The following is a 60,948-nucleotide window of genomic DNA, read 5'->3' as shown; positions in this document are numbered from 1 at the left end:
CTCCGCGGCATGTGGGATCTTCCCGGACCGGGGCACGAACCCGTGTCCCCTGCATCGGCAGGCGGACTCTCAACCACTGCGCCACCAGGGAAGCCCTATAATTTAATTTTTAATTGTGGCTGCATCTAACAACCAGCCCACAAAATTCCTGAAACTGTAACAATCCGCTCTCATGGGCTGGTCCAAGCCGGCTCCACCACAACACTGGTCCTCTGGGGACCTCCAGGTGGGACTAAACAAACCAGCCACCTGCCTGGTCTTGCCTTCACGAAGATCTTTATTAGTTCTAGACTAAGAACCCCAGCTCTCCACTTACAGTAGAGCAGTGTTCCTTCTAAATAGAAGATTCTGGGGGTCCGACTCGGGACAGGCCCAGGACAGCAGAATTTCAGCTGTTTTATTGGCTAGTTCCATCTGCTCTCAGGGCTGTCATCCCTGCCAAGTCCAGATGGTGCTGTTGGGCTATCAGAGTTCCCTGCACAGCTCCGCGCCCCCGCCCCCCAGCCTTCTGCACTCCCCTCACCCTCTGTTTGACAGATTTAATTCAAATCCCTGGCACCTCCTCCTTCCATTTGATGCAAAGCCAGCAAACCTCATACAGGAAGAGCCAGAGAAACCAGGTGCTAAATCATACAAGGTCACGCTGCTCCTCCACTCTCCAGCCTCCCAGGTGTCTGAGGCAGCCTTTCCTCCAGGACTTTTCTAAGCCAGATACACCCCCTATATCTTACACTAGAGCATCACAGAATCTCAGGGAAGGATGGGACCTTTCAGTCATTAAGCCTAAACCGCAGCATGCTTAAGCAGCCACTAGTCCTATCCCCTCCCTCCCCCGCATCTCTTTTTCCAGCTGTAAAGCTGCTGTCTGCCAGCTTTTATCCCTTGGCACTGAGCCATGATCACGGGCGGGAGCTGTTTGGGATTGCTGACAGTGGAGAAAGCAAGAGGAAAGGAACCTGCTGAAAGCCAGACTTGTGGTTAAGAGCTTCACATTCAAGATTGTGTTTATTTATCACATTTATAGGTGATGATGCAAAGGTTAAGCAAGATTAAGTGACTTTCCTGAGGTCACATAAGCCATAAGTTATCAAGTCAGGATTTGAACCGGGGCTAACCCAAACTAGCACCATTTACATCAATCCGTGTTGCCTTCCATAAAGCATGATGACCCCAACAGCTAGTGGTGATTATGGTGGTTGCCATGCCTGGCTAGGGTAGTGGGAATGAAAAATATATCACCCCAAGGGATGGCACTTGAGTTCTTCTTGAGGAGGGAGTGGTCTTTGCTTAGGAAAATGCCTTTAATAAGCCATCCGTGATAGAAGGTGAAATCTTGAAGGTAGAGGTGTTGGCAGGAATCATATTAGGAAAAGGAATGGCTATGCCGCCGTCCATGAGAACATATGTGGACTTAGTTTGTCCTGAGAAGGGAGTCAGGTACCACATGGAATGGAAGGTGAGTGGATTCCTCCAAAGAGTACAGAAGAACATTTTATGAATGGGGGTACCACGTCTGCATTGCTGCAATGCCTGCACTGCTGCCACGTCTGCGTTGCTGCCACGTCTCCCGTTTCCTCCCACATCACTGGAACACACACAGGCACACACTCCCACACTGACTCATTTGAATTTTGGTGTGTGTGGAAGCGGGGACAGGAACCGAGCCTGTCTCAGCTGATGCGGTGAAGGGATGAGACATGATTGTTGCTTAAAATGAGGTAGCAGAAGTCTGGAGTCAGCAGTGACTGCCGAGATATAAGCCCCTTAGAAATCCCAGAGATCCAAAGGCCCAGTTATCAGACTTCTCTGGATCTCAAGGGGCAGGGGGTCCTCAGCTGACCCATGGGCTACAACAGGGAAGAGTGCCCCTAGTGGCCGGCTGCAAGGGGGATACACTGTGGAACTGCGAGAGGGAGGAAGCCTTTGACATTGTGGCTGATTGTAGCTAACATGTGTATCAATCAGGATTCCCCCTCAGGTGTGCCTGACGGGAGACGTTTGGGACCTTCAAGCCCCTGGCCTCCATGGAGGCCCACGAAGGCCTCCGCAAATCCAAGACATTCTGCAGTGAGGGAACATGAACCAAACTGGGGCCAAGGAAGCCTTCAGTCAGCTTGGCAGGGGCCTTCTCTCACATCCCATCACTGATGGTGTAATGTGAGGCTATGTGGTCTTGGCTGGTCTACAGGAGGCACAGGCCATGAGCCAGCACACACCAGAAAATCTTATCTACGCCTTTGGGGCTCTTACCTAAAAGCCATCCAAGAGCTGAATCCTTCACAGCAGGCACCATGTTGATCCAGAGCAGAGGCTCAGCAGAAGGGGGATGGGCACAGGGTGGGTCCAGGATGGCAGCAGTGCTGGACGCCATGGAAGAACAGAGCCACCTCTGGCAGTATGCCACACCGGTTGCGAACCAGACTGCCTTGGTCCCAGCCTTGCTGCTGACTAGCTAAGTGACCTTGGCCTCTGGGATTCAGAGTCCCATCCATAAAACAGGGACTGAACTGATTCCAAAGTGTTGCTATTCCTGTGCTCTCAAATCTGGCTTGACGGGTGACCTTCTTAGGGTTGCCTCAGAGCCCTAGTGAATATGCAATGCCAGAGCAAGACTACCCAACAGTGTTGCGTTGCCAGCACGGGGCCCAGAGCAGTGCCACTGGTCAGCAGGGGAAACGCACCTGGAGAAGGAAATGGAAAGGCTAGAAGGGACGAGGTTTTCATACTCAGCTGTGTGAGTTTTAGAAGGGAAGGCTGCAGTCTAACCACAGATTTGGAATGGAAGCATAATACGGTTTTAAGAAAGGATTAAGACAACATACGCCTGAGATGGTGGTCTTCCAGGTGACAACAGTTGAAGCCATGATCTGATCTGAGGAGTCTCAGAAGCAGTCATAAACAGCAGCAGGTTTTCTATTAGGCTAGAGCGGCAGATCTAGGAACGCTAACTCCAGGGACAGTCACAAGCAGGCTGCTGTCAGGGCTCTTCCCAAAAAATCAGCATAGACTGACAGCAGATAGAAGCCTCACCTCCAGGTGCACAGGAAATTATTAGGCTGTTTCACCGACTTTGGACTCACCCTCCGACATGGCTCTGTGACCGCCTGCACATGGTATTCTGGTCATTAACTTCCGGGAGGGTCAGCTGTTACTCGAGTGATCGTGGAACCACCCCCCCTCCCCCACAGCTAGCTGCTTCAACCTTCCTCTAATTTACATTCAGAGCTGGTTCTCAGATCAGCCTTCATCAGGACTTAAAGAAGGGATGAGGTATGTCTTCTTTGGCGAAATGTCTGTTTAGATCTTCTGCCCATTTTTCAATTGGGTTGTTTGTTTTTCTGATATTGAGCTGCATGAGCTGTTTGTATGGTTTGTCATACAGATGGCCAACAAACACATGAAAAGATGCTCAACATCACTAATTATTAGAGAACTGCAAGTGAAAACTACAATGAGGTATCACCTCACACTGGTCAGAATGGCCATCATCAAAAAATCTACAACAACAAGTGCTGGAGAGGGTGCAGAGAAAAGGGAACCCTCTTAACACTGTTGGTGGGAATGTAAGTTGATACAGCTACCATGGAGAACAGTATGGAGGTTCCTTAAAAAACAAAAAATAGAACTACCATACGACCCAGCAATCCCACTATTGGGCATATATCGTGAGCGAACCATAATTCAAAAAGACACACGCACCCCATTGTTCACTGCAGCACTATTTACAATAGCTAGGACATGGAAGCAACCTAAATGTCCATCAACAGAGGAATGGAAAAACAAGATGTGGCACATATATACAATGGAATATTACTCAGCCATAAAAAGAAATGAAATTGCATCATTTGCAAAGACATGGATGGACCTAGAGACTGTCATACAGAGGGAAGTAAGTCAGAAAGAGAAAAACAAATATATGAACGCATATATGCGGAATCTAGAAAAATGGTACAGATAATCTTATTCGCAAAGCAGAAATAGAGACACAGAGGTAGAGAACAAAGTGGGAAGGGGAGGGTGAGATGAATTGGGAGATTGGGATTGACATATATACACTACTATGTATAAAACAGATAACTAATGAGAACCTATTGCATAGCACCGGGAGCTCTACTCAGTGCTCTGTGGTGACCTAAATGGGAAGGAAATCCAAAAAAGAGGGGATACATGTATACATATGGCTGATTCACTTTGCTGTACAGCAGAAACTGACATAGCAGTGTAAAGCAACTATACTCCAATTAAAAAAAAAAAAACTTCATGAAAAAAGATGAAAAAAAAGGGGGGGGGCTTCCCTGGTGGCGCAGTGGTTGAGAATCTGCCTGCTAATGCAGGGGACATGGGTTCGAGCCCTGGTCTGGGAAGATCCCACATGCCGCGGAGCAACTAGGCCCGTGAGCCACAACTGCTGAGCCTGCGCGTCTGAAGCCTGTGCTCCGCAACAAGAGAGGCCGCGATCGTGAGAGGCCCGCACACTGTGATGAAGAGTGGCCCCCGCTTGCCACAACTAGAGAAAGCCCTCGCACAGAAACGAAGACCCAACACAGCCAAAAATAAATAAGTTGTCTTTGAGGTTTAAAAAATAAATAAATAAATAAATAAATAATTTTAAAAAAGGGGGATGAGGTATGTCTCTCTTACTTCCACTGAGGTGGATGAGAATCCATGCAACTCATTTTCTTTATACAGAATAGTTTTAAAGACCCCTATCTCTATAAGCAATATATATTCACAATTCTTTCATTCAAACAACCCACGGAAGAGCCATTTCTTCCTCCTTCCCACTAGAATTTCAGATGATCCCAACTTATTTCTTCCCCTGAAATGTCACAAAACTATCCCAGACCTTCCTCTCCTCTCCTTCCTCCTCGCCCATCCCCAACGTTCATGGAATCCCCTCTGAGCTGGGAGAATTGAGTCTGCAATCGTGATACTAATGGCTTAAGATCCACTTATATTGTTGATCAGATCCTCAAGCCCCAAATCCACCTTCCGGGGGAACCCCATACCCCTCAGCAATCAGACAAACAGCATGAAGACATTTTTCCCAAGTGCAAAGTTATATATATTCTGAGTGACTGAGCTATTGGCATTCAAGTTCTGACCAGTTTCAAGATGCTACTACCAGACAATGGGAAGACTGTATACAGACGCTGCAATTTATGTTACATGAGGAAGACTGTCAGTTGATACACGAGAGTCAAGAGTTTCAGGTTAGATACAATCCATCCAGAAGGCTGAATACACTAAGAGCCTTACGTCTTTCAGGTCCTAACCCTCTGAGAAGCTGCATCCTTTTCCAGGCCCTCTACCACTGTTTAGTGTGCTAATGCCAAGAATTTCTGGCCTCTTTAACTCCCCCAGAGGAGGGGTGATAGGAAACTGCTAAAAACCAGATGTGGGAGGCATCCTTCTACCACCTCCCACGCAATGTACAGTTTCATTAATTAACTCCAACCTCAAAACACCCGCCCCAAGAGCTAAATAGAATAGGCATCTCCCCGAGCAGGAGAATGGAAAAATCGAGGCAGAGTCAACTTGATTGTATAAGGTTAATCAGCTATTTTAGGGGAGAACCAGAACCGGCATCTGGCTCTGTGCCCCATGTTCCTTCCAGCAGGCCCTGTGGGCAGCTGTGACGAGTGTGGCCCAGCCACCTGGCTGAGGCTCACAGGGCCCACAGCCAGTACGGGAAATCCTGGAGGGAGGCTATGATCCAGCTGTGCCCCAGCTCTCTAGACAGGGTTCCAAGCAGTGATGCCAATGACGACAGATGTCACTGGCGGCTGGAAAATGGGCCCCCTTTGACAAGTCTGGAAGCACCCTCTAGCTGCTGTGGTCAGGATGGGGTTCACTAGCATCTATTTAGGTAAAGTGGGGAGACTGGGCTTACACTAAACTGTGGGAAGGAGTGAACGCAGCTTCCGGAAAGTCATCACTTGGCTCAGAGGTTTACGTAGAAAGCATCTGGCCAAATCCAACGAGAACAGACCTAGGACCATCCTTCTAAACCCACCCTGAGTGGTAAAGGTAAGGTACATGTCTTAACCTATATAAAGGTGAAGGATTATCGTTTTTCAACTGTACAGACACACGACTGGAATTACAGTTCCGTGGCATGCACCCTATGTTGACTCTATTTAAACTACTACTGTGTAGTGCAACATCTCCATTGCATGGTGCCAAACGCTTTTCAGTTTCAGTTACTTGGTGAGATCTGATTTTAGCCACAGTATTTTCAAAGCCAATTTCTATTTAAATGTGTTGTGGGAAAAATGGAATAGTTTGTGACTTTATACACATTTTACATTTACAGCAGAATAAGTACAGGAATTCGTACACCCGAATGGGTGTTGTTGCCTTCAAACTGCTCACGTTGGGAAGATGTATTTTTAGTCCAGGGAAGCTGACCTTACGCATAACATTTCTAGAACCTTCTTTGGAAACTGTCCACTTGTAAGCATCCTTAACATTGATAAGTCTTTGTCTTTTAAGGGTAGATTTATTCTTTTGAGGAATGATATTTTTTAACAGCCAAAGAGCATTAGAAGATAATTCTGATCAATAAAATGGGTGATGGAGCTCGGGATGAACTCTGGGGAAGGGTGGTGTAAAAAAACGAGGTCTGACTATAAGGTTATGAGGCCTCTTTTCTTGCATGGCTTCAAAGGTAACTCCAAAGAGGAAGTTTAGTGCTCTTGGTACATGCAACATCACAGCTCAAGAGTAAGGTCTCCCAGGGAAATAAGTAAAATCATGGTGACTTTTTTTTTTTTTTTTTTGCGGTACGCGGGCCTCTCACTGCTGTAGCCTCTCCCGTTGCGGGGCACAGGCTCCAGACGCGCAGGCTCAGCAGCCATGGCTCACGGGCCCAGCCGCTCCGTGGCATGTGGGATCTTCCCAGACCGGGGCACGAACCCGTGTCCCCCGCATCGGCAGGCGGACTCTCAATCACTGCGCCACCAGGGAAGCCCCATGTTGACTCTTGAGTGCATATGTTCTAGCGTATTTGGTTAAAAAGGTAGCCTTGCTCATTTTTGTCATACTTCACAGAAGCAGAAATGAAACACTCCATGTCCGTGACTTCTCCCAAGGGCAGTGTCATCTTCTACTGCTGGAAGAGTTAAAATGAAAAGCACTTGGTGTCATGTCTACATTATCCACTCCCCCCACCCCCCATCCCCTCCACCAAATGTGCAATGAGTTATTCCTGATACCTGAGTCTCCCCAGTGTGGAAAAGTGGGTAAGGACAGGTCTCTGGAACCTGGGTAAGACTAGTATGTCAAGGGGATTGGAGTGTTTCCAATGGCTCTAGCTATCCAACAGGCTCACAACACCGACTCGTATAAGAAAATCTCCTATAGCTAATTATGTAAAGTTTCAGTAGAAGAGAGGGGGAAATGATTATCTTCCAGTAGCTTTCTAGGATTAAAAACCCACTCGCTTCTAATGTCAAGTGAACAGTCTATTGAAAAGAAGTCCATGGTGTTCTAGTGCATGCTTAAGGAAGAAAGTGTGTGGCCACTAGGTCACTGAAGTGCATTTCCAGCTGAGGCCAAAGGCAGCAAAGGTGCAAGAGGCTGCTGGGGCTGGCGCTAGTTGAAGCAGGATCTATATATTTGGAGTGGCCAAGCAATCTGTAGAAAGCCCCAGTTACAGAGCAGGATGTTTGCCAACGAGTGAAGTCAAAGGACGCTCAATTTCACTTTCTACAAAGTGCTTCATTGAAGATGCTAAGGAGGAAGCTCCCTTTAAAACACCACATCCTGAGTGTCAGAGAAATATGGTCAAGATGGTGATTGATGGGGAGCAGAGACTGATTCTCTAATAGCACTGGGACTGTGTATACTCCGAGCATATCTCTCTCTCTCTCTCACACACACACACACACACACACACACACACACACACACACACTTAATGAAGAGCACACAACTGCAGTCACATTCCACCTCTTCTGCACGTGCCTCTGTCCGGTGGTTGCTCTTTTGTACAGTATTTCCAGGAGCTGTTGAGTTAATGGGCTCCACTGCTAAAAGCCAGAAGCACAGCACAGAGTCAGCCGTAACATCCAATTGCTTGCAGCAGACATCGGTCTCAAATCCATCAGTCAGGATGTTGTTCTCGGTGAGGGTTTTTATATTAGTGTTTATAAAAACCACAAAGCTAGGCCATTTGCTTCAATCATCGTTAGAAAGAATGCTGAGTGCCCAGATGGGATTTCTAGTTTCTGTGCAAATGAAATCACAGTAGTCCAGATTTTATTCGCTCAAAACTACTAGGGAAGCAGTAGGATTTGGTTTCAATGCTGCCAAAAAGCAGGAATTCACTTAAGTTTTAACTCTGAAGCAATCCTGGTGTTAATGTTGTAGCCAGGGTCGGGCAGCATGGGGGCCGGGGCCCCCGCTGTGCTTGCTGAGGACCCCCGGATCTCTCCCAGTTCAGGCTCGCTCTCGCTAGAGGTAGACCCGCTGTTGATGGCGTAGACGCTCTCTGTGACTCCCTGAGTTGAAGCACTGCTGTCTGGCTCTTTCTTCTCCCTGGGACTAGATAGTCCTGGGAGGACAGCCATCTTCCCGGCCTGCCTGTTGGGCAGCAAAGACATGGTGTAGTCTGCAATGATCCCGCCCACATCTAAGTTGCAGGCCTGGTCGAAGGCTAGGAAACCCACGTTGGCGTTTGCTTCGCACACCATAAAGGAGCCATCGTCCATGATGAGGAGATCGATGCCACAGAAGTCCATGCCCAGGATGTTGGACACCTGGATAGCCAGCTGCTTGCCTTGTTCTGTCAGTGGGCACATGACGCCCACGCCACCTGTGGGGAAAGTGCAGTGATGTAATGGTGACACTGTAACCGAGCAGGACCGTATAAGGCCTTCCCAGAAGAGACCCCTACCCATATCCTCTGCCTGCCCTTTGTCGTAGAAAAACTTTAGTCAAAGAATAAATTTAATCAGAGAAGTGAGAAAATGCGGAAAGAAAGGAAAACAGTCAAGCAAGATAAGATAATAATACTTTAGCCATTAAACAAAGTCAAGGACCTTTAGTTCTTCCTCAAGGACTGCAGATAATATTCTGAGCCACGTCCTGTGAGCTGTTTTGCAGATACTGAAACCCCCAGCAGGTGGAAGAAGTTAAATGTATGCTACCCACAAGCACGGAGACCCCAGACCGGTTGGAACCAGAAGGTTGATGATGCTGAGAGCCCATTACCTCACCACCAGCCAATCAGAAGAATGTCCATGAGCTGATCACGCCCTGCTCCGTGAACACTATAAGACTCCTCACTACCCCCTCCAGGGCAGGACACACAGTCCTGTGGGCATTAGCCCACTGTGGCCCCCTTTGCCTGGCAAAGCAATAAAGCTATTCCTTTCCATGATACTTCACCAAAACTCTGTCTCTGAGATTTAATCTGGCCCCAGTGTACGGAGGCTGAATTTTGGCAACAACACCAGGCACCGACTGGACTCATGAGTCAAGTGACCCTTCAAGGAAGAGAGGTGAGGGATGTCGGGAAAGGGCAGCAAGATGGGCATTTTTATTACCAACAAAAGGTCTGGATGGAAATCAGGACACCCTTTGAGAAAGTAATATGATTGTTTTTTTTCCTAGAGTTTAAAAAATGTTTATATCCTCTGACCCAGTCATCCCACCATGAAGGAAATAATCTTATATATTGGGGAAAAAAGCTTATGCACAAAGATGCTGATGGCAGTCATTTAAAATACTGGAAAGTCAAAATACTGGTACCTAGTAGGCACTCGATATTTGTTGATGAGTAAATGAAAAATTATAATCTAATTAGCTCACAGTAGAGGAAAGCAGCATAGTTTATAATCATTACTAAAAATGATAGAGTTCGTGATCACATGGGAAAATACTTAAAAGGATTAAAGGCTGTACAGTATGACCATAATTATGCAAAAAAAATCATCAGAAACGACACCAAAATGTTAACATTGGTTGTCTCTAGATGGCGGGATTAATGATAAATATCGTTTTTCATTTGACTTTGCTGTATTTTCTACATTGAGGATGAATTCCTTTTAGAAATTAGAAGAAACAAAATTATTATTTTCTAAGAAGAGAGAGGCCTGTGAGACAAAAATCTCATACCGAGGTCAGAGAGAGTCTGATTGCCCTTACTTGTTAAAAAGCTAAGACCTCAGATTTAATTGTCTTCCTTTAGTCTCTTTGCAAAGACTTAACACTTGTATTCTCAGGAACTAATGGCTTTACCTTAACTCTGCCCCTCCACCATCTATTACATGGTGTGAGGAAAAGGCTACTGAACAGCTTTAAAACAGCTCATCAAAAAAAGGAATATGGATAAATTACAATAGTTTCTAGTTAAAGAATGGATTTTTTTGTTTGTTTTTTCTTTTGGCCGTATGGCTTGTGGGATCTTAGTTCCCCGGCCAGGGATCGAACCTAGGGCCCCGGTAGTGGAAGTGCAGAGTCCTGACCACTGGACCACCAGGGAAGTCCCCAAAGAATGGATTTTGTGAGCTGACTGAAAAAGACAAACTGATAATACATAAGGTTCGATACTGTGGTAAGACATGGGATTGCCATGAAAATTAAATGAGATAATATATTAGGTACTTAGCACTGTGTCAACCTGAGCCTAGCATTTGCTTCTATCACAGCGCTTTAGTCACAGTACCTTACGATGATCTGTTTATGCGTCTTCTCCTTTACTGGACCATAAGCTGCCCAAGGGCAAGGACTCTCATTAATCGCTACGCTATCAGCCTCTACCCTGGAGTCCACTTGGGGAGGCTGCTCAATCACTCTCAGGAAGAAGGACCAGACTGGTGTTTCAGCCTCTTCATTAGTCACCAGACTTGGTATATACTCATCTGGCGATCTAGGAAATAACAACTGGGTACCTTTTCACATTACCAACATACAAATTCCACTCATGAGGCTGACAATAGATTTCTGTGATGAAGATGAACATTCCCATTCCCCCGGGACCATCTCCATGCACCAAAACTGAAAACAAGCTTTATCAACAGGTTAATGGGATGAGGTTATGCATTTGACCCAGACATAAACTGCAGCTTTCTAATAACGTCAAACACACGTAAGAAATAACGTCAAACACACGTAAGAAAAACACAATTTTCAAAAGAAACAAGAAACACAATCTTCAATTACAATGGAAAAGCAGAATATGCTATGTCTCCAGCCATAGCCTTATTTTTCAGTTTCTTTTTTTTTTTTTTAAATTATTCTTTTTGGCTGCACCACATGGCTTGCTGGAGTTCCTGGACCAGGAATCGAACCCGAGCCCTCAGCAGTGAAAGCACGGAGTCTTAACCACTGGATTGCCAGGGAGTTTCCCATTGCCTTAGTTGAGACTCTCCTTACTTCTTGCCTGAGCTATTGCCACAGCTTCCAAACTCAACCCCCTGCCTCCCTCTCATGCCTTCAATCCATCCTCTTCCCAGATGTCAGTTTTTCTCAAACACCAATCCTCATGTCGCTCCCTTGTTTAAAGCTGGCTGCCAAGTCCTAACACCAACGGGACAGGGTTCAAATCTCAGTGTCCTGACATCCCTGGCCTGACCTCCGTCATGGCACTTACACCCACCTGTCACCCTCCTGGACTGCTTGCTGCTAAGGGAAAGGGCTTGTTTCTAATTCCTCTCTGTGATCCTGGCGCCTTGCAGACGGTCTGACCAGAGAGGAGGGATCGAGACACATTCACTGGCTGGGTGCAAACATCCTAATGAAAAACCCTGGTGGCCTCCCCTGACCAACAGTCCGACTGAGCTTTCGTGCCTCACCGAGAGAGCAGTTGCTCTGCATCCGTCCGTCTGTGGAGCAGCGAAGCATAGAGCCTATCACCTGGCCACCTACTACCACCACCCGGATATCCTTTCCGTGGGACTCCTTCACGTACTTCTGGAACAGGTAGGGCACATCGTGGCGGATCACATGGCAGATGTCTGAGAGGTGGTGTTTATCTCTTGCGAGAAAAACAGCTTTTCCTTTAAGAAGAAAGACAAAGAGCAAGAGAAGTAGTTAGAGAAGCCTCTGAGCGCAGTCCTTGCCATCCCACCTCCAGGTCCAGAGTCATCCATTCTTTCCCAACTCGCCTCACTGTGGCCCCTTCAATTTCTCTGAATCGACTCTTGCGTCTTATCAAATGGCCGTCGAACCTCATTTTTTCCTGGGTTTTACTCAGGTCCTTCTCCTTTCACAACTCTTTTTTCAAAATGAAATCAAAATGTATTCCAGAAACACCCAGAAGAGGCCAAAATTAATTCCTAGGGATCTAGTCAATTCGGTTCCAGAAACAGTCAGCACCGCCTATCACCCCAGGATGCTGATTTGGTAGAGTCCATGTCTCACTCACTTTTTTTTCTAAATCCTCACACCTCACACTAGGCTCGATGCACAAAGCAAGTGTCAATCAATGCTTACAGAACATAACTAATTGAACATACTTTAGAGGAATTCCCAGTCAAGATGGAGAGAGACCCACAAAAGATAATGACACAGCCTGATATAGCATCAGGAGAGGTCTGTGCAAAATACTATGGGAGTTCAAAGAGGGAGCCACTGCCAGACGTGCTTCCTCCTTTTAAACATAAGAAACTTATTATTTGGCTATACCCATTTAATTCTGAAAGGAATGATCCATACTTCTATTGATCTCTGGGAAAAGCATTCCTTCTTGACTCCAAATTCTGTATTTTCTGCTTGAATCACTTATGCTTTTGTAATTATTTGGCATCTGCTTTTTCATTTGCATATTAGCTAACAGATATGAGCAGGGGGCCCTGACAGGTTTGCTCTGTAAACCTGACATACCATACCCTGATCCTTCTTGTTAGCAAACATGGAAAAAAGAGATGGTTTTCCTAAGATATGTGTCACCACCTTAAAAAGAGTGGAACATTTCTGAAGTCTTAATAAAAAGAGGGATGGGTATCAGCCTCTAGTGGCATATAAGACCAAAAAGTAACCTCCAAAACATGTCTCAATCATTGGACATCTGGCACCAGGAGATCTGGCATCTGGCAGCAGATGGCTGGGATTCAATGATAGGCACTGGGGATTCTCTGGACATAGGTAGGATTTTCAGCAGAGATGGGGGCTAAAAATATGGACTTTGTTCCTTGGTTCCTGGCACAGAGGTTCTAATATGGGGCTTAGTCTGCAGTTAATAAAGGAGCTACAGTTTTAAAGCAAGGAGGAAAAAAACTGGGCAGGGGGAAGGGCACTAAGATTAGTTAATCATCTACTGTGGGCCAAACACTTTATTTTTTTAAAAAATTATTTCTCTTACACTTCATACTAGCTCTGTGTAGCCATTAGGACAAGGATAGTTATTTTTGTTTTACAGAAGAGGAAAATAAAGGTCCACAAGATTAGTAACTTTCTCAAAGGCATAGCCTGCATGAGTCCACTGCCTTCTTTAGATTTATTTCCATATACTAGAGCCTAACAAATGCTGTGACTTTGTTTACTCCCGATCCATTTTCCCTAAGATGTGTGTGCTACACTAGCAACGACCAATCTGAAAATAAAATTAAGATCACAATTCCATTTACAATAGTAACAAAAGGAATAAAAAAAACTTAGGAATACATTTAACCAAAGAAGCTCAAGACTTATACACTGAAAACTACAAAATATTGGAAAGAACTTAAAGATTGAAATAAATGGAAAGACATTCCATGTTCAGAAATTGGAAGATTAATATTGTTAAGATGGCAATACTCCTCAAATTGATCTACAAACTCAGTGCAATCCCCACCAAAATCCCAGCTTCCTGTTTTGCAGAAATTGATATGATGATCCTAAAATTCATATGTAAATGCAAGGGACCCCAAATAGCCAATGCAATCTTGAGAAAGAAGGACAAAGTTGGAGGACTTGTATTTCCCAATTTCAAAACTTTCTACCAAGTTACAGTAACAAGATAGTGTGGCCTGGCATAAAGACGGACATATAGATGAATGGAATAGAACTGAGAGCCCAGAATAAACTCTCATACAGATGGTCAATTTTTGATTTTTGGCAAGAGTTCCAAGAGCATTCAGTGGGGAACCAACAGTCTCTTCAACAAATAATACTGGGAAAACCGGATATCCACAGGCAAAAGAATGAAGTTGGACCTTCATCACACCATATACAAAAATTAATTCAAAATGGCTCAAAGACCCAAATGTAACGGCTAAAACTGTAAAACTCTTAGGAGGAGAGATAGGTGTAAATCTGTGTGACCCTGAATTAGGCAAGCACAAAATGACATCAAAAATACAAGTAACCAAAGGAAAAAATAGATAAATTGAACTTCATTAAAACTTTTGTGTATCAAAGAATACTATCAAAAAAGTGAAAACACGACCTACAGAGTGGGAAAACATCATGCTCAACTTACGTATCTGATAAGACAGTAGTAGCCACAATATATAAAGAGCTGTAAAAAAGTCAATAAAAGACCAATAAGCCAACTGGAAAATGGGCAAAGGATTTGAATAGTCATTCCTTCAAAGAAGATATACAATGGCCAATAATATGAAAAGATGTTCAACGTTAGTCATTAGGGAACTACAAATCAAAACCATAATAATATACCACCTTACACCCAGTAGGATGGCTATAATAAAAACAAATTACACATTTAAAAGTTGCTAAGAAAGTAAATCTTAAAAGTTTTCATAATAAGAGGAAAAAATTATGTAACTATGTATGGTGACAGATGTTAACTAGACCTATTATGATCATTTTGCAATATAGACAAATATCGAATCACTGTGCTGTACACCTAAAGCTAATATAATGTTTGCATGTCAATTATACTTCAAGTTTAAAAAAGACTTTAAAAACAAATATATAAAGTGGGCCCACACATTACTAATGCTTGGAAAACATGCATTGTGGCTTGGGGCTTGTTTTTATGGTGGAGGTATGGTGACTGTTTGCATAATTTGTCGAGGCAAATTAATACACCCAATATAAAAGTTTTGTTTAGTATGTGAAGAAATTGGAACTTCATACATTGCTGGTGGGAATGTAAAATGGCATAACTGTTGTGGAAAACAGTTTGGCAGCTCCCCTAAAGTTAAACACAGAGTTATCCTATGACCCTGCAATTCTACTCTTAGGTGTACACCCAACAGAAATGAAGACATATGTTCACACAAAAACTTGTACATGAATGTTCATAGCAGCATTATTTATAATAGCCACAAAGTAAAGCAACCCAAATGTCCATCAACAGATGAACGGATAAACAAAATGTGGCATATCCATACAATAGAATATTATTGAATCATAAAAAGGGATAAAAAACGGATCCATGCTACAACATGGTGATCCTTGCAAACATTATGCTAAGTCAGAGAAACCCACACAAAAGGCCACATATTGTATGGTTCTATCGATATGAAATGTCCAAAAGAGGCAAAGCCATAGAAACAGAAAACAGATTAGTGGTTGCCAGGGACTAGGGGAGAGGCCATTGGGACTGACCTTTAACAAGTACAGGGTTTCTTTTTGGGGTGATGGAAATGTTATGGAATGAGATAGTGTAATGGTTGTACAGAAGAGTGAAGATACTAAAATCCTCTGAATTATATAATTTAAAATGGTACATTTTTTGTTTTGTGAATTATATCTCAATTTTAAAAACACCTAAAAATTAAATATCTTCTATTTAATTTGTTTATTGTCTGTCTTTCACTTCTACAACGTGAGTTCCTGGAGGGCAGGAATTTTTGTTCTGTTCCTTTCTGTATCTCCTTGGCACTTTGTGGGCACTCAATAAAGATTAGCTGAATTTTATTTTATGTATATTTTACCACAATAAAAAACTAGTTGAGACATTGCATTTTTGCACTGTAGTACATGTGAATTGTACTCGGAGCCCCATCTTGCCACCCAAACTCATTTCTCTCACTTCTTAGCAGGACCCCTTTCCTTTCCCAGGTTGCTTTGCCCACACCTGTTTCTGTATGTTGCTCACCCAGTTCAAACTCCACATTCCAACTTAAGTCTCCTTTTCTTCCACCGAAGCCTTCCCTGACTCAGGGCAGAGTGGGCCCCTCCCTCCGTTTGGCTCAGACAGGCATTCACCTGCCACAGAAGCCATCGCCCTGAAGTGCTACTTCTCTACTCTCTACACAATGGAGATCGAGAGCAGTGAGTGTGTCAAGTTCATGCGAACTGCTCATCCCACGTCCATTAGGGTACCTCCTCTCATTCCAGAAGCCCTGAGCAGTTAAGGATGCCATCTGGCTATCATCAGGAGGTTCTCGCTCTCATACCACAAGGGAGGGGGATGGCTTTCTGCACACGTCCTCTTCAACTACTATGTCTTGAGCACTGTAGTAGGTCTTGGAGACAGAGATGGGCAGGACCTGGTTCCCACCCCCTGAGCAGCTCACAGTCAAAAAGGGGAAAAGGCACATAAATCTATAACTGTCATAAGCCATAGTACTATGCTAGCGGCATGGATGAAGTGCTTCGGAAACACAAAGGGAAGGGCAATTAATTTTGTCTGGAAGAGAGGGAAGGAGACCAGGGACGTGGACAGAGAAGAAACGACGTGGAGTTGGCCTTAAAGCCCGAGCAGAAGTTCACTAGAGGGCAGAGGAAGATGGCGTTCCCAGCAAAGGGAAGAGAGCAGAGGTTTAAAGACAGCAGAATACATGGTCTAGTCTGGAATGGATTACGGAGGGTTCGCGTGGCTAGAGAAAGCTGCAAAGGAAGATGGATGCCGTTCGTCCAGGGCCTTCAGTGCCACGGTGAGGAATATAAACAGTATCTAATAGGCAACACCAGTTCTTGGGAGGGTTTTTCAGCAAGGGAGCGACAAGAAGAGATCTTTGTTTCAGAGAAATTGCTCCCCTAATGAATAGAGGATGCACTGGCAGTGAAGTTAGGGAAACCAGTCAGAATCAAGTCAGGAGTCTGCCGCCAGAGTCCAGGGAAGGGCTGGGAAGGGTCTGGACAAAGCAAGGACAGTGCGGACAGCGAGGAGGGGACAGAAGTAAGGACTACACCACAAGTTCCACAAGGGGGAGCTCCGTCTCCTCCGAGCAGAGAGGAGGCCCAAACAGAAGCCCGGGAAGAGGGGCACTGACCCCGGTGTCCGCGCGTGCTCTTCACCACGACTGGGTAGCCCAGCGGCTCGGCTTCATCGATCATTTTTGAAAAGTCTTCATGCCCACCTGTCAAGAAAAGCAAAAGTCAGTGAAGGTGAGGCTGATGGTCCAGGGCTCTGGGGGAATTCTTTGGAGGCCTCACATCTCTCTGATTAAGGCAATGTGAACCCATTCCATCGGACAGACATGTGCTGTGCAAGTGCCATACAAAAGGTGCGAACAGAGAGATCAGGAAAGTAGCATCATCACGCGCTTCCACATGGCAGAGGCTTCACATGCTCTAGTTCACGCAATCGTCACGATAACCCCGCAGGCAGGGCAGGGATTCTTCCCTTACCTTGGCTGTGGTAGGCAGAATTCTAAGAAGGCCCTCAAGATTCCTACCCGCTGGTGTACATGCTCTGTATAACCCCCTCTCCTGAGTGTAGGGGGGACAAGTGACTATGCTGGGATAGCATTCCTGCAATTAGGCTAATAATCAGTTGACTTTGAGTTAATCAAAAGGGAGATGATTCTTGGTCGACCTGACCTAATCAGGAGAGCCCTGTAAAAGAAGGTGAGGCATCAGAGAAACTCTCCTGCTGGCCTTGAGGGAGCAAACTGCCATGTTGGAGAGAAGTCCATGTGACAGGGCCAACAGGCAGCCTCTAAGAGCTGAGAATGGCCCTCAGTTAACAGCCAGCAAGTAAGTGGGAACCTCAGTCCTACAACTACAAGGAACTGAATGCCAACAGTAAACCTGGAAGACCCCAGACCCCAGATGTGGTCCCAGCCCAGCTGCCCCTTGATTTCAGCCTGGCGAGACCTAAGCAAAGAGTCCAGCTATGCTGTGGCTGGACTTCAGACCTCCAGAAACTGTGAGATGACAAATGGGTGTTGTTTAAGCTGCTAAGTTTTCAGTAGATTGTTGTACTACAGTAGAAAACCAATACCCAAAGAAGCCAAGCCTGGGATATTTCTCACCCAAAGGTAAGGCATGACTTGAAAGCCCGAATTGGCTCCACTACACTCCTTTAAGGCTTCATTTAAAAAATATGAATATTAATCTTTGGGGGACCATTATTCTACCTACCACAGGTGATACTGTAGTTCATCAATTTTTTTTTTTTTTTTTTTTTGCAGTACGCGGGCCTCTCACTATTGTGGCCTCTCCTGTTGCGGAGCACAGGCTCCGGACGCGCAGGCTCAGCGGCCATGGCGCACGGGCCCAGCCGCTCTGCGGCATGTGGGATCTTCCCGGACCGGGGCACGAACCCGCATCCCCTGCATCGGCAGGTGGACTCTCAACCACTGCGTCACCAGGGAAGCCCAGTTCATCAATTTTTTGCAAAGCAAAATACTCTGGGATACTAATAAGACCTGTCACAGAAGTGCTAATGATTAAAAAAAAATAAAGCAGCATGAAAAGGCAGTGTAGATAACCAGGGGCATCTTTACAACGAGGGCATTTTATAAGAAGAGAACTCCCAGCTTCCTGACACCCACTGGTAAATATAACTCCTTTCTAGCCATCCTTTTGTCCTTCCCTTATAATACAGTGCAAGAGGGGTCCTGCTTATCTGAGGCCATCCCCGCACCTGTGCCTCGGACCCCTTTCCCTCTCACCTCCTCAGGGATCTTGCACCATTAAGTGTCCCCTCTCTGCTGTATCTTCAACCTCTCAGTTCAGAATTCCAGCAGCATTTTAAACATGCTCAGTAATCTCCCATCTTAAACAAATAAAACCCATTCCTTCACCCTGCATCATCACTTAACTACAACCTTGCATCCTTACAATCAAGCTACTCAAAGGGTTTCAATTTCCTCACTTCCCATTCACTTCCTCATCCTTGACAAGTTGGCTTTTCTCCCTATGGTTGAACTGAAGCTGTATTCATTGAACTCCCTGTTGCTAAATCCAACACACATCTCCATGAGTATGTTACGCATCCTCTCAGAATTAAACACCCCTTTTAATTACACCATCCTTCTTGGGATGTTCTTTCCATTGGCTTCTGTCATCTCTCTTCTTTCTGTTCTCACCTCTCCAGGTGCTCTTACTTGGCCTCTTGCATAGGTCCTTCTTCCTTTTCCTATTCCCTAAAGGATTCCCTCTCGAACCCTCTTTTATTAAATGTTGTTATTTTATTGTGGTAAAATATACATAACATAAAATTTACCATTTTAACCATTTTAGATGTACAGCTCAGGCCTCTCTTCATTCTACATTTTCTCCCTGAGTAATCTCATCCATTCTTGTGACTTCACTTAACATAATGGAAGTTTCCAAATCCACTTCCTTAGTCTACACCTCTCTCAGGAGCTCCAGATCCATTTATCTGCTGCCTACTGAATAGTTTTACTTTTATATACTACAGACACCTCAAACAGAATGTGTCCCAAACTATAATAACCTCTTCCGACAATGCCTTGCCCTACCCACCAATCTGTTTCTCCTCTCCCATGGTTCTAGGCTCAGTGAGTGTTCGCTTTCACATCTGGTTGCCCAAACCAGAAACCAGAGTCACTCTTGATTCCTCTCCATGCTCCTCATAGCCACTCAATCATCATGTCCTAATATTTCTGTCTCCTTCCTAAGTCCTGAATCTGTTCACTTATCTTCATTCTTACTACGGCCACCTTAGTTTAGACTATCATTGCTCATTTGCATTGCTTATAAAGCCTACCAGTACATATCCTGTCTCTACTTTGCCCCTGGTCCAATTCCTTCTCCACAGCGTAGCCAAAGTGACATTCTGAACTCTGATCAGGCCATTTCCCTGCTTAAAGCCCTCCAATAACTTCCTGTTAGTCTCAGGATTACCCCTGATCTCTTTCATGTACTGTATATGGTGACTTCTTATCTTTCTAGCCTTATATCTCAACCCTATCTCCTTGACGTTCCACAAACTACTCAAAATACCACCAATCGGTCATGCTCTCTCTTGCCTCTAGGTCTTTCTATATTCTGCTTTCTTCTTAGACTGCTCCCCGCCCCCCTTGCTTTAGCTGGATAACTTCAGCTAGTTTAGATGTTCTCTCTTTTGGGAAGTCTTCTTTCCTCATCACCTACTAAACTAAATTAGGAGCTCTCCTGTGTATTCCCATACCACCTTGCGCTAACTCTTATCCTGGCACTGCACTGAAACTGCCCTGAGGGTAGGACTCTCTTACTTGTTGCTAGAGCCTAGAGCCTATTTTGGTAGTTGGCACACAGTGTGTACCAGCTACATATTTAATGAATGAATTCCAGAGAGAAAGAAGCAAAGACATTTCAGACAGAGGACTGAAATGTTGAATCATCTAAGATGAACAGATTCGCCTTGAAAACCAACAAGAGATGCCAGAGGCCTTCTGGGGAGAGAGAACATAGGGGTGCAGGCTATTTGGAAAGACAAGTCTCAATCCTATTTTAAGGACACTCACCATAGGAGAAGGTGTCCGGCATGGGAACCCCATGTCCAGCCAGCTCCTGGAATGTCCAGAATTTGTTGATGCAGTTTAGAATGCTCTGTGGGCGGTTGACTAAGCGGCAGCCCAACTTCTCCAGGTGTCGCAGGACGGTGATGTCACTGTCCGACTGCACTGAGGGTGTGGGCACCCGGACGAGCACCACGTCTGGGAAAGTGGTGAGCGCCTTCTGGTTCAGCTGCAGGCCTGCAATCAAAGGAAGAAATGAGCTCTGGGCTGGCCATCATCTAGTCCCACCAGAAGCACTGGTCCCAACATACTCCTCAAGACTGAACCTAGCAGGAAGATAGCCTTGAAAATGGCACTTGGATATCCTGTTGTAATGAGAAGCTACCGTCCACCCTATACTCCAAACAAATGGGCAGAGCACGACATTGAGGAAACACAAAAGAATGAACAGGGTGGGGCCAGTGGGGGGAAGAGCAGCATATCAAGAATAATCCAAGTTAGAAGAATCCATAGGAGATAATGCAGTCCAGCACCCTCCTTCCATGTAGGACTAGTATTACTCAAAATGTAGTGGCTTAGGAGGCTGGAGACTTAATGACAAGGAATGCAGTAAAGGTCACTTATGGTATCTTTACCACTCTTATGACTTCATCTTTAAAAGTCATCTGGAATATTACGAATATAATGAATGTGAAAATGTCAATGTTAGGTAAAAAAAACAGGATACAAAATTATCAGTACAAGTTAGAAAACGCTAGAAGGAAATATACCAACATTTTAACAGTGGGTAATGGGACTAGAGATGATTTTCTATTTATACTTATCAGTATTTTCCAAAATATCTCCAACTGTGTATTACCTTGATAACAAAAAACTTAAAAAAAATCAATATACTAAAAATCAATTCAATATTAAGAAAAACTAGAATGCATCACAAAACAATTGGTCTATATAGCCAAAGGACTTAAACCTGTATGATACTGGATGAACTGGTAGTATTAGCTTGTAGTGAAGACTCAGAGGAACAGGAATGCAGTCTTCAATTATCTGCGCGGCTCCATGCAGAATTATTTGGCTTGTCTTCTATGACCTCAGGAGGTACAGCTGAGGAGCTATCCAAAAGAGCATTATTTTGTCTGACTCTTCATTTCTGTATCCCCAGCGCCTAGAACAGTATCTGCTGCATGATAGGCAGTCAGTGTTTGTTTAATTATACAGAAGCTACATGGAGATAGATTTGGGCTCAACAAAAGGGATACTTTTCCTCTGCCTTAGGATGGAATGGGCTGAGTGAGGCTCATTAGTCATCCGAGGATGGCACAGAAGGAATGCAAAAGTTAATAAGCTCACAGCAACCTGCTTGATCTCTTTCAACCCTGATATCCTATGGTTTGCATTACTCTAAGTAGTTACGTAGGCATCTCCGGTGCACCCAGCATCTGGGGATGGAATGATGGAGACAGGAAATAGACTGGATAGGGCAATGAGAAGTGAGTTCAGGGAACTACTTGGTCTGCCTTAGTGAACCTTAAAGGAGTCTCTAAAATGCTCTACAGAGGACATTTTAAACACAGTTTGAGAACCATCTTTTAGGCTTTAACCTAAAGCACCTTCGCTTTCATAAGTGATAAAAGTGTACAACCATATAACTCCAAGAAAACAGAAGGTACTAAGGAAGTTACTATTCCTCTATTGTGGGATGAATAATATCAATATAAAAACTCTAAGCAAGACAAAACAAAAGCAAGCAAACAGAAAAACCAAAACCACAAAACTACTACATGGATCTAACTTGCACAGCTTCCTCTCATTCTAGATGTTTCACCAATTTAAAAAAAAAGAGAGTAAGCGCAATCATTAAGTTAAATTGTTTTTAGTACTTCTGCTGATAGTGTGAACCCAAGGAAATGGAATATAATTCTCAGGGATGATTTGTAAAGAGCATTCAGGTTATCTTTACTTTGCCATCAGAAAACAGTATCATTTATACATGCTTTTTCCTTTGCCACTTAGCGCCCCTGGGGAAAATAATATGAAAGGGGGAAAAGAGTAAACCCTGAATAATATCCTCAAAACTGGTAGAAGAAAGAAAAGTATTCAAGTTGGTGAAAATGGCAAGTAAAATACAGAACACTGAGGGGAAAACAGCCCAGAACAACATTACATAATGAGATGACATATGCAAAAATGCTTTGAGAACCACAAAACGCTATAGATATGCAAGGCACTGGCATTATTATCGCACAGACACTCTACTGAGCAAGGTAGGACACTGTATGGGGATTTGTACCACCTGATGAGAAAAAATGGCTTTGCAACAGAAAAGTGACCTAGAGAGATGAGAAGCAGCAGAAACGTCTGGGTTTTAAATCTCAACATGAGACCACAGACAAACGGTAAAACTTCTAAATGGGAAGAAAAGAATTCAGTCATTTCTGGAAATACCAACCACAAGTGGAGAGAGACAGCTCAGCCTCGATAAGCAGATTCACGTACACCTAGGAAGTCTTACCAGGATTTCATCTCTCTTCTCCAAAGGTAAATCTTTGGGCCTGGCTCATTCCAACTGAAGCCTTTAATAAATGAAGAATGGAATGGGTTAACGTGGAGCTGAAAAGGCTCTCCCAAGCAGTTAGACAGGTCTGGTCTCTGACTGTGTTGGCCGTCCAGCTCTGTGCAGAGAGGGACGTGATGTGTTTAGGGAAAACATATGCACAACCAGTTACTTCTCTGCCCATTGACCCAGCTCCAGCATCCTTGCTAAGGGGCAACGTCACTTGTCCCATGTTCATGCCCATTTTCTTTGCTGTTTGCACCTTGTCTAAATCACCATTTCTAGAAGTAGGAGACAAGAGTCTGCTGCTCACCGTGGCATCCTTTAGCAGGAAGAGCAATTCCACAGAGCCACGGCCAAGCACAGCTTGGTTTAAGGCTGGCACTTGGCAAACCTGTCAGTGAATTCTGAAGCCTTTAACCACTTAGCGATCTCTCTCCCTCTCCCCATTGATATCTCCTCTTGGGAAAGGATGGAGCTTAATGCGTCACCTTTCCTGGGATCCTTAATGTTCCCACTGCAATCTATGGGCCTTAAACCAAGGGAATGAAGTGCTGATGCAGGACCTCAAGGAGGGCAGGGCTCTGCTTGGCTGCCAGCAATGGAAGGAAAGCCCTGAACAATCAGGGGCTCGTGCCCTCAATAACAAGGGATTTCATGCGATTAAGTGCCCTAGTGCCCTCTGGCATCACCTTGACCTGGGAAGCAAGGTGGGGGGAAAGGAGCTGAGTTACTTCTGGGATATTTGGGGATCTCCCAGACTGGGATTCAGATTTACTATTTAGCCTCAAACCACTTTTTTTTAAAAACTAAAATGATCGCTATGTCCCCAAACAGGTCAATAAGATCGTGAAAAAGATCAGTCCCCAAACTAGTTAGTATAATGACCAATAGCCAACCTAGTCTAAATCAGCTTTTTGAAACTACAATATTTTCTCCATATTACTTCTAAAAAGAATAATATACTTTTATGGGTAATTATGTTTTCGACTCTATTATTTATATTTGGAAATATTTTAATGTATTAAAAACAAGACAGAAAAATGAGTAACTTTTCCAAAGAACTGAGCCTGTTTTTTTTCCAACCTATATATTGGATTAAATTAATTCTACAAAACTATAGACTTTTGCATTTATATGTACAACAGCAAAGAAATGCGCTTAATAATACAGAGAAATAGCTTTAGAAAGAAACAAGTCATTATTGGAAAGCAGAGCTCTAAGAATTAAAACCCATTCTCAATCATTCACACCAATACAGGGAAGAAGCATGGAAAATAAAAGGTGCAGTCATCCAGATCTGAATTTGACTAACATTTTTACTGATCATCTACTGTGTTTGAGGAACTTTGCCAAGAACATTCATATGTATTACTGCATTTAAATTAAAGACATCTTGTTAAAAAAAACAAAACAACATAGAGAACAGACTTGTGGTTGCCAAGGGGGGGGGAGGGAGGGAGGGAGGGAGAGGGATGGACTGGGAGTTTGGGGTTAGCAGATGCAAACTATTACATTTAGAGTAAATAAACAAGGAGGTCCTACTATATAGCACAGGGAACTGTATTCAGTATCCTGGGATAAACCATAATGGAAAAGAATATAAAAAAAGAATGTATATATATGTATAACTGAGTCACTTTGCTGTATAGCAGAAATTAGCACAACATTGTAAATCAACTACGCTTCAATTAAAAAAAGAAGACATCTTGTATATGCATCCCTGCACTAGATCTGACTGTCAAAGTCTTTGCATTTACACAGAACTGATGCACAGTGGGTCCAGACCAGTGGGCACACAACACTCATTCATGTACACACATATGCATCCCTGGCTTCACAACTAAAAAGCAAGCTTCAAAACTAAACTGGCTTTTTGTATGCTAGGAAAAAAACCCCCACAAAAACCCTTCATGTACAAAGCAAGTGGCAGAAATAAGAAAATAGCAGGACACTGTAGCAGGAGAGCAAGCAAGGACCTCACTTACGGCAGCTTTTAGGACCATTACATTTGGGCAGGATCATGTAACCATGGCTGGTGGTGAAGCTCTGAGAGTTGTTAAAAATGAATCAACACTATAAATAACATAAGTGGATAATAATCCATTAAGTGCTGTACATTACTGTGTTGTGTTAGGAGGGAGATGTGTCATCCCAAACATGGTCTGGCTCATCTCAATCACTCTCCAGTTTTTCTCTGGTCTCTTTCTACCCTACCCCACAGCATTTTCTCATAAGGAAGTTACTTTTATTCTTACCGAGTAGATGCTATGCCACTTCTCTTTCCCTTTTAAAGGTCTTTGTTACAATGCCCAAAGAAATCTCACCTCTACCTCATTAAGACCCACAGTCATTATGTGGCCACCTTCTCTTTCCACCAACTGCTAATTTGAGGTCATTTAATTCAATTCAACCTTCACTGAACTGTTGAGATGAATCAGACATACTCTGAAGCAGGAATACAAAGACGAGCCAGGTGATCTCTGCATACCAGGAGCTTATCGTCTCCTTACAGAGAAATATATCAACATAATTTTAATTCATTCAGTCACTCAACACATATTTATTGTTTCATGCATTCATTCAGTGAAGATTTATTGAGCACCTACTTTGGGCCAAGCCCAGTGTTAGTTTGGGTTTCCCCAGAAGGACTGCTGGAGATAAGGACAAGAGGTCTATTATCACGGTGGCAATTTCAGGAAACACTGGAGGGGGAAGTAGAGAAGGCAATGCCGCAAATAAAAGGTGTGTTATGAAGTGAGTGATCACCTTGGAATCCAGGGCTTAATCTTGCCGGGCGACAATAAGAAACGGTTTAGTGCACACTCCTTGGTTACTCCACCCAAGGGGCGAGGAAGCTAGCAATTTATAATATTTATATACCAACCCTGTCTTTGGTTGAGAGCTGATCGAGGGGTGTGGTATTAACTCCCTGGTCCTTCCAGCTTGCCATGCATGTGTGGGCAAAGTGAGCTCCTGCGACCACAGAAAGCCCTCAGGCAGAGATTCAGGTGCTGATGCTTAGACCGGTGGCGGCGGCAGTGTAGGGCAAGAGGGGAGGACGGACACAATGCCATCAAATGGTAAGAGCAAAAGGGACACGGGAGGGCCTCTGACAGGCACTGTCTAAAAGGCTGGGCATAGGGGTTGAGGTGTGAGTGTAACAAACAATATCCCTGGAATTTAAGAAGAAAGAAAACAGACAACTGTAACTAATGTCACTGATGCTCTATGCAGAGCACCTGGGTATTAAGAAGAGTTATCAGTCTGGTTTGGGCAGGGGGTGGGGAGGTTCTAACACAACGTGAGAACTGCTCTAGCAGGCATATATATCAGGGTACAGTGACAGCGAAGGAGGAGGGAACAGTTAGGTGATTATTTCTGAGAATCAAGGAAAGTTTCAGAGAGGAGATGCTGACTCGTAGAGCTTCTGGGCACAGAAGAAATGTGTAAAACTAATAAATGCATAATGTCTACCCTTCAGAAACAAGTCGATGGTCAAGGCATGGCAACACATAAGCACTGAGTTCTGCGACAGCTCAGGGCAAACGTATTTGCAAAGGCCTTTCAAGAAGTTGAGGACACGTGAGATGAAAGGCAATTATGGCAAAGTAGATAAAGTCCTGGCCTCCACGTCAGAGACTTGATTTAATTCTGTGTCGTCATTTAACAGCTTGGCAAGACACAGAAAATGTCCCTGGGTCTCAGTTTCCTCTTCTGTAAAATGGAAGAACTTGAAAACCTTCCTCTCTCACACACCTCACCAACACAATGCTTCCTCGCAGCCACGAAGACAAATCTCATCAGGCCCTTTTCTCCTTTCCTATCAGGCTCTCAAGATTCCAGTCTCCAAGGCCATGTCACTTCCCTGGACTCTGAACCCCACCTGGCTCTGACATTGCCTTTTCTTTCTTTCTTTCTTTTTTTTTTTTTTTTTTAACATTTGGGCTGCTCTGGATCTTCACTTCATTGCAGTGCACGGGCTTAGTTGCCCCAAGGCATGTGGGATCTTAGTTCCCTGACCAAGGATTGAACCTACGTCCCCTGCATTGGAAGGCAGATTCTTAACTACTGGACCACCAGGGAAGTCCCTGACATTGCCTTTTCTACTCCCACCTTGCACTCCTGCCCATCTCCCCGGTGCCCTTGGGGACTCAATCAATGGGACTCAATGGGCAGCAAATCTCCTATCCTTGAACTTTTCAGCCACTGTTCCCTTCCCCTTCTTTTTCTGAGTCTAACTGAACCCTGACTCTGCTTCCCCACCAGCCCTCCCAAGCTGTGGCTTCTCTCCCTCTCACCTGGGGTTACTGGGCCTAGAGGTAGGAGAGACGTGCTCCTTCCTACTCTCAACGCAGCTTGACCAGCATCCTTCTCTCCTCCTAAAACACCCAACGTGACTCTCATCTGACAACACCACACATCTCCCTACTTGTGCAGGTCACCTAAAGACCCCAGTCACTCCCCTGTCCTTGAAGCTTTAGCTCCAGACTCACTGACTCTCCTGTGCTGTCACAGATATTGGTGATTTCAATATCCCCATGAAGAATTCTTCCAATTCCCAGGGCCTCTCTGTTTCTTGACCTCCTTTCCTCCAAGGATCTTGTCCACCATCCCACCCCAGCCACCAGTACCAGTTACATTCTAGACTTCATGCAGTGATCATAACTCCCATCTCCACACACCGTCTCCTATCTTTCCAGCTCACTCTATAGTACCCCAACTCCAGCCACACTTTGACACCACCTGGAACTACCATGCATGGATCCCCCATCTTTTCACTGCCCCTCACCCCCTTCATACCCTATTTCATTTCCATAGTCAAGCACCACAACATATATCCACAAATCCTTGCACCCATTTCTTGCTTGGCTAAACCACAACCCCAGCTGGACTGATCCAACTCTGCCTACTTCACGTGCCCTCCTGTGCAATGGTGCATGTCTGAAGAAAGAATACGCAAACGTGCTGACTGATCTCAAGGGCATCCTTATTGCTGCCTGCTAAGCACTGTTTCCCTAGTCCATTCACTCTCCCTCAACACCGGACATCATTGCACACTTTCTTTTCTTGCTTCAGATCTTCACTTCTTCCTCCCTCCTTCTCATTCTCACTCTTCCTATTTCAGGGAGAAAAACTGAAGCAATCAGAAAAGAACTTCTCTATAACTTCCCACTATCACATCTACCCACCTGCACCTGTGCCAGTAGGTGACCTTCTCTATTATAATGGCTGAAGTGTCCTTGTTCCTGGCTTAGGCCAACTCCTTGAAATAGGCACTAGATCCCAATCCCTCTCAGTCACGTAAGGCACAGCTCCAGCAAGTCACCTCTCTCTCCTACATCACCAATTTCTCTCTCTCTATTGGATCATTCACACCAGCATGCAATATTCTGTTATTTCTCCCTTCTTTAAGAAAATCCTCTCAAATCCATTTTTGAGCAATATCTTAGCTCAGGCTGCTATTACAAAATACTATAGGTTTGGTGACTTAAACAACAGACATTTATTTCTCACAGTTATGGGGACCAGAAGTCTGATATCGGGGTGCCAGCATTATTGGGTTCTGTTCCTGGCTTGCAGACAGCAGCCTTCTTGCTATATCCTCACATGGCAAGGAGAGGGAGGGAGGGAGAGGGAGAGGGAGAGGGAGGGAGAGGGAGAGAGAGGGAGAGAGAGGGAGAGAGAGGGAGAGAGAGGGAGAGAGAGGGAGAGAGAGGGAGAGAGAGAGAGAGAGAGGGAGAGAGAGGGAGAGAGAGGGAGAGAGAGGGAGAGAGAGGGAGAGATGGAGAGAGAGGGAGAGAGGGAGAGAGGGAGAGAGGGAGAGAGGGAGAGAGGGAGAGAGGGAGAGAGGGAGAGAGGGAGAGAGAGGTGTCAAGTTCTCTCATCTCTTCTTATAAAGGCACTAATACCATTCATGAGGGTACCACCCTCATGACCTCATCTAAACCTAATGACCTTCCAAAGGCCCCACCTCCAAATACCATCACATTGGGGGTTAGGGCTTCAACGTATGAATTTTGGGAGAATACAATTCAGTCCGTAGCAAGTTATCAACCCATTTTTCACTTTCTCTTTATAACAAAACTCTTAAGGCAGTGTGTATATTCCCTGTTTTCCATTACTTCATTGAAACTGCTCTTATCAGAGTCACTAATGCTAAGTCCACATTCTACATCCAATGTTCAGTTCTCAGTCCTCATCTTAACTTGATTTACCAGCAATAGCTGAAACAGTCTCATCATGTCTTCCTTCTTTAAACACATTCTCCACTCGGCTTTCAGGACACCACACTCTCCAGGGTTTATTTCTTTTACTTAGGATTCTTTGCTGGTTCCTCCCCCTCTCCCCAACCACTAAACAGTGGAGTGCCCCAGAGCTCAGTCCTTGGACCTCTTTTCTGTCGACAGTCACTCCCGTGATAGGTGTATGGAGATGCTCCTACTTTTGATATCTTCAGGCCAGGGCTTTCCCCCGAATCCCAAGTTGATATGATCAACTGCCTACTTGCCATTTCCATTTGGATGTTTAATGGGTACCTTAGACTGAGACCTGATCCTCATCACCTGACCAAACCTAATCCTCTCACACACTTTCCATATGAGTAAATGGCAAACTTTATTCTTGCAGTTGCTCAGGACAAACTTTGGAGTCCTCCTTGATCAGTCCAACGTCTACACATCCAATGTCTGATCCAGTAGGCACATTCTGACAACTCTGTCTTCAAAATATATCCAAAAATCCAGTCACTTTTCACCTCCTCCTCTGAAATCATTCTAGTCCAACAACCATCATCCATCATCTGTTACCTGAACTGCAGCAAGAAACTCCTAAGCCATCTCTCTGCTTCTGCCCTTGCTGTCACCAGTCTATTCTCAACACTGTGGCCAGTATGACCCTGTGAACATAGGGCAGGTCATGTCACCCCTCTGTTCAAAACTCTTCAGTAGATTCCCAGCTCATTCCAGAGTAAAATACAATGTCCTTCCATGACCCACAAGGCCCTATATATTGGCTCCCCCCATGACCCACAAGGCCCTATACATTGGCTCCCCCCACCCCACCTCTCTGACCACCTCTCCTAATGCTCATTAACTCTCTGCTTTGGCCACACTGGTTTCCTTGTTGTTCCCTCTTGCCTGAACCACTCTACTCCTGGATATCCAAACAGCTTGCATCCTCATCTCCTTCAGGTCTTTACTTAAACATCATGATCTGGGTGAGGACCACTCCAGCCACCCTATCTAAAATTACAATCCCTTTCTCTGCCCCCAGAAATGTGCTACTTTTTCCTCCTTTTCCCTTCCTTATTTTTTTCCTCCTTAGCTCTTTTCACCAAATACTAATGTGTTTTAACTTGTTTGTATTCTATCTCCCCATCTAGAAGGTAATCTCCTTCAGAGGCAGGGATTTCTGCCTGTTTTGTTCTGGTGCCTAGATCAACACCCCTCACATAGTAGGCAGTCAACAGATATTGTTGAGCAAATGAATGAATGAAATCATAATAATGAGGGAGGCTGTGTCTGTTCTCACTCTCTGTTATATCTCCAGCACCTAGCACAGTGCCTGGCCTGGCACAGGGTGGGCACCCAATTGATATTTGTGGAATGAACTAAAGGAATGAATAGGATTGTTGTGAAGATTAACTGACACATAAAAGATATTTAAGTATTAATAACAGAGTTACAGGAATGAGGAATGAAGAACCATTATTCCTGTTCATTCCTCAATGCAAAGTAACTTAAATGTATCACTTCCTCATAGCAGGAGTCTTGAATTACTTTTTTTTTTTTTTTAATATTTATTTATTTATTTTTGGCTGTGTTGGGTCTTTGTTTCTGTGCGAGGGCTTTCTCTAGTTGCGGCAAGCAGGGGCCACTCTTCATCGCGGTGCACGGGGCCTCTCACTATCTCGGCCTCTCTTGTTGTGGAGCACAAGCTCCAGACGCGCAGGCTCAGTAGTTGTGGCTCACGGGCCTAGTTGCTCCGCGGCATGTGGGATCTTCCCAGACCAGGGCTCGAACCCGTGTCCCCTGCATTGGCAGGCAGATTCTCGATAACTGCGCCACCAGGGAAGCCCCCTTGAATTACTTTTTAATAGTGAAGGAACAAGTAGAACTAGATTGGGAATTTCAGATCTTGTTGGAGTTTTGTATTAAAATAATATAAAGCCCTAATAAGGTGAAGTCTCTCCAGGAAGTGGGTAAGGTGACCCACCTACCTACTGGAGGAGTGGGTGGAGTGATGTGAGGCTAGCAGTGATGTACCTGGATGTCCATGGACTCTCTGCTAATAAGGGGGATGACAAGGAGGTATGGATGGATGGAGATGACGTGGACCTCTGATGATGGCTGTGTCCCTTCCACCAGGCAAGCCTAACAAATTTGGTGGAGGTGTATGGTAGCAACAACAGGTGGTTCAGAAACCTATAAAGCAGGGCTTTGAGATCCACTAAGGATCCCAATCTATTGGTTCTAGAACGTTTTCCAACACAGTTCATGAGCTGTCCCTAAAAACAGCTGTTAGAAACATCAACACTTCAACCCATCCTCAGCCCTTGAGGTCAGCCCACAGTTATAAATGTGGACCCATGGGGTAAAGCGTATCCATTCAGCACTCACATGTTTGGAAACATTACATGGTTGGTGCTTCCACCTACTGACCTTTCCACTAGTGCTGGATGGTGGTTTCTTTGGATTACAGGATGTCAGGCACAGGCCTTTAGCAGGGACTGAGGTTAAAGATCAACCTTTGTGCACAAAGGTGAGCACGGTACCCTTTTCTGCTAGTGTCTTCTTGCACAGTAATGGGAGTCCATCCTTTCTCTGTGAGGCCTCTGTTGTCTTTTGGAAGGCTGCGATAAGACCATTTCCTCATTCAAGTTTACTTAGGATTTCCCCCTACCCAAACTTTTAAAATATTACTCACCTGGTCACTACAAAGAACAAAGTGAAAGTAGTCCAGAACACCTTAACGTAAAGAACCTGACCTAGAAACTGCCCTATGGCCACCAAGGTTTTAGCTCTGAAAGTAAGGGAAGAATGCTGAATCACCCTGCTCCTAGAAGCCGAACTGTAGCACATCTTCATTTCCAGGGCAGGTTCATTTCTTCTGTCTTCGTATCTGTCCCTGAGTTTGGGACTATACTTTTTTCTTGAGACAGTTAATTGTAAAGGCCTTTGGGTGGTCAAAAACCTTGATTTGCACCAGTTACTCTGCCCTCAGAGAAGTAAATGTGCTCATCACAAAAACAGTTATGTGTTCAATCATGATCTCCCAGACACAGCAGCTAATTACAGTACATCTCACATACCTGAATTAGCCTTCAAGGCACTTCACTCAGTCATCCAACAAACATCAACTGAAGGCCTACTATGTACCTGTTCCAGAGCATATGTTTGAGGAATACCCAGTCATTTAGCGGGTGAGAGAAGATAAACTTTGTAAATAGATAAATTACAATAAAACACGATGAATGCTATCTTAGAAGGTCTGTACCATGTTATTCGGCAGCAGATGGCAGAGAGAGATTCCTGGGGGCTGGGTAAGGAGTCAAGACAGACCGTATAGAGAAGAGTGACTTGAGCTGGATATGCAGGGTGAATAAAAGTTCCCCATGGGGGAGGGAGCTGGATCAGACAGGCATCTCAGGCAGAGGCAATTTCAGTGCCAGGGGCAGGGAGGTCAGTATAGGCTGAAGCATAGGGTGGAGTGGAAGAGAAAACAGAAAGTGCTGAGCCCAGAATTACTGAGTGTTGGTCCCAACTGCCAGCCAGCGTTATGTGCCCAGACACCCTGACTGACGTTTATCAGATTAATGTGTGAAAAGAACCTAGACCTATGCCTGGCACATGATAAACACTCCACGGATTCTGCTTTGAATATTACTATGTGCATTTTGGTGCCACGTTCACCACCACCTTATCCTCAGGATTGAGAAAAATTAACAAATATGTGTTAAATGAATGAAGAACTTGTGGTTGCTAAGAAGGAAATGGCAATGGATAGGATTCTCATAATGCTACATCCAGCAGGAAGGTGAAGGGAAAGTGTTTTCTGCAGGATTGCTTCAGTCACCTGAAGGTCATTCACTCTTCCCAGTAGTCTCCCCCACCCAAATCTATGCTGGGTAGGGCAGACCACTGGGTTAAAAAGAATAACCATAAAACCTTACATTTGCACAGCTTCTTCAGCTTACTTGTATTATCTAGTTGAAAATAACTGCAGTCTTTAAAGCCCCAACTTTTAACCTCTTGTCTGAATCCTATTTCAGATATAACCTGAAATTCTCATCTCTGTATTTGAGTTCCCGCTAGCCTCCATGGAGGGAAGACTGGCAATGAATTTAAGAAACTGGTAGAGTCACTGCCCATACCTGTCCCAAACTGACCCCTTCATCTACTCCCACACGAATCTCAAGAAAGAACAGAAAGGAGCCTGAGCAAAGGTGGTACCTTAACTTCCTAAACTATCACATTACTTTGCAAGGTCACTGTCTAGCCTCAATTTAATATAATTCAGTTCAGTTCCACATCTGATGTCCTAAGGCATACTTATTCCATTATCACTGGCTGGGAATTAGGAGACCAGGTTCTTAAACTTCAGTTTGCTGCCAATTAGCTGGATGGCACTGAGCAAGTCACTTCGTTTTTTTGAGCACCAGGTTTTTCATTTGTAAAATGAAGGGGTCAGAAGGGGTGATCCTAAACTCCTTCCCAGCTCTCACAATAATTCTCAAATGGGAAATAGCATCGATGTCATTGTAACTCTTTCTCTATTTTGAAGCTAGTAAGTTCTAGAGTTTATTTCGGAGGAATACTTTGGCTCAGCAAATTACCAACAGTTTTCTACAGTTGACTCTACAAGAAACTGGGAAGTAGACTGCATATCTTTATTCACTCAAAAATATTTCTTCAGTGCCTATTAAGGTGTGAGGCACTATTTAGACACTGTTACAGCCCTGAACAAAGCAAACGAGCTCAGTCTTCTCACGGAATTCACTTCCTTGTGTTTAATTAATCCCCCCACGCACCAAATAAATCTTTTGACTGCTTTGGACAGCAGAAACAGTGATCTAATAGGTTTGTTTTATGTGTTGTGATTTGTGTGGGGCAATCTCTGAATTAGCAAAAAAATGAAAACTGCTTCAAAAAATCCCTGTCTTCAGTTTCTCCATCGACTAGGTAAATAACTATGTAGTTTAAAAAGAAGTAACTCCTTGTTTCTGAATAGATTGAGATACATTCACACATGAATTCCAGAAAAATTTTAAGACACTAAACGAAAGGGGTGAAATGTTTCCTGCAGCATTAGAATTTAATTTTCTCTTTTCCTATGACTGATTCTTTAACATGGGATTTTAGATACAAAACAAACAGCATTTCTCTTCTCCTTCACAGAATGCATGATGGGTCTACGAAAAGGAACATGATGTGGAATGATATGCCTGTATCTCAATAAAGGCGTCTTTATAGGCTGTAAAATAAATAAATAAAGAGCAAACTCTTGGTGTGGAAAGACGTATATACTAGATTTAGATCAGTAAAATATAACAGATTATTCCATTTAAGTATGGTACTGATGCAGAATTTTAGAGCTGGAGGAACCCTAACCCTTAGTTTTATAAATGAGAAACCTGAGATTCAAAGACATAAAGTGACTTGGCCAAGGCAAAGCCAAGATACTCATTAGCAGCAAAGTTGTAATAAGAATCCAATTCTACTGATTCTCTGTCCTAGAATTAGTTCTATATTAACTAACTGAGAGTTTTAGCAAATCAAGACTAGAGAGATGGTGCCCTTTATGGCTGACAGCCATTGTTTTAGACTAAATGTATGATACCTGATGTCTGTAGTATATTTCTCCAACAGACTATACAATCCGATATTACTTATGAAGGGTTTAGATAAATTTATAGATGAAACATCCAGAACAGATATGTTCTACTTAGAAACAGGTCATATTCAAAATCTCATTTCTAAAGAGCCTGTTTCAGAATTTGGAACCCCTTTCCCCTGCCAAAGAAAAGTAACAAATTGTGAGTTAATTTAACCAGGCATGATTGAAACAATACGAATGGTATTCCAAGAAGCACTCTCACTGGGCCCAAAGCCCCTTGAGTCCTGGACCCCCCTGAAGTGACTGGATACCTCCAGACTGGAGGCTGGAGAGACTCAAAACTGCAGGCCAGGGGGAGGTTCCTAAGCCAGGATTCCTAAGTCAGAGATTGTCTGTGTTGGGATAATTAAGAATATCTAAAAACATACGTAACCTCTTGAGGTCATGGTCACAGATGATAACCATGTCTTACCCCCAAAAATCTCTTGGACACAGCAGTGGAGAAATCGGTGAGGCCAGAATGGTCTGTACCTGAAACCTTGGCTTTCCTGGAATCGGAATTCAGTACTTTCAGGGAGGAGGATGAGTTTAAAGAAAACCCATCAAAGGTCTTCTCTCCCACTTTACCCTCAAGAGGTGACTCCAATCTTTCTCAGATTTCTCCCCATCTGCAGGTTCCTAGCTTGGGAATAATATTCTATGTAGCGCATTAATGATGCTTAGACACTCTTGGAAAACTTTTAAAAACATTCATCCTAATGGCAATTTTGTAAATTTAGTGTGGGCTTCTATAAATCTAAACTGACAGCGTATCAATGGGAGCACAATTGGCTAATTTGGGGTTAGCGTGATTTTCTTCGGACCTCCAGGAGGCTTCAGGTGAATTTGAGTTCCTTCCAAACTAAGTCTCCTAAGTGAATTAAATCCTGTTCTCAAATCTTGGCCTCAGGGCAGATGCTGGTAGTCAAAGAAGCTCTCAAGGTTAGGGGCTTTCTCTAACCCAAAGAGGTCTCTCAGGGGACAGCGGCAGGTTTGGAGGCCCGGAAGGAGATTTGGCCCGGGAGGGCCCGGTGCGCGCGCCCACCCGCTGGCTCTCGGAGGTCCCGGAGCGCCTCCCTGCCCTCCCGGGCCCGCCTAGCTCACCGAGGTTGCCGCCGACGATGGTGACGGCGATCTGGTCCATGAGCACCGCCCGGAAGCGCACGTCCTGCTCGGAGCAGCGCTGCCTCAGGGCGCGCAAGATCTGCACCTGAGGGTAGTCCTCGCGGATGCGCCGGTCCGTCAGGAACCAGAGCTGGGAGCACATGGCGGCCAGGGCGGCGGCGCCCGGCGGGGCGCGGGCCCCCTCGGCGCCCCGGGCCGCTCGCTCTGGCTGGCGGGCGGCCGGCGTCCCGGGCGAGCGCGCGCCGCGGCTCCACTCCCGCCGGTGCGCCAGGCGCCTCTGCAGCCCTGACCCAGCGAATCTGCCCGGCCACTCAGCGCCGCCGCCGATCCCGGCCAGCCAATCAGCGCGCGGCGGCGGGCGCGGGCCGGCCGCGGGGCCAGCTGCAGAGGCGGCCGCGGCGGGGCCCAAGCTTGCTGCGGCCGGGAGAAGAGACCCGGGTGGGGTTAGCGGCCCCGGGAAGCCCCGAGCGAGGAGTGCGGCGGGGAGGCTGAGGGAGGGCATCCCTGTTCCGCGCTGGACCTCGGCGGGCGTGGCGCTGCCGGCCGGGGTGGGGCGGCCGGAGCGGGAGGGGCTAGGGCGGCGACCCAGTGAAGCCGAGAGGGTGTCCGGGCTGATGGCATAGTGGTCCGCAGCGGGCAGCGGGATGCTTCCCAAAGGCCGTCCCGAGTACCCGGGGGCTGGGAGCATCGGCGTCCCCCTACAGAGCCTGGGGCAGGGCCTCGGGGACGTCCCAAAGGAGACTCCGGGGCCTGGCGAAGGTCACACAGCTAGGCCTCCAGGTGGACCCTGGCCTTGGAATGCTCTGCCCAAATCCTGGCCTGGAGCTGGGGTGGGGATTGAGGGTTCAGATAATTTGAAGGTGCGTTTCTCAGGGTCTCAGGTTTTCTTTCACTGGACACCCCCTCCCAGAATTCAGCGGTTCTGGGCCTGCACAACCTCAATGTGAAGAAAATGGACTCCTTTTAGTTAGAAGGACCACCAGCTGGTCTTCCCCCATCCCCCCAGCCCGTACAACTGAGTCATCTTTAAACACTGTCCTTGGTCCTAGCCAATCGCAAATTCTGCCAGCAAACAACTATGTTTGAATCCAGACTTTCCTCTCTAAATAACTGAAAGACTGAAGTTAGCCATCTTTGGAGATTGCATTTGCTCTTCTGGCTCATTAAAATATTTGTCTTTTTTTTTTTTTTTTTTGGCTTAGGGGGGCAAGAGGAATTTCAAAGCAGGCCAAACAATAATTTAGAAAAGGGGTAAGATATCTCAGGTAAGGTATAGGCTTCACTATATATATTTTGCAGGTGTGTGCATTTACCCACTTGATGTGCCATTGGAAAAATTCTGTCTAAATGGAATTTCAAAAATTAATTATTTTTCCAGCAATGTTAAGTAAATCTTTTTGTGTTGCAAAATACCCGCCCCCCATGAATGTATTTTCTTAAAGTAACAGTAACCTAGTGCCCTATGACTTAGTAACTTTCAAAATTATCTTCTAACCACAGATCAACTTGGGCACTAGAGGCTCTCTCTTGTACCTTGACCATTTCCTTCATGTCCTATGGTATGTATTTTGTACATCCTGATGCTTTCTACTTGCTTTTGCAGGATCATAATATATAGGACGTCTATAAGATGATCAGAACCATAGCTGTCTGGAACGATAATTTGTATATAAGAGTCACTCAATTTAGAAGTTGCTTACAATCCATTTTCATAGTCATCTTCATAAGTCGAGAATGTTTAATTCATACGCAGATGGATGCCAAGATTCCCAAAACCCAAGCTTGAGGAGAACAGGATCTGGGGATCCAGATGTTGTGATCACTTCTTCACTGTCTTTGCTCACCCTCCCTAGAAAGTTGCTAACACCGCTGTGATCTCCCTTTTTCAGGATGGGTGATAAGTGAGAACCTGGGACAGTGGCATATCCAGTTAGGACATAGCTAAATTTATGTTGGTATGTTTTGTTCTATTATCAAGCACAGAGGTAACTGCCCCAGATTTGGGTTATTTTCTAAGATGTATTACCTTATATAATATTTCTCCATAGATGACTCCCAAATTCAGTCCCCTGACCAGGGATCGAACCCACGCCCCCTGCAGTGGAAGCACAGAGTCTTACCACTGGACTGCCAGGGAAGTCCCCAAATTCAATTTTAACCCTGATGCCTCCTGAGCTTCAACAATATAGAAACATGCTGTCCTGCCATCACCTCAATGTCCCTAGAGCTAAACTCATTCTTTTCCCCTTCATTCCAGATTCAGCTGTCTTAAACAATAAGGAAAATGTATTATGTAACAAGAAATCCAGGTAGGTCAGTTCTAAGGTTTATTCATTTAACAGCTCAGTAAATTTATCAGGGACCCAAATTCTTTCCATCTTTTCACTCTGACTAACCTTAGGCCAGTGCCCCTCATAGTTACAAAATGGCTGCCATAATTTCAGCTGACACGTGCATACACACAATGTCCAACGGAAGTAGAGAAACTGTTTCTTTCCCTGTGTCTCTCTTCATTAGCAAGGAAAACCTGTCTCAGAAGACCGCAAGCAGGCTTCTCACACTCTCCCACATCTAAACCAGTCACCAGCAGAGAGTAAGAAGCCATCATGAGTGGCTTAATGTAATCATGATTTACCCACTGTGGCTGGGAATTGGAATCCCACCAAGCACATGTACAGTTAAGTGAACACCTGGGCAAGATTGGGGTTCTCTTAGGAATAAAGGGAAAATAGATGTTGGGAGAACAAACACTGGTGTTTGATACAGATGGCAATAAGGTAAGGCAATAAGGCTGTGGTAACAAGTGATTCCAAAGTGGCTTACAACAACAAAGTTTTATTTCTTGAAATACTGTACATGCCCATAACAGGTCAGTTTGGCATATTCGAGGTTGTCTTCATGCCAGGACCCAGGCTGATAGCGTAACCTTTTTCTGGAATAATGTTGGTCTCGTGGAAGGGGGAAAATGATCACGGTGAATGACACGCTGGTTCTTAATGCTTCTGCCTGGAACTTTTACATGCTAGAGCTTGCATTTTCTTGGTCAGAACAAGTTCACCTGGCCAAGTCTGACATTAGTAGGGTAGCAAAGTATTATATTTTCCTGGCAAGGGCAACAAAAATTTGTGAAAAACTATAACTGACAATACAGTCTGCCACACTCAAGGATGAGAAATAGCCAAATCCTACTCTGCTAATCGTGTCTCCTTCCTTTAGGGTTCCCAGGGGAACTATATAAAAGAAAGAAATTGGAATAGAAACCAAAGGATCATTTTATTCATAACTGAGCTAGCACCCAATAACCTCTAGAACAGAACTGTGCCAAAAGACTGAATCGTATGGCTTATGTGTAAGGCTGAAGTGAAGCTTCGTAATTCCCTGCTCCGCCTCCACGCTCTAGATTTTGGGACTGTCATGCATAGGCATGCCTGTGGAAAGAGGGGAGAAGATGATCAGATCTGTGAGCAGACCAGCTTTACTCAACCAAGTGAGAGTCAAATGGAAACTGGGCTGGTCCTACCTGGAGCAAGTGCTCCTGACCGTGTGCCCTTTCAACACAAAGTGACCCAACCACCAGTAAAATGTGAACTCGTTAGTGTCCTGGGCTCTGACCAATCAGATTAAAAACTTCTTCCTTCTGAAGGTGGCCAGTCAGAGGCCAGGGCAGAGGAAAAGGGAATTCCTTCCTATGTCCTCACATGCTCAATTTTGTTCTCTCTTAATCCATTAGGAAGAGGGGTAGAAAAGTCTTCTGCCAAACAAATGAACATGCCTTGTCTATTTGCCTCCTCATCTAGACTGTAAGCCTCTCAAGAACAAGGGCCAATGCATCGTGCATCACTGTTTCCACATATGGTAGGTACTCAAGTATCTGTTGATAAAGTTAGGACTGTCGTGTAAAAGACATCACTGCGGACTTCCCTAGTGGCGCAGTGGTTGGGAGTCCACTTGCCAATGCAGGGGACATGGGTTTGTGCCCCGGTCCGGGAGGATCCCACATGCCACGGAGCGGCTGGGCCCGTGGACCATGGCCGCTGGGCCTGCGCGTCCGGAACCTGTGCTCCGCAGCGGGAGAGGCCACAGCAGTGGGAGGCCTGCGTACTGCAAAAAAAAAAAAAGAAAAAAAAAAGACATCACGCAATTTCAGTTGAGAAAACTGTGGTCAGTTACAGATATACTAGGTTTTTGTAACCTGGGATTCTGGGGCCCTATTTCTTATCTTACTTCAAACCTTCTATATATTGGCACAAAAGGGTACTGACATGTGGGTCTGGACAGTGGAAAGAAAGTGAAAGTCTTTGTAAATATTACATGTGACCCCAAGCAGATTGATATGTCAAGTTAGAAGATCAAAATTCAATTGACCTCAATAAATTAGAAAAATGGTCATCAATAACAGGTTAAAGTGCACTAGGATAAATGGAAAGTGGTACATTGAAGGAGCAAAAGAAGCATCACACATGCGTAGGTTAAAGAGAGAAAAACTGGCCATGCAGGAATGTGGCCAAGAAAGACCTGATAGTTGTGGCAAACCAATAACAGAATGAATAGAAAAATGGTGGGCTATATTAACAGAAGTCTACAAGGCCAAATTCATCTTCATATCCCTGGGACCTAGCACGGTGCCCGGCACACTGCATATTGATAAATAGTTATTGAAAAAAATTGTGTGGCTTTGGTCAGATTGTTCATGCTATTCTGTCCCTCCAAAAGCCTTTGCATGATCAATGCCTATCCACTCTTCAAGACCCAGCTCAGATACAATTCTTCCATGTTATCTTTCTTAAAATTTACCTTACCCTCACCTAGAGGAAAGCTCTCCGTTTCTGAATCCTCATAAGCAGTTAATAACTGCTAGCTTACATTAATTATAATTAATATGTATTTAATTATGAAATATAATTAATTTTATTCTAGTCATAGGCTCTCAGTAGTTATTGGGTGAATGGTAACTCTCAGATTATGAAAATCCAATATACATAATTTCAAAATTATAGAATTAATGACTAAAGGAAGCGGTCTCAAATTCTAGAATTTTGCGTTACTGGCACTGACTCTCTCACTTTCCTTGGTCTAGTAATCCAGATGTCTGCTTTTCCCTCATCCTCTTATTCGAGCTCCCACCCCTTATTCCCTCTCACACCAGGGTCTTAAGGAACAAGGCAGAATTTACTGAAGGGGAGACACGATGTACATCTTGTACACTGCAGTAATTCACTTGAAAATACCCTACAACACACCTCTTTTTTTTGTTTTTATAGCAGTACGCGGGCCTCTCACTGTTGTGGCCTCTCCCGTTGCGGAGCACAGGCTCCGGACACGCAGGCTCAGCGGCCATAGCTCATGGGCCCAGCTGCTCCGCGGCATGTAGGATCTTCCCGGACCGGGGCACCCCTGCATTGGCAGGTGGACTCTCAACCACTGCGCCACCAGGGAAGCCCAACTCACCTCTTTTTTCAGAGTACTCTCTGCTTCTGCCAGTATGGATCTTTTTCCACTCCACTCCCCAGCCTCCAGTCTTGTTGCTCTTAACTTCCCTTCCCAGAGTCCTATGCAGATTCCTCAACCTTTCGTTATTGGGAGGAATGCATTTTACCCCAGCTCTACTTCCAAACTTTCACCCCTTATGAATTACCGTTTAGCAAAACAGGCCTTTCGATTAACAGATCCATCTTCTTCAGGAAATAGAGGGGGATTATAAATAATTTTTCCCTGTTGCAGATATAATTAACACAAAATGACTAAATGGGGTTAGTCAATGAAGTCTTCATCGGAAGCTTGTTGGAGTCAGCTTTTGAAGATGACAGTAGATACAGCTTTGCAGGGCAGAGTGCAAGGAAGACATTCAGGTGGTTGCTAGCTGCTGTCTGGCTCTGGATGAGCTAGGCTCTCAGAACCAGGTAGAAGTTTCTAGTTTTCAAGGGGCTTTCCCTATCTCTCTTGAGACAAGGCTGCGTAATTGCTTATCTTGCTCTCTGCCAGCCTTAGCCTCACTCAGCTATAATCATTAAAGATAGATGTCTGTTGTCTCAGTCTTTCCTAGTTCCTTAGCCATATCTGACAAGTCAAGAATTACATTAGAAGCCTCAGCACTATCTTTCCTTTCCTCTCATGTTACGATACAGGCTATGCTGCTATAACAAAGAGACTCTACAAGGAATTTATTTCTCTCTCACTTAATAGTCCAGTAAGGTGGATGTCCGGCATGAAAAGGTAGCTTTTTCCCCTTGTTCAACCTGGGACCCAGGTTCCTTTCATCTTAGTGTGTTACCTGCTCCAGCAGTGTGGTCATTGTTGGCATGGTCGAGGCTGGCTTTATTAACCACATCTGTGTTCCAGACTTCTGGAAGGAGAAAGAAAAAGTGGAGGCAAGTAGCTTCCTTTTAATGATGTAACATGAACATCATACTCCTAACTTTCATTTACATCCCAAGAACTTGGTCACATGGTCACATCTACTGCAAGGGAGGCTGGAGAATATATTCTTTAATTGGACAGATATGTGCCCACCTAAAACTCAGTGGAGGGAAGAAGGGGTTCTATTACTAAAAGGAAGAGGAACTGGAGGTGGGGATGATGAGTGGTTTCCACCATAGCTCCTTATCCCTGCGTGAGGTAAACTTCTTAGCATGGCATAAGTGACCCTATGGACCTTCGGCTTTCCGCTCTAATAGTATAGAATTCCTTGAACTGCCCTGAATACGGTTTTGTGTGTTTCACCTCTGTGACTGTTCATGGTAAATCTTGCTTGCCTTTCTTTGCCTGCTACAACCAGCTCAAGCAGCATCTTCTCCAAGAAGTCTTCTAAACCTTAGTTTGGCATAAGTGAACCTTCTTTGTGTACTCATAGCTCACTATGCATTCCTCTCCTTTGGCACTTGTCAAATTCCCCCACTATCAGCACAAGCTTGAAATCATCTCTTTATGGCTCCGTCTCCATCTAGATTGTAAAGCAACTTGAGAGCAAATATGCTCTGTCTCAGACTTATTTGTATACTTAGTACCTAACTGTGCTAAATTCCTTTTGCCCACCAGTGGGGAAAATAGCTTGCACTATCGCCTGACCCCCTGCATGCCCACTGAGTTGTGGCTTTCATCTGTAATGGCCAGACTGTATACGTGGGCATTCTTTCCATTTGGATGGAAGCACTAGCCTGAAACCCCTGCTGATCTAGGATGCTGATCCTCTTGCTAGGTTTTGTGAATTCCTGCCTCTGGGGGGCCTAAGACCTGTTTTGTTACACCCTAGGGGCTGACTGCTAACCCAGAACCAGGGCATGACACAGCCATGGCTAGGTCAGTTTCCCCCAGTTCTGCTCCTAGTGGGCTCTGGCTATTTCCCCCTTATCACTGGTTCATCCTGCTAAGGCTTTATCACGCCTGACCTATGAATGAATTTGCCCATGTTAGGATTAATAAGTATTGTTGATACCTTGTGTTTGAAGCTAACTGGTCCAAGATGGGAATGGATTCTCCGATTTGTGGCATATCACTGACACAAAATGCAATTTGTATAGGCTTTCTTTAGATGAAGATATAGATATATCTTAAAACATATGTATCTTAAAATATATGTACCTGTAAAATATGAATATTTGAGTATGCAAAACCAGTATATTGACAGGGATACTCATTTGGCAAATATTCTTTATTTCACAAAAGGATTGACCAGTCTTAGGAATTAATCTCTCTCTTTTTTTGGTATAACTTTAGTCATTGTTCAGTGAGGCAGCTTATGTCTGTCCTGGAGAAAGTTCCATGTGCACTTGAAAAGAATGTGTAGTCTATTGCTTTTGGATGGAAAGTTCTGCAGATATCTATTAAGTCTATCTGTTCTAATATGTTATTTAAGGTCACTGTTTCCTTATTGATTTTTCTGGCCATTGATGTAAGTGGGTGTTAAAAGTCTGCTACTATTATTATGTTACTGTCAATTTTTTTCTTTATGTTTGTTAATATCTGCTCTGTGTATCTAGGTGCTCCTATGTTGAGTGCATATTTACAATTGTTATATCTTTTTGTTGGATTGATCTCTTTACCATTATGTAATGTCCTTTTTTGTCTTTTGTGACAGTCTTTGTTTTAAAGTCTATTTTGTCTGATATCAGTATTGCCACCCCAGATTTCTTTTTGTTTCCATTTTCATGGAATTCATTTTCCATCCTCTCCTTTCAGTCTTTGTGTGTCTTTAGACCTGAAGTGAGTCTCTTGTAGGCAACATATACATGGGTCTTGTTTTGTTTTTGTTTGTTTGTTTGTTTTAATCCATTCAGCCATGCTATGTCTTTTGATTGGAGCATTTAGTCCATTTACGTGTAAAGTAATTATTGATGGGCATGCACTTCTTGCCATTTTGTTAACTGTTTTCTGTTTGTTTTTGTAGTTCTTTTTTGTTCCTTTCTTCTTGTTTTGCTCTCTTCCTTTGTGATTTGATGACTGTAGTCTCTATTGTTATGTTTGGGTTCCTTTCTCCTTTTTTTGTGTGTATCTATCATAGATTTTTTTTGTGTGTGTGTGGTATGCGGGCCTCTCACTGTTGTGGCCTCTCCCGTTGTGGAGCACAGGCTCTGGATGTGCAAGCTCAGCGGCCATGCTTCCCGGGCCCAGCCGCTCCACGGCACGTGGGATCTTCCCGGACCGGGGCACAAACCCGCGTCCCCTGCGTCGGCAGGCGGACACTCAACCACTGCGCCACCAGGGAAGCCCTATCATAGATTTTTGATCTGTGGTTACCATGAGGTTTATATATAACATCCCATATATATGTGATTATATTAAGTTGATAATCTCTCAAGTTTGAATGCATTCTAACAACCCTGCATTTTTATCCCTTGCCCCACATTTAATGTTTTTGACTTCATATTTTACATCTTTTTGTTTGTGTATCCCTGAACTACTTATTGTGGATATAGATGATTTTACTACTTTTGTTTTAACCTTCTGACTAGCTCTATAATTGGTTGATCTACTACCTTTACTGTATATTTGCCTTTACCAATGAGATTTTTCCTTTCTAAATTTTCATATTTCTACTTTTGGCCTTTTTATTTCCACTTAGAGAAATCCCTTTAACATTTCTTGTAAAACCAGTTTAGTGGTGCTGAACTCTTAGCTTTTGCTTATCTGTAAAACTCTTTGTCTCATCTTCAACTCTGAATGATAGCCTTGCCAGGTAGAGTATTCCTGGTTGTAAGTTTTTCCATTTCATCACTTTGAATATATTGTGCCACTCCCTTCTTGCCTACAAAGTTTCTGCTGAAAAGTCAGCTGGTAGTCTTATGGTAGTTCCCTTATATGTAACTAGTTGCCTTTCCCTTTCTGCTTTTAACATTCTCTCTTTATCTTTTGCCATGTTAATTACAATGTGTCTTGGTGTGGATCTCTTTGGATTCTTCTTACTTGGGACTCTTTGATTCTGGACCTGGATATCTGTTTCCTTTCTCAGGTTAGGGAAGTTTTCAGCTATTATCTTTTCAAATAAGTTCTCTACCCCTTTCTCTTTCTTTTCTCCTTCTGGTATCCCTATAATGCGAATGTTAGCATACTTGATGTCTTCTCAGAGGTCGCTTAAACTATCCTCATTTTTTAAATTCTTTTTTCTGTTCAGCTTGGGTGATTTCCATTACTCTGTATTATCTAATCTACTATTGTTTCCTTCTAGTATATTTTTTATTTTAGTTATGTATTCTTTGTCTGTGGTTCTTTTTTGTATTTTATAACTCTTCAACCTTTTCACTGTGTTCATCCGTTCTTCTCCTGAGTTCATTGAGCATCTTTATGATCATCACCTTGAACTCTTTATTGGGTAGATTGCTTATCTTCATCCACTTCACTTAGTTCTTCTTCTGGGGTTTTATTTTATTCCTTCATTTGGAACATATTCTTCTATCACCTCATTTTGTCTAATTCTGTTTTTATTTCTATGTATCAGGTAGGTTGGTTTTGTTTCCCAGTCTTGAAGAAGTGGCTCTTTGTAGGTGACATCCTTTGGAGTCCAGTGGCACTGCCCCTCTGGTGACCAGAGCTATATGCTCTAGGGGTGCCCTCTATGTGGGCTGCATAGGCCCTTCTATTGTAAAAGGGTCAACTACTGTGGGCATATTGGTAAATACCATATTGGGCATATTGGCCTGGCTGGTTGCCAGGTCCTGCCTCATGCAGAGGCTGCCAGCCCACTGGTAGGCAGGGCTGGGTCCTGGGGCAGCTGGCTGTGCATCTCACAGGGTCCCAGGACTGGTGCCAACTGGCTGGTAGGCAGATGAGCCCCTAGTGCTAATAAGGGAGAGGGAAGACTCCAAAATGGCACTTTCCAGCACCAGTGTCTTCATGGTAGAATGAGCTACCCAAAATGACTGCCACCAACATCTCTGTCCCCAGGGGGAGTCACAATTGCTTCCTGATTCTCCTGGAGGCTCTCCAGGATCAGCAATTTGGTCTGACCCAGGCTCCTTTCAAGATCCAGGCTCTATACTGGATCTTGGAGCGTGAGATTTTGTGGGAGCCCTTTAAGAGTGGAGTCTTTGTTTCCCACAGCCCTCTGGGTCTCCCATATGCAAGCCCTCTTGAAAGCCAGACATTCTGGGGAGGTCATCATCCCAGTGCAGGACCCCAGGGCTGGAGAGCGTGATGTGGGGCTTGGATCCCTTGCTCCTTGGGGAGAATCTCTACAGTTGTGATTATCCTCCCATTTGTGGTTCACCTACCTGAGTCTTGACTATACTGTACCTCCATCCCTCCTACCTGTCTCATTGTGGTTCCTTCTTTATAGCTTTAGTTGTGGAAAACCTTTTCTGCTAGCCTTCAGGTCATTCTCATTGATAGTTGCTCTGTACATTGTTGTAATTTTGGTGTGCTCATGGGAGGAGGTGAGCTCAGGGTCTTCCTACTCTGCCATCTTGGCCACACCCCCTCTAGTGTTCTTGATGAGATGAAGATGTATTGGCAATTGGTAATGAATTGAAGCCAAGTTCCCAGCTTCAAAAGGTCACTTAAGAGTTAGAGATAGCTGCATAGCTCAAGTGCTCAGAGCCCTTCCAAGTTTCACTGCCTGTATTAGTTAAAAGTCATTCATTTACAAATGTCAGAAATACAGTTTAAACTAGTATAAGCAAAAAGGGAATGTACTGGCTTTCAGTCCTTGGAAGTGTAGGAATGGACTTCAGTCACAACTAGATAGATCTAGGGACTAATATACATTTTCCAAGTTGGTCTTTCTCACTCTTTCAACCCCTTTCCCCTCCATTCCCTCTCTCTCTCAATCTCTCTCTCTCTCTCTCTCTCTCTCTCTCTCTCTCTCTCTCTCTCTCTCCCCCTCTCTTGCTCTCATTCTCACTCTCACTCTTCTTTCTGTGTGTTGATCCCATTCTCTTCCACAAGAGATACCTTCTTCGACCTGGCAGGGAAGTTAGACCACTTCACATTCTCAATGTGCTTTATGTGGAAGACCAGGTGCATTTTTTTCTACCTCTAAACGAGAAGAATCCCAGAAGAATTTTGATCGGCCTACCCCCGGACCAGTCATTCTGGCCAAGGCTATGTGGTACCTTGGTTGGCTGGGCCCTGTGGCTGTGAAGCAGGATGGTGTGATTAGCAGCTTCACCAGGCTCACACAGTTTGTGTGGGTTTGGGCAGACAAAACAAGACATACCCACCACGCTGTCCCGTCTAAGGCCTGAGAGCCCCCAGTAAATATCTTACGTGTCCCCACCAAACAGCCCAGGCTTTATTTCATACTTTTGCTTGCTTCTACTCTTACTGCTCCACACTGACCAGTACTTGCCTTCTGTGTGGATTCCTGCTCCATGATTCCCTTGGACTGCCACTTAACACTGATACCACCTAGCTGGACCACTGTTGGCCACTCTGCTGCTCAGGCCAATGCTTGTGCTGCGTTTTTTCCCTGGACCTCTCTCCTCTCAGTGCTCTATTTGGAGATGTGCCCACGAGCTTCTCAGTTGTTCTGACAGGGACCAGTACATACGGTTGTGCAATCATTCACAGTTGTGAGGGTTGTTTGGTGCACAAGGGCACACATGGGGACTAAAATCTAGCATGAAATGCAGTTCACTACGCTCAAGTTGTACACCCTCCCACATGTACTCCAAGAGGAAGAAGCACTTTTTCTACTTGTACAGGGGTACCAATCCATGCTCCCAGAAGCTGTGACTCCCCCCAGATGACTTTTTCTAATTCAGATAAAGGCTCCCTAAGGGCTAGCAGTAGTGAAGATCTTGCTGTTTCCTTTGAAAAGGAAAGGAACAGCTCCTTCTCACCTGTTTGCTATTGTATCAGAGGGATGCCACTACCATAAACATAAGGCTGGGAGAACAGCAAGGATCACAGGCTCCCTACCCCACCATCTAACTATAACATCCTCACATGCCCTCCCAATATGCCAGAGCAAAAAATAATGAAAGACTGTCACAAATGTGACAGCATTATCAAAAGCATGCAGAAATCAGCTATGTAAATGGAAAGCCTGTTGGGTTCTCTGTTTTATTAAATTGGCAAATTATTCATCAAGATAGAAAATAAAAACAAAGAAAAACTATGAGAATCGTCTCACAGAGATACTAACCATTACCATGCCCAAGTAACCCGTGTTCACGTTTAATCACACAGATTGTGATAGCTCTCACAGGCAGGTCTTTTAGTGTTACCTGCAGCCTAAACCTGCCCCTCTCCCTCCTCCCTGGAACTTATGCAAGACACCAATGGGCAGTAGCTGGGTCTGGACACGTTTGGGTAATAGCCACCATGTTGGTTCTACAACTACCATGCTGACCAGTCCTGCTGCTTGTGGCTGGTCACACCACACCATTTCATGATGAATGCTCTCCTAGGAATCTGGAGTCCTGCCTACAATTTGCCCCTGTCAACTCTCCCCCTGCCTGTTTTCCCCATCTCTTCAGACATACCTATACATGAATCGTGGATACGGTTTGAGTTCTTTCCCTACAAGTCTTCTCAACAGGCAAAACAGAGAGTGCAGTAGAAAACTGGAAGAGTTGTTATCTCACTATACTCCAGCAATATCCAAATCCCAGTTACATCCCAGTAGGCACTACCTTCAACAGCGATAGAAGAGAATGTGGCTACTGGTGTCACGTGGTATGTCCTTTGGACCAGTGACTCAGTGAAATCAAAGGTGGTCAAACACATCTGCACATTTCTCAATCTGTGTCTCTCATACTCCTCCCCTATGATTCTATTTTTCTGCAGAAGGGCATGAAACTGAAGGAGTAGGGGTGCTTCCTAATCTGCCACCCAGAGACATTCTTTTGTATTCCTTTTGTGTTATCATCAATAAAACTAGATGGGGTTCTAGCCGAGGATAGGACAAGGTCAGAGGGAGGTGTGGAAGGGATGTGTCCTGAGGAGTTCCTGACTACAGCAAAGAGGATTAGAAGGACCTAATGTAGAGATAGCGAGAACAGTGAAGTAGATGCCCCTAACCATGGGAGCTTAGCTCTGACTGATCAGATTAAAGGAAATAAAAGAAAAGATAATTTCAGCAATGGAAATGAAACAACTCTGGATAATTGGCTTTCAACCTGATCTGCCAGCTGAGAGTCAGTCCTGTACCTGCTGAGCTAAATTCTTGGTAAAAAGCAAAAGTTAGATGACTTACACCCATTACTTGGAAAAATTAATAGTGTCCCTTCTTGCCTGGGAAGCTGACATCATACTATCTGTGTTTGGTATTTATTTTGTCACGTCTTGCTGAAGCCTTCCGATTTTATTTGTTTTAATCATGAAGCCAGCTAGAGGTTCCTAGGAATGGTTGTTATTTGACAGCATCATATAAGTTAGTCACGTTCAGTGGAAGTGAATATACTGTACACAGCAGAGTTCAGGTTGAATATAGAGGAGGCAGCACAGGTAGTAGGAAAAAAACACTGAACTAGGGGACCCAAGTTCTTGTCCTGCCTAGCACTGCTAACTAGCCAGCAGTGTGACATTAGGAAAGTCACTTAAACATCACTAGCCTTAAGTGTAAAGTGAAGGGTTTAAAATTAGATAACCTATTATTTAAATTAACTAACTTCTAAGGCCAGCTCTAAAATGCTAATTCCATAGTCTCATTGGAAGTGGCACAAGGTGTTCAAGAAACTCATAGACAAACACCTGGATCAAGTGCAAATTAGCTGAACTGAGCCAACTACCAAGAGGAAACAAACCCACGCTGGTGAAGACCAGAGGTGTAGCTACAAAGTCCACACTTGTTTTCCAGGAAGGTGTGTGGTGGCTGGGCACAGGGGCATGACAGATAGTACTGCGAAATAATTTAATCACGGGCTCACTAAATGTTCCTTTCAATCTAGGTATGAGACTTGAGATACAACTAAATGTTTCCCATGACTTGCTATGTATATATAATTTTTGGCCTGATATCACATCTCAAGGGAACTATATCCAAAAAGACTTACTCACCCAGTAAAGTTCTTTGTGGTACCTATAGAGGCTGTGTACAAATAACAGATAAGTGGTAATGCTAGCATAAAGAATTATGTTGTGGCCATTCTGGTTGTATCAAAATGTGGCCCAAAGGTTAGCGGGACCTCCTGACCTTGCTTGATCTACAGTATTGTTCATATTCACAAGATACAATGTGTACTTTGTTGATGGCACAGCTTAGATTCTGTGTGCCCTCTTAGTTGTCTAGGAGAAAGGGCCCTAGCTTACAGGAGATGTGGCTTAGTCTAGGTGTGGGCAATACACATCACATACACAGAGACTGCAGACAAGACAAATGAGATGCTTAGAAAGTCACCCACCACCATTTCCAAAAGACAGTCACAGTCTACGTACCAAGTCTTATGTCCCAATACAAAAGTCCTGAGTCAAGGCATCCTACTGCAATCACTTGCTTTCAGTATACCATGGCCATGGCTTCCCTGGAGAGTACTACCCCAAAACTTAGTCCTTCTAGGGGTGATTGATAACACTTCTCTTTTCCATACAAGTTCTGAACCACCTAATAAACAAGACAGGAGCTGGCACGTGGAGGACAAATTAATGGTTATTTTCAATGTATTAGAGAATGTGACTTAGATGTGAGAGTCAAGCTGTCTTCTTAATCGTGAACCTCAGGGTCAGACAGACTTACCACCTGGTCAGAGAAGTCACTGAATTTCTGTAGGACTCCTCCATAAGGGAAGGACATTTATGAAACACGCAACATGAAGAAGCAGAGCAGAGAGCCTGCTATCTGTAGCCAGACCTGCTCCCCAAAGGAAGGAGATAAGAAGGTGTTCTGCTGTGCATGCCTAGTTTGTCTTTCCAAACTTACCAGTCAGAGAAATTACTGTCTTCCCCAGTATTATGCTAATAACGCTGGTCCTGCCAAATGCAAGGGATTTGAAATTGAGAGGAAGCATTGCTCCACCCAGCCTCCCTTCCCCATTAACGAAGCCCAAGACCTTTTCCAGGCTCATAGGGAGACCTAAAGTTTCAGCAGTGAAACGACACATTTCCTCCCTTTCTAACCCACCCCCTCGGACAAAACAAATTAAGTGCTCATAATACTAGGCAGAAAACTGTTCATTAGGGGTTCAGTAAACAAAGAAGGAAACAGTCTGCCCGTCCTGCTTTCTTCCGACACTGCATCCCAGGGTCCGTTCCTCCTTTGGGATAACCGTGGCTGGCACAGGGTATGGGGATGGTAACAATGACTGAATAATTACTTGGAAGCTTCTGAATTCTTGTCCAGAGATCCTGGAGGGTTTTATTTTAGGGAAAACCAAAGAATAGAGTGGGACCATCCCAGAGTATGGTATTCACATGCCAATTGACACAAAATCAAAAACTTACTTATCTTTGGCCCATTCTCCTTAAGGGTACTACCTCAGAAACCAGGATTCACTTTTTTTTCTTTTTTTAAAATAAGGTTTATATATATATTTTTTTAACAGTATTCGATTTACAGAAAAATTTAGATTTTGCCATGGTAATAAAGAGAATTCCCATAAATCCCAAACTCAGTTTCTCCTATTAGTAACATTTTACATTAGTGTGGTACACTTGTTATAGTTAATGAAACAATATTGATACATTATGGTTAACTAAAGTCTATATGTTATTCAGATTTGTTTTGCTTTTTTCCTTCTAGTTTTATTGAGAAATAATTGACGTGCATACTGTATTAGGTTTAAGGTGTACAGCATGATGGTTTAATTTACATGTATTATGAAATGATTACCATATCAGTTTAGTTAACATCCATCATCTCATATAGGTACAGTAAAAAGAAAAACAGTTCTCCTTGTGATGAGAAGTCTTAGGATCTACTCTCTTAACAACTTACCTATATATCGTACAACAGTGTTAGCTACAGTCATCATGTTGTACATTACATCCCTAGCACTTATTTATCTTACAAGCTGAAGTTTGTACTTTTTGACCACTTTCCTCCAGTTCTCCCTCCCTCCACCCCCTGCCCTGGTAATCACAAATCTGTTTTCTTTTTAGGTGAATTTGGTGTTTTGTTTTTTTAGATTCCACGTATACATGAGATCATACAGTTTTGGTCTTTCTTTGTCTGCTTTATTTCACTGAGCATAATGCCTTCAAGGTCCACCCATGTTGTCACAAATAGTAGGATTTCCTTGTTTTTTTTAATGTCTTAATAGTGTTCCATTGTGTATGTATACCACAGCTTCTTTATCCATTCAGCCATTGATAGACACTTGGGTTGTTTTAGTGTCTTGGCTATTGTAAATAATGCTGCAATGAACATTGGGTGCAGATATCTTTTTGAGCTAGTGTTTTCATTTCCTTTGGATATATTCCCAGAAGCAGAATTGCTGGATCATACAGTAGCTCTATTTTTAACTTTTTGAGGAGTCTCCATACGGTTTACCAAAGTGTCTGCACCAATTTACATTCCCACCAAGAGTGTACAAAGGTTCTTTTTTCTCCACATCTATGCCAGCATTTGGTATCTCTTGTCTTTTTGATGATGGCCAGTCTAACAGGTATGAGGTGATGATTGTTTAGTTTTTACCAAATGCCCTTTTTCTGTTCCAGTATTCCATCCAGGATACGACATTACATTTACTTGTTATATTTCCTTAGGCTCCTCTTGGCTGTGCCACTTTCTCAGAACTTACCTTGTTTTTGGTGACCTTGATAGTTTTGAGGAAAATTGATCAAGTATTTTGTAGGATGTCTCTCAACTGGATTTGTCTGATGTTTTTCTCATGATTAGACAGGGGTTATGGCCTTTTGGGAGGAAGACCAGAGAAGCAAGGTACCATTTTTCATCACATCATATCAAGAGTACATACCATCAACATAACTTATTACTACTGATGCTGACCTTGATCACCTGGCAGAGGTAGTGTTGGTCAGGTTTTTCCACCTTTTCCTCCTTTCCATACTTCTCTGTTTGGAAGGATGTTACTATGTGCAGCTCGCATGTAAGGGATGGGGAGTTATGCTCCACCTCCTTGAGGGCAGAACATCTACATAAATTTTTTTTATTTTTATTTTTTGCGGTACACAGGCCTCTCACTGTTGTGGCCTCTCCCGCTGCGGAGCACAGGCTCCGGATGCACAGGCTCAGTGGCCATGGCTCACAGGCCCAGCCGCTCTGCGGCATGTGGGATCCTCCCGGACCGGGGCACGAACCCGTGTCCCCTGCATCGGCAGGCGGACTCTCAACCACTGCGCCACCAGAGAAGCCCGCTACATAAATTATTTGGAACGTTTTTGCGCAGGAGGTACGTCTCGTCTTCCCCATTTACTTATTTATTCAGTCACTTATTTATATCACCCACTGACTTCTTACATGTAGTTTTTCATCTGGCCACATGCTTAGAATTCAGGAGAAACTCAAATTGGATTCTTATGGATATTTGTTTTGTATGTTGGATTACAACCCAATACTGATTTGATTATTTTACTGTTTGAATTGTTCCAACTTTGGCCATTAGGAGCTCTTTCAGTTGGTTCCCATGGTCCCTTTGACATACCCCCATCTTTGTCTTATTGTGTTTATCTGTTTTGTTCTGTTTGTTTTGTTTTTTTTTAGCACTACAAGATACTTCAGGTGCATGTTGTATATTTCCCATCCCAATCCTAGAATAAGCCATTTTTCCAAAGAAGCAGAGTTCATTCTTGATTTAGATGTTTACATCTACAACAAACTCATTAAAACATGGTGAGGGAGATTAGGAGCAGAATGGGTGGGTTCCCATTTCTTACTGACTCAGCTATTTTACCTTGCTTACCCCCGCAAAAGTTTGAAGTCTATATTTGTTTCCTATTGTTGCTGTAACATATGCTATTTCTTATTGCTGCTATAACAAATTACCATAAACTTAGTGGCTTAAAACAACACAAATTTATTATCTTATACTTCTGGAGCGCAGAAGTCTGAAATGGGTCTTCTGGGGCTAAAATCAAGTGTTGGCAGGGCTGCGTTCCTTCTGAAGGTTCTAGGGGAGAATCGGTTCCTTGCCTTTTTCAACTTCTTATGGCTATCTGCATTCCTTAGCTCATGGCCGCCTTCCAGCTATGGTATCACACTAACCTCTGCTTTCATAGTCAATCCTCTCTTTCTCTCTCTTCAGCCTTCCTCTTCCATCTTTTAAGGACCCTTGTTATTACTTTGGGCCCACCCAGATTATCTAGAATAATCTCCCTATTTTAAAACCTTTAATTTAATCATATCTGCAAAGTCCCTTTTGTCATGTAAGGTGACATATTCACAAGTTCTGGGGATTAGAACATGAACATCTTTGGAGGGTCATTATTCTATCTACCACAAAATCCTAAAACCAAAAAGTGACATCTGCTGATAAATCCCAGTTTTACCTATTTCCTTTATGCCACACAGGAGATTCTAAATCTAAACATTTTCAGCCTCAGACAATCATTTCTGCTTTTCCCCAACAGAGCTAATAATAACTATTATTTAATAAACCTCCCTAAACAACTTATGCCACTTTTTGGTATTTTGCCCAGAAAAGTAGCACAATTTTCCTCACTAATTCTAGTGATATTTTGCCCAGTAGCAATTTAGAAAATGCAGGTTAAATAGTTCATGTGGTTGATTTCCTGCTCTAACCAAATGATCTCTAAACAAGAAAGGCTAAAGCCTTTATCCAGGCTCATAGGGCCATGATGGCTCTCAATGCCTATTTCTTATCTTCTACATCTTTTCCATACTGGAAGTATAAGCCCCATCCATCAGTCAATCACATAGATCAGGGAATTTCCAATTATGTGTCCCATAAGACAGACCCAATATATTAGACTTAAATTTAAATACTTGTGAATTTTTTCCCCAATGGAGAAAAAAGTTATAGTGATGAATAGAATGTTATACATTTCAAAAATGTTCCCCATTAATTTTCCTTAACACTGATAACCTCATACTGCTAGTCTGTCAACACATGCTAGCTGACAACAAAAGAAATGAACAAGAAGCCAATTAATATTAACAAGAAAGTTAAGAGATAAGAAATAACAAGTCAGGAGTTCCCTGGTGGTCTAGTGATTAGGATTCGACACTTTCACAGCCGTGGCCTGGGTTCAATCCCTGGTAGCAGAACTGAGAACCGGCAAGCTGCGTGTGCGGCCAAAAAAAAAAAAAAGGGAAAAGAAATAACAATCCTGTCTAGTTTGATAGCTTATGGTGCTTTTCTGTAATTTCATGTTGCATTCAAAGAAATACTTTGCTAGCCAAAAGGCTTTCTCGTGTAAAGAACCCGACATGTAAAGGATAAATATCTTTCTAAATATGGGGGAGCCAACTACTCTTTCTTCATTGTATTGGAGAGTCATTTTAAAAGGAAACCATTTCTGTCTTGTGAAAGACTAACATAATCCTGGAGAGGCAAGAATATGGACTTTGGAGCTAGGTAAATCCGAGTGTGAACATCTTACTGGCTGCATGGCTTCAAATATATTGTTTAACTGAATAATTAGAGTTAGTTAGGAATTACATTTGGTTATTTGCAGAAGATTCTAATTAAAGCAATTTAAATATGAAAGAGTCTTACCTCTTCCTCAAAATAAAGAAGTGCAGAATTAAGCAGTTCAGGACTTGTGGTGGCTCCCTGATAATTAAGTTTCTAGGTTCTTCCTTTCTGCATGCCCCACGATCTTTAGCACACAGCTTCCGTATTCTAGGTCACTCATGATCTGATATGGCTTTTGTTGCTCTAGCCACCTCATCTGCTTTCCAAGCAGCAGGAAGGCTAAGAGCAACCAGAACTTTCCAGGAAGCCCCACCCAGTGACTTCTGCTTCTGTCTATCTGGCTGCTCCTCTCTGTAAGGGCAATATGGGAAATGTAGTTTTTCATCGGGACACACTGCTCCAATTTTGGAAGGAGAGAATCACATTGGATTCTGTGGCAGAGATGCCTAAACAATCCCCAACGCCCATGATTTCCTTCTTCTTTTAGTAATAGAATCACCACCATACCTATCCACCACTAGTTTTACCTTGGCTAGTAGCTACTAAGTAGAGGCTACATTTTTCAGTCTCTCTTGCAGTTAGTTGTGGCCATGTGATTGTGATCTTTCCGGACAATGGGATGTGAGCTGAAGTGTCCTTGTGCAGTTTCCTGGAGAAAGGAACTGGCTGTCCTTCATCCTCTCTCTTCCTCCTTCCCACAGGCTGGGACACGTCTGGGTAGTGGTGAGCCAGCTTTTATGATACAGATGAGGATAACGCCCTTGATGATGGTGGGGTAGCAAGAAACTACTGGGTCCCTGGATAACTGTGTGAGGCAAAGCCACCTGCCACCCTGGACTTTTTGTCTAACTGTTGTGTTTTATGAGAGAGAAATAAACCTCCACCTTGTTCAAGTCACTGTATTTTGGTATCTCTTTGTTAGAGCAACTTAGCCTGTTATCCTAACTAATACAGCTAACTTTCTGGGCCTCAATTTATTTTTCTGTAAAATGGCAATGGAATTATATACTCCACTGGGTTATTGCAAGGAAAGAAATATAAGTAAGGCACTTGGGCCATAGCTATTATATGTAATAGTTATTAGCATAAGTTTCACAAGAGGCTTCTGAGGAGTTGATTAAAGCACTTGGAGGAAATAGTGCCAGTGTAATGGAGGACCATTATATGTGATTGGATCTTGATTTAGCAACAAAAGCATAAGAACAATAAACGTCTTGGATTTAAATGTAAGTAAGCTAGTTAAAATGTTTAGAAACATCACGTAAAGCATTTTCCCTTCTTAATAATTTGAATGATTTCCCTGCCTGAAGTTGACATGAGGGAAGTTCAGAATGCAGAGAGGATGAATCAATAGTAGACATCAGAATGATACTCCAAAAGATAAGGTGGAACCAGCCTTCCCTTGGTGGGCTTCAGAAGTGGGATCAGGGAAGGCCACAGGACAGTGTGGGTTTCCTCCCCCACTCTTAATGAGGGAGAAAAACAGCCAGCAGGAAATGTAAATTCTGAATTGACAAAATTTAATTTAAACTCATAAAGACTTAAACACAATGTTTTCTCTGCTACTAGCAGGAGTAGAGGCTTGAGTCTAAGAATTAATTGTGAAAAACATTGAACGTTATATTCTTTCTTTTGTACCTCTGAGTGATGGTATGCAAATTTCTATCCTGCTAGATGACACAGGTCAGTACAAAAAAAAGCACAATTATAGGTCAATTTCATTTATGAACATGGATTCCATAATCTTAAATAAAACATTGGCAAATTTAATCCATTAAGATAGTAAAAGAATAATACATCACATCCAAGTAGAGTTTAGCCAACAAATGCAAGTGTAAAAAGACTTTAAATTGGAAGTTTCAGCCAGAAACACCAAGGCAGTAGATATTAGATAACAATGTTGTCAGTAGACCATTTTATAAGAATTTCAGAGTAGAGAGTCAAAACCTAGTTTCACAATTCTCAACTCCCTTACCCTCAGGGTGTAAAAGTTATTGGTGCAGGACTTTGTAAAGAGGACTTTTCTGGAAAGAGCTATGCTGTGAGTGTCTCTCCTCCTCTCTCTCAGTGAGCAGGGGTAGGGGATGTATTCCCATTCTCCTCAAGTTAAGAGGGAGCCATTTCAATGGGACAATCTGGATACCTTGATATATAACTCCTCCAGGTAGTAGACAAGTGTCTGACTCATGCCTGGAACATGTGAAAGGCAGAGATGGGCTGGCTAGCTGATCCTGTCACAAGGGTAAAGGGGAAATGAATCAAGTGGCCTGTACTCCAAGAGTAAGTCAGGGTGAAAGATTTCTTTGGAGGGAGAGCTGGCTTAAATCCTTTCAAATCCTGCCCAAGAGAACTGCCTGGAAGAGCCATGGGACTCCAACAGAATGACCCAGTGTAGCATGGACCACCAAAAACCAAAAGCTGAGATGGGAGAGGCCAATGGAAGGGAAATGGTGTCACCTGCCTAGTGGCAAGAACAACAGAATGTTCCTACTGGGAGCCTCTGCAGAACCCACAAACATACCTCAAGTGAGAAAGAGTCAGCTTTTAATATTTCCCAATCCCAGAGAACATGAGACTATTTAACAAGAGTGTTTCTCTCGCAAATGTGAGAGAGCCAGCTGGGAGAGAAGGAGATAGATACCCAAGGTAGAAAATGAGAATATAACTATGGCCCTACCGCCCTCCGTTCCTGCTGTAAGTATTCATGAAGAAGGTCCAAGTTAGGGGAGGAGAGGAGTTTTCACTTTAAATAAAGTTTGTCATTTTGATTATTATATAATTGGGCATTCTAACGCCTGAACAGAGACTGTCATGACCATGGGGCCCTTTATTATCTAAGCATCATGTGAATGCCCAAGATTCATCTGGAGTGGAAGGGAAAGTGTCCCAATGAATAAATTTTACAGGCACATTGTAAATAAGATCCAAGAAGCATAAAATTTTTAAAAATTGGTAAATTAGATGTCATGAAAATTTAAAAATTTGGGGATGTTTCTACACAGTGGAATGCTATTCAGCCATAAAAACATGTGAACTACAGATATGTGCAATAACATGGGTGAATCATAAAAACAATATGCTCAATGGAAAAAGCCAGACACAAAAGAATACATACTGTATGATTTAATTTATATGAAATTCTAGAAAAGGGAATACTAACCTACAGTGACAGGAACCAGATCAGTGATTGTTTGGGGCCATAATGTTCATCATAGCGCCATTCATAATAGCTAAAAAATAGAAATAACCCAAATGTCCATCAACTGATGCATGGATAAATAAAATGTTGTATAGCCATACAGTGGCATATTATTTGATAATGAAAAGGAATGAGATACATGCTACAACATGGATGATCATTGAAACATCATGCTAAGTGAAAGGAGCCAGTCAGAAAGAACCACATGATGTGTGATCCCATTTATATGAAATGTCCAGAACAGGCAAATCTGTAGAGACAGAAAGTAGATTAATGGTTGTCTAGGGCAGCAGGAAGAGTTGGGGTAAAAAGGGTACGAGGTTTCTTTTTGGGATGATAAAAATATTCCAAAATTTATTGTAGTGATGATTGTGCTACTCTGTGAATATACTAAAAAACACTGAATTGTACATTTTGAATGTGAATGATCTCTCAGTAAAGATGTGAATTATCTCTCAATAAAGCTGATACCCAAAAAATGGTGTTGGAAGTCCTACTGAGGAAAAGAGTCAAGGTGGATTCTTACCAATATCACTAAAAATATACCTTCCTGATAAATTAAAAACCTAAATATAAAAAATGCTATGAGGAACTTCCCTGTTGGTCCAGTGGTTAGGACTCCGCGCTTCTAATGCAGGGGTGCAGGTTTGATCCCTAGTTGGGGAACTAAGATCCCACATGCTGCATGGTGCGGCCAAAAGATAAGTTAAAAAAAATTTTTTTTTACATATGTTTTTAAAAAATGCTATGAATTTATTAGGAAAAAACTGTAGAAAAATGTTTATGGCCTTTGGAGTAAGGAAAATCTTGTGGAAGAAGATTCAAATAGAAAAAAGATTTAAAAGAAAAGTTATACATTTGATTATATCAGTCATAAAAACTTCTGTAAAACAATAAATACGTTTATGGTATCTAAAGCTTAAGGCAGGTAACAGACTGAGAGAAAATATTTATAGTATAAGTATCAGAGAATTAAGACTCAAAAGGTATAAAAAACTGCTATAATTAATTTAAAAAGGAAAAGAACATAGGATACCAACAGACAATTTACAAATGGGAAAACGCAAGTGGCTGATATACATATTAAAATATACATTTGACCAACTCTCCTAGGAATCAGGAAAATTTAAAATAAAAAATTTTGGTAATTCCCTGGCAGTCCAGTGGTTAGGACCCTGCACTCTCACTGCTGAGGGCCTGGATTCGATTCTTGGTCAGAGAACTAAAATCCCATAAGCCATGAGGCCAAAAAAAATTTTTTTTCACCCATCAGATTTTTAAGGAATTTAAAAGTTTGTTAATATTGTGTTAAAAAGGATATGAAGAACTTTCACGAAGGTGAAATGGGTAATTTTCAGAGACTGCTGTCGGAATATAAATTGGTATAGCCTCTTTGGAGGGCAAATTGGCAGCATAGACTGAAATTTAAAATGTGTGTAGACAAGCCTCTTAGAAAGGCTCATCCACCAGAGGGCAGACAGCAGAAGCAAGAAGAACTACAATCCTGCAGCCTGTGGAACAAAAACCACATTCACAGAAAGATAGACAAGATGAAAAGCCAGAGGGCTATGTACCAGATGAAGAAACAAGATAAAACCCCAGAAAAACAACTAAGTGAAGTAGAGATAGGCAACCTTCCAGAAAAAGAATTCAGAATAATGATAGTGAAGATGATCCAGGACCTCGGAAAAAGAATGGAGGCAAAGATCGAGAAGAAGCAAGAAATGTTTA

General features: G+C 43.5%; 1 protein-coding gene and 1 non-coding gene across 2 annotated transcripts; both read right to left on the bottom strand.

Annotated features, from left to right (window-relative positions):
- Positions 1–8,327: 8,327 nt before the first annotated feature.
- RIMKLA (ribosomal modification protein rimK like family member A) lies at positions 8,328–36,232 on the bottom strand. The gene is made up of 5 exons (XM_065886520.1): positions 36,070–36,232; positions 20,541–20,771; positions 17,115–17,201; positions 11,802–12,005; positions 8,328–8,818 (listed from the first exon to the last, which is right to left on the bottom strand). Exons 1-5 carry the CDS (start codon positions 36,230–36,232, stop codon positions 8,328–8,330), a joined length of 1,176 nt encoding a protein of 391 aa, XP_065742592.1.
- TRNAG-UCC (transfer RNA glycine (anticodon UCC)) lies at positions 10,417–10,489 on the bottom strand. Its single transcript has one exon. It is a non-coding gene; the product is annotated as a tRNA-Gly (tRNA).
- Positions 36,233–60,948: the final 24,716 nt, after the last annotated feature.

This window comes from Phocoena phocoena, chromosome 1 (genome assembly GCF_963924675.1).
Source record: "Phocoena phocoena chromosome 1, mPhoPho1.1, whole genome shotgun sequence".
Taxonomy (NCBI): Eukaryota; Metazoa; Chordata; class Mammalia; order Artiodactyla; family Phocoenidae; genus Phocoena; species Phocoena phocoena.
This window is presented reverse-complemented; position numbering and strand designations above follow the sequence as displayed.

What these genes read in the sequence shown, in the direction of transcription:
- RIMKLA (XM_065886520.1), bottom strand. Translation starts at nt 36,232, where the DNA reads ATGTGCTCCCAGCTCTGGTTCCTGACGGACCGGCGCATCCGCGAGGAC. An exon ending in CATCGTCGGCGGCAACCTCG is followed by an intron (nt 20,772 to 36,069) that starts GTGAGCTAGGCG and finishes CTTTGATTGCAG; the next exon opens with GCCTGCAGCTGAACCAGAAG. An exon ending in GAGCACGCGCGGACACCGGG is followed by an intron (nt 12,006 to 17,114) that starts GTCAGTGCCCCT and finishes TTCTTCTTAAAG; the next exon opens with GAAAAGCTGTTTTTCTCGCA.